The 72,089-nt window shown below is 38.3% G+C and overlaps 1 protein-coding gene across 1 annotated transcript; it reads left to right on the top strand.

Moving 5' to 3' along the window:
* Positions 1 to 28,482: 28,482 nt before the first annotated feature.
* Positions 28,483 to 57,806, top strand: LOC149222290 (glyoxylase I 4-like). The gene is made up of 4 exons (XM_089383071.1): positions 28,483 to 28,709; positions 56,906 to 56,995; positions 57,083 to 57,188; positions 57,318 to 57,806. The coding sequence occupies exons 1-4, from the start codon at positions 28,627 to 28,629 to the stop codon at positions 57,645 to 57,647; spliced, it is 609 nt and encodes a 202-aa protein (XP_089239197.1). The 5' UTR covers positions 28,483 to 28,626; the 3' UTR covers positions 57,648 to 57,806.
* The last annotated feature ends 14,283 nt before the right edge of the window (positions 57,807 to 72,089 follow it).

Genomic DNA, 72,089 nt, shown 5'->3' with positions numbered 1-72,089 from the left:
GAGCTATCCTACGTCTGCCGAAAACAGGGTATTTCCCTGCAGCACAGATACGAACTGAAATGCCATTTAAGAGTGTTATTTAGGGAAACCCCTAGTGGTGATTAGATTCACCTTAAGTAGAGGGAGGAAAAGCCGAAGTGATAGTGGTTTATCCGAGTTGCCAGTAGTGTGACTGTCTATTTCGCTGAATGCACAAGTTTTGAGTTTTCTTTGATCTATGGTGATTGCACAAAGCATAGAAATAGGTGGGTTGACTGTGTTGTAGTATGCAAAGATCATTGCTTTGACAGAATAGCTCTTCACCAAACCATAGTCTGTTTTCTCTTCGGGCGAGTTGTGAATGTATAAAAGCTTTAGAAATATAACGAGACTTGGGTATTGCATATAGTGATAGGTTGTATGTTGTTGATGATGTTTGAAGATCTCTGTGTAGAAATTTTGAATACTTATTCACAAAGATTATCCTGATTATACACTATTTGCGGAATGCATGCATAATACATAACCTCCTCTACGTTGATCATCAATTTGCGGAATTAAAAACAATTGCATGCGCACATTGAAACATCAATCACACATATCAACACAGTATGTAGTGGGTAAAGCATACAGCTGAAAACCCCCAACTATCTGTATATTATAATGATAGATAACATGTAACAATACATAGTACAATACTCCTCACAAGTACTCAGTACTATCTCCACCTGCTACACACAAACTAGCTCAGATCTGAACAAGTCACGGGTTCAAATCTCCTCCAATGTTTTCCTGCCTCTACTACGCAATCCAAGTTGAGAATAGATCATATCCAAATTCGAATTCCCTTGGCTTGTATTGCGCAATCCTCATTGGCAATCTCAATCAATGATTGTGCAAATCTCATGCACAGCTATAGTCACAACTGATAGTAGTCTCACTCTTTCACCCACCTCTAACACTTGTCTCCACTGAACTATCCATGCACTGAGTTAACTGATGTATTCTTTAGTTGATTTATGAGTTAATAATTAGTGAATTAATTAATAATTAATTCACATCACTCATCCTTAGTGTATTTGGTAGTTAGACTAAATACGACTAGTTCAACTAAGTCAAACTGAACACAACTCCATCAACTCCTCAATCAACTCCACCAAACTTAATCACTTGAGTTCTAACTAAAGTCCATCATGCAATAGCTCAACTAACCCATAGGAAACGCATATTTCCTTCTCGCAGTTTCATGTGCCACATCTGTAGCTAGAACTAAAGTGCTGCAAGAGGATAAGATAATGTTTATAGTCCAAATATTATTAAGAGCTAATAATATTCCACTGTTCTATTTTTAGACTGACAGTCTAAAAATAGACTCTGCCCATATGTCTAAAAATAGAGGTCCATCTATTTTTACCAACATGACCAATCATCCATAAATAGCATCCTGCAACTCATAGACCATGATTTATATGTCTAAAAATAGACTTTGCGCCAAAAATAGCTTGCGGGCCCACTTAGTGAAGGCGACTTCTTTTCACTAAGCTCCATCATCTTGTTGCATTTTCAACACTCCCTCTCAACAAGATATGGATTATCTACAACCCTTATCCTACCTCTGTGGTATTCGAATTTTCCCCTGGTGAGCGCCTTCATCAAGATATCAGCATCCTGATCCTCCGTGGGAATGTATGAAAGTAACATGATTCTCCACTGCACACAATCTCTGATATGATGGTACCTGATGTCGATGTGCTTGGATCTATCATGAAATACTGGATTAGCCGAGAGTTTAATGCAACTCTGGTTATCACAATAAATCATAGTAGGCTCCAAGTGTGACCCGAACAACCCGACCAGGATCTTCCTCATCCATATAGCCTCACATGTAGCCAAACTTGCTGCCATATACTTGGCCTCTACTGAACTGAGTGCCATGGATCTCCGCTTCCTGCTGTACCAAGAAATTGTTGTCGACTCGATACTAAAGATCCCTCCAGATGTGCTCTTTCTGTCCATTGGGCTCCCTGCCCAATCTGCATCCGTGAAGCCACATAGCTTCACCTCATCCTCCTGTCTGTACCACAATCCATATCCCGATGTTCCTCTGAGATAACGCAATACATGCTTGCCTGCCTTCCAGAACAGCTTGGTTGGCTTAACCACAGCTTCTGAAAGCTGGTTAATAGCATAGCATATACCGGGTCGTGTATTGACCAGATACATAAGCGACCCCACCAACTGTCGGTAAACAGTGGCATCCACTACCTCTGATGAAGTAGCATCCTCCTTCCTCTAACCTCCAAGAAGAGGAGTATCAACAGGCTTGCAGCCATGCATGTTTAACTTATCCAGTACCTCCCAAGCATACTTACCCTAAGAAACAAATAGTCCATCACTACGCTGCCAAATTTCCAATCCTAGGAAATAATGAAGGAGGCCCAAGTCCTTCATCTCAAACTCTCTAGCAAGATCCTCCTTGCATGAAAGTATCAACAGCTCATCTCCCATCAAAATCAAATCATCTACATAAAGTACAATGATCAGCAACTTACCCTCCACCACAATCTGGTATAGGTTAGGATCCACCTCACTCACTTTGTAGATCCATCTCAAACCCACCACTGATTTCCCCTCCAGTCTTGGGACAATCTCACATGCACTGTTTCTGACAATCGAATCATACTCTTCCACCATGGCATCTACCCATGCGGGATCCTCCACAGATTCCTCGAAAGAGGATGGCTCAGTCACGACACATTTTCTCATAAGATCCATGTATCTAGTGTACCGATCAGGTGACTGTCTCTGTCTGCGTTGTGCTATAGGTGGTCCTACAACCTTCTCTGCATCTTGAGCCAGTTGCTCAGCTTCTGTAGTGCGCTTTCGCCTTTTAATGGTTGGCACTGCATGAGTGGTCTCTTCCACTCCATGAACTTCATCTTGTGGCTGATCCACATCCTGAAGCTCATCCTTAGGAACTAATAGCTCCTCATTTGCATGCAAGTGTGGCTCCCTCTCTAGCGAACACTTCATGGCTTTCTCCTCCTGAAATTTGATATCCCGTCACACAACAGTCTTGTGACTGCCTGGCAAATACACACGATAGTTGTGGGGTGTATCAGTGTACCCCACAAATATCCCAACCTCTGCGGTCGGCTCCAACTTCTTTTTGGCATCCTTCGTCACATGCATGTAAACAGGAGAACCAAAAATCCTCAAATGGGAAATATCAGGCCTCTTACCAAAATAAGCCTCCTTGGGTGTACTCATGCCAAGTATCTTGTGAGGACAACGGTTCTGCACATATACTGCAGTATTGCATGCCTCCACCCACAAGTGAAGGGGTAGGCCCTGATTGTGCAACATTGCCCGTGCAGCACCCACGATAGTTCTGTTCTTCCGCTCAGCAACCCTGTTTTGCTCTGGGTTATGGGGAGCTATGAGCTTTCTTCGAATCCCTTCTGCGCTGCAGAAGTCCTTGAAATCACCAGAGATGAATTCACCACCATTGTCGCTCCTAAGAGCCTTCACCTTCTTCCCCGATTCCTTCTCAACCAATGCTTTGAACTCACAGAAATTTGAGTATGTCTCGCTCTTCTTCTGCATGAAGAATATCCAGCACTTTCGAGAGAAATCATCAACAAAGATCACATAGTACTTGTGCTTTGCTGTCGAAGCTACTGAGAAGGTCCACACACATCTGTGTGAATTCTCTCAAGGATCGTCGTGGCATGACTATCCTTCTCGTGAAAGGTGGCTTTCACAAATTTTCCCAAAGCAAACCCCTTACACTGATCTGACTGCGGAAGAGTGCCTTTAGGAAGCCCAGTAGAAATCTGCTGCAGTATCTTCAAGGCTCCATGGTGAAGGTGGCCCAATCTCTGGTGCCACAGCTCGCCATCATCCCGGCTCACCAATCCTTCTGCCTTGCATGCCATTGCTGCGCAGCCATCTACATGCAATTGATAAAGGTTCTTGACTCGAACCCCTATCTTCCGAGTTTCTCCAGTTGTCTTACTGCGCAGGAAAGCCTTTCCCTCGCTGAAGACAACATCATATCCCTTGTCTTCTAACATCGCCACAGAGATAAGATTCTTCTTCAATCCTGGAACATGCATCACTTCCTTCAATACGAAGGGTTTACCAGAATCCCTCTCAAAGGAAATGGTACCAATACTGGTCGCACTGTATCTACCATCATCGCCCATCTCGATGTGCACTCCAAGATATTTCTCATCCAGATCAGAAAACAAATCTCGTTCTCCTGTCATGTGAAAAGACACACCACTATCCAAGAACCATACTGATCACATCACACTTGATACCAAGCATGCGATCAGCGAAAAAACCAGCTCAAAATGCGAGGCTAAGGCCTCTCCCACTGCAGATCCAGTAGCTTGCTTATTTTTCTTCATCTGCAGACAATTTGTGGCATAATGTCCATGCTGGTGACAGTGAAAGCACTTCACTTTGGACATGTCCTGCTTCTTGCCTTTCGCACCGGAATGAGAAACTTTCTCATTCTTCCCCTTCTTTGCTTTGGCAGCCAAAGCGCAATTTTCTTCATCAGATGCCTTTGATGAAGATCCGTCCCTAGTATTCCGCCTGATCTCCTCTTGCACAAGATCAGACCAAAGTCTCTCCCATCCTGGAAATTTCTCTCGACCATTGACAGAGTCCTGATAGGAATGCAAACTCTTCGGAAGACCAAGGAGAGCCAACCTCACCAAGTCCTCATCATCGACAGTCACCCCCACACTTCCCAGCTCATCCCGGCATTGGGTGAACTTCGTGAGATACTTGGGCATACTGTCTCCTTTCTCACACTTAATGTTTCTGAGTTTATCCTTGAGCGCCAACTTCCTCTAGTCACTCTTGCTTTGGAATAAATCTATCAATGCTTTCCACATCAAGTATGGATAAGCCTTTCCATGCAGGTTGGATACAATGTGATCCTTCACACCCTCCAACAGAATCCTTCGACACTTTGCTATCTTCTTTTGCCAAGCCTCAACTTGAGCAGCATCAGTAGGCTTTAGGACCTCAGCATCTATGAACTCCTTCAGCCCATTGTCATCTAACACCGCCTCCATCCTATCTTTCCATGCAATATAATTCGAGTTGCCTTCAAGAGCATACTCCAATCGCAATCCGTTGAAAGACATTTCAACTTCGACACCAAGAAAACACTACTGCAAATTCGAATTCCACCAGCTCAAAACTCAATCGCTTCTGATCTAAAATTCGTGAGAACAAAGGATTTCTTGTACAGAGATTGAATGTATGGGCATTTACCGGATATCTCACCTTCCAAAAGAAGGATGAATCCAGAGGCTACCTGGCCCGATTACAAACTCTGCCTGAAGAAATAAAAAGTAATCACTTTCTGAATAATAGATCTGATGATCAACTTCGCTCTGATACCATGTAGAAATTTTGAATATTATAACACTTATTCACATAGATTATCCTGATTATACACTATTTGCGCAATGCATGCATAATACATAACCTCCTCTACGTTGATCATCAATTTTCAGAATTAAAAACAATTGCATGCACACATTGAAACATCAATCACACATATCAACACAGTATGTAATGGGGAAAGCATACAGTTGAAAACCCCCAACTATCTATATATTATAATGATAGAGAACATGTAACAATACATAGTACAATACTCCTCACAAGTACTCAGTACTATCTCCACCTGCTACACACAAACTAGCTCAGATCTGAACAAGTCACGGGTTCAAATCTCCTCCACTGTTTTCCTGCCTCTACTGCACAATCCAAGTTGAGAATAGATCAGATCCAAGTTCGAATTCCCTTGGCTTGTACTGCACAATCCTCATTGGAGATCTCAATCAATGATTGTGCAAATCTCATGCACAGCTATAGTCACAACTGATAGTAGTCTCACTCTTTCACCCACCTCTAACACTCGTCTGCACTGAACTATCCATGCACTGAGTTAACTGATGTATTCTTTAGTTGATTTATGAGTTAATAATTAGTGAATTAATTAATAATTAATTCACATCACTCATCACTAGTGTATTTGGCAGTTAGACTAAATACGACTAGTTCAACTAAGTCAAATTTAAAACAACTCCATCAACTCCTCAATCAACTCCACCAAACTCAATCACTTGAGTTCTAACTGAAGTCCATCATGCAATAGCTCAACTAACCCATAGGAAAAGCGTATTTCCTTCTGGCAGTTTCATGTGCCACATCCATAGCTCGAACTGAAGTGCTGCAAGAGGATAAGATAATGTTTATAGTCCAAATATTATTAAGAGCTAATAATATTCGACTGTTCTATTTTTAGACTGATAGTCTAAAAATAGACTCCGCCCATATGTCTAAAAATAGAGGTCCATCTATTTTTACCAACATGACCAGTCATCCATAAATAGCATCCTGCAACTCATAGACCATGATCTATATGTCTAAAAATAGACATAGTCTAAAAATAGACTTTGCGCCAAAAATAGCCTGTAGGCCCACTTAGTGAAGGCGACTTCTTTTCACTAAGCTCCATCATCTTGTTGCATTTTCAACACTCTAATATTGACTGCAATAATATTCTTGTTCTAGTGATAGAGTTATGTGACCTGTTTTGATAGAGTTCTTTCAATGACAAGGATTGTGAGCAGGGTAAATAATCCACAGAACAAAGGAAGCAAAAAGTTAACCATTGCCTAAGATCCTTATATGATGTTGTTGTCTTGCTTATCTGTGTATTGAAACTAATTGATGAATCTTTCTGATTGTCTCAAAGAGCTCGGCTTGAATCTACATTCATATTATTCCCTCTTGGAAATGGCTCAATAAACGTACTGTAATTTCTAAGTTTTGTTGATTTTTTCAGTGAGATGTTTTGTCAAACAGCTTATAGATGCATTGTTGTAGGTATATTTTTTTCCTTGCCATTTACTTGAACACAGTTATATAATGCCCATAGGAACATCGTAGAGTATTTAAATCACAAGCATGAAACATATATTGTGCCCAGAAATGGTTCAGCCCCAAAAATACTCATTTATATCAGTCATAGTCATAAGATACCCATTTAGAATATCTTAGAAATTTCCACAAAGAAATCGCAGTTTACTTGTTTGGTTCACTATGGTATTATATCAAAACAGTTGGTAGACAATGTATTGTAGGTGTTTCTCTTCCAAATTGTGATAACATGCACAGTACTAAGCATACATAAAAGAGATATTCGAGAATAGCTAATATACACCTTGCATCAAATTTAAAAACGTACACACCACTGAAAGTATACAGTCCAGCAATAGTATGATTTCTGAGGTTCGAAATGATGATTGCGTATCAAATTTATCCAACCTATAAATCGTAATTTCGGTTGCTCACATTTTTGTCACTGAATGTTCCTGTAATTAGCATTCGAAGTTCTATATTTTTGTTTCATTCATCGCATATAGTCATTTTATTTCAAATTATTAAGTCAAAGGGTTCAATTCTAGCATGTTGTGGTGGCTCAATAAAATCTTATCTGATCATTATCCACTCAGTGTACAATGGCTCAAATTGGAGTTTAATTATAAGGTGGATAGAAATTGGAGTTTAATAAGGGATGCTTGGAGTTGCACAAGATTTGTCATTATAGTATGGGTTTATTATGGAAACTGTTAGGTTTTCTTTAATATCTTTAATATCCATGTCTATTTTCTTTAATATGTTGTCTTTTGTTTTTGTGACTGTTGCAGAATTTTGTTACTTTTTTTAATTGGAAATGGTCAATCATAGAAATATGTTCATGAATTTTACATTACTTTTAATTTAGCCTCTACACTACTTTACCTTATGCATGGTAGATCATATTCTTCAAAATTTACATTGATGGATTTTAATGAGTAGATTGATTGCTTACTTAGCTAAGACAGATACTTTTATGGAGCATCTAAAGCATGTTTTATTGTTTAAACTTTATGATACATCTAAATCATACACTATGATTTCAGTTTAGTTTAATTAACTATTATGATGTTGAGTATAATGTTACATGAGGTTTCATGATTCAAGGTTAATTGCATATATTGGATAAAGTTGTCTAAGGAGAAATGGAAAGGAGAAACTTGCAAATTTTCTAATGATGATAACTAATGATAACTCATGTGATTATGGCCAACTTGGATCAGATGAAAAAAAAAAGGGTGCTAGATAGATACTTAAGGTGGTTGAGAGGAAGTGTCACAACAAGGGTAAGAAATCAGTAAGAAGAGGCAACCTATTTTAGAACATAATGGAAGAGTTTGGTATAATCATAACTTGGTACTCTAAAGGTATCACTATAAGGTCTATCTAAGGATGATGCACATAAAGAAGAAAATATTGGCAATCAACTAATGAAGTTGAATAATAATGGTAATAACGAAGGTCATTTTGAAGGAACCTGGAAGGTATGATGACATAGAAAAATTGATCAATTAGGGGAGATAAGTTATGTGCATGACAACATCTATAATAGTTTTTCCCTCTAATGGGAGAGCCACATTGTAAAGATTTCCTTCATATGACTAAACCAAGCCACTTCACGCAATATGCAATATTCCATAGGTCACTAACTATATGCATGAATTATGGATAACAAGATGTATGATCAGGCAATTTTATTATGTTGATGTCTTAAAACAGGAAATGATAAGCGGATTACATTTGGTAGCCATCTTAATGAATTTATTTATAGGGTATTACCCAAGTTGGGGAATAGTAACAACATTTCCAAAGTGTATCAATGCTATGCTTTTAAGAGAGGAGGAAAAGAAACCACAATGACTGGAGCTGAGAAGTTAAATTCAATTTAATAAAATAGAATGAAGTGAAGAAGTTTCCACTTTTGAAGCTATAAGACATGGAATATTAGGAAATTAAGACTAGGAGAAAAATAAAAATATATCTATGAATATCTGGTAGGAGGAAATGAAGGGATGTTCTATCAAGAAGAAAGTTATTTTAAGGGTATTGATGAGTGGACCGAGAAACATGATTGGTAATGGTCATAGTGATGATCTACATAGTTTAAAAGTGTGAAGATATGAAGTTGAGAATTTTCATAATGCCCAATGATGATAAACAAGGAAGATGTTTAAAGGTTTAAATGGTTAAAAAAATAATAGTTGAAGTATAGGAAGGAATGTTGCTAGAAATTTTATAAGGATACCTTGAGAAGGATTGTACTTGACTGATTTGCACTCATTGTTTCATGAGTAAGACTTCACATAGAGAAACTTATCAAGTTTTGTTCCCATAGCGTTAAAAGAGGTTGTTTCCACATAAAACCACACATTTCAATTTTTCATGGACAATGATGGTAGTAGTGTTTCCAATTGTTTCAAAATCTAAAATAAAGATACTATTTAATGAGCAAGAATCTCTTGTCCAACTTGAAGAAGGGTGAATTTACGATAAAACAATCAAGTGGTATTGAGATAGGAACTTGGTGAGATAAGAAATTATTTTTTGTGGATGAAAATGATAATTGTTAAGTGATGTATGTATAAGTCAACATGGATCAACAAACCCTCATGCAAGTAAATTAAGCATGATATAAAATTAAATCATGATGACCTAGTGTTTATATGCAATTGCATATAGCGATATTGGAATCAGTAAGCCAAAGGGTAAATGGATGTAAAACCAAGGGATTTTAATTTTGAGATAGATTATTTAAATAATGATTGTATAACTAGTAATATCTTAACAATGAATTTCACCAGAATTTCCTTAGGGAAGGAACACTATATGACGAGAGATTAAGACTCAAGATGATGAGGCTCATGTGAAATTTAACAATGTACTTAGATGATTATACCTATGGTGTAAATGGTCAACTTCCTAGTTGAAAGAAGTGGAAATGATTATTGAAAAGTAATTGGTATCTTGATGAAAACATAACACTAATCGCATTGGTGAGATAGCTTAGATCCTAAAGGGATGTTGAATAATCTCATTTTATAGTTGGTATTCATTGTTTATGTAAGCAAATGAAATTGATTCATGATAAGAATGCTTATAGTGTATTATTGCTTTATATTTGATATGTATTGAAATGGTTCTCATATTTATGATGTTATGGTATGGGGTTATGTTGATGTGTGATTCCATTTATTATGTGATGTCATGATATATCTTTGATACAGATATGTTGATGTTATATGATGATATTTTAGGATGTGAAGCATGTGGTAATTGCATGCAGATTTTATGACATGCAAGAGTATGCAGTTTTTACTATTCAGAATGTGGTGATTAACAAGGATGTTATGTTATCATGATGACATGCAAGACTTGGCATGTGGATTATTTTCTATCATACTATGATGGTATAGCTAATGCATTGGTTGCATGTTGAGGTGTGATGATTGACAGGACTCCACAAATGGGTCAAGAGGGCCGGTTTATTTGATGATCTCATGCGAGCCCATACACACGAGGGAGAATAAGTAACACCATATGGGGTAGTAACAAACTCAATCAACACTACATATGCCAGTGGTTCCTTTGTCTTGTATAGCTCTTGATGGATAGCTCTTGAGGGCTATGGGACAATCTTGAGGAGGCCAAGTGCCTGATATTGAAGGCTAGATGCCTAGTATTGTATTGGGATGCCGAAGTCTAGTAGGGGTGTAAGGATTTCAATGCCTGGGGTTGTGCGCCTTAGTGAGTTATGGAGGGAGTGGGCCAACCTTGTGAGATGCCCGAAGACATTGAGCACTGTACCGAATGCCTGCCTTGGGGCCTTGGGGGCAGATGAGGTCTGAGTCAGGCGCAAGCCTTGGGGCCAACCTTGGACTAGGATACAGACCGAGGAGGCTTATGCCTGATTCCGAAAGTGGGAAAAAGGACAGAGATTCCTTGGGATTTCCCGAGTGTTGTGAAACTTTCGATGCCTGCTGGTTATACTAGTTCAACAGAGGGTGTCGGGACTGTTACATGAAGTAATAAATAACAAAATAAATGTAATGTCCCTTAATAATAAATAATAAATAATAAATAATATAATATAATAAATAATAAGCAATAAATAAAAAATTAGTAATAGTAAATAAATAATAATAAATTAATTACATGATCTAAATAAATATAAATAAGAATAAACAGAAAAATAGTAAAAATCAGTAAAGCTATCAAAAAGTAAAAACAAAAGAAATAAAACAAGAAAAATAGTAAAAATCAATAAAGCTATAAAAAAAAAAAACAGAAGAATGAAACAAGAAAGTAGTAAAGTTGCATGTTGACACATGGAGTGTGTGCATGTGGTTCCCCTTCCAATGTTTGCTCTATTTAATAGATGGGGAGGAAGATGAGAGGCATTCCATCATTCCATGATTCCACCATCCATTCTCTTGGGAGAATAGTGTTGTGAGAAAAAGGATTCCCTGGCAGTAGTACATTGATTGAGGGCTCACGGGTGGTCAGTTGTAGCAATATTTTGTGCAACTAAGCCTACGGTTGGGTGGAAAGTCATCCCCAAGATTTTGTTGCAGGTAGCAAAATTCAACTAGCATTCCACAGGTAACTTGTCTCTCTTCACTCATATTTTTGTAATTTAAAGTTAACAAGTTGATAAATTACTTATTGAATCGCTTGATTAATCTAAGTAATTATGTCGAGAAAGAACTGGTTGACAATCAACATTTAATTGCCACATTATTAAAACATCAACATTGTGAACATTTAAACGGTCATTGTTTCATGTTGGTTCATACTTCTTTCTCCCTTTTTCATCTATCAACAATGTTGACTCGGGACGAACCTCCCATGGAGCATGATAGCAACATGAAATAACAGACCCTTTTTTACATAAACAAGAATCAACACTGCATTTTGTATGCCTTTGCTGTTGAAAAATGTGCAACAAGAAATGTTAAATTTAGAATGTGCTAAAAATAGCATGTCTAAAAATAGCAATTTGGCCAGTGAGGTCATTGGCCACATTGGGTGAGAGGTGAAACTGCTAAAAATAGAAAGTTCTAAAAATATCATTTCTGGGTCCCTTCCTATTTATAGTAGTCCCTACTCTATCTATAGGAAGTAAAATTAATTTTGGTCTTAACAACAGTTGGAAATATTAATTAATTAATTCAGTTGAGTTAATTAGTTAAGGAAATTCAAATTTGAAGTATTTGTGAGCATGACATGAGTTGTCCCATTGATTGAGGAATTTATCCTTAATTTCCTCCACTAATTGAGGGAATAAGTATGAGTTCTATAATGAGAGAATTAGTTGACTTAGTTCTAACTAGTCAAGTCCATTTAGATTATTTTAATAAGTTGTTAAAATAATAAAATATAGTTTGTTAATGCTTGCATGCATGTGACAACTATTATTTTAGATAACTGAGAATTCACTCATGGATAATTGTTGCATGTCAGTTCTATTAGAGACCCAGTTGAGATTAGATGTGGGATAGTGTACGATCAGATGCTTGACTATTTCTAGTATGTAGTTTTTGCATGGTTGAGGAACTAGTGTCCTCAAGGATTGCATAGTTGGACCATTGGTTAACTTGGTATGTTTGGAATTAATTGCATATGATTTTGATATTATTTCCTAAGCAAACTACTCAAGGAAATAGGGATTGGACCATAGGTAAAGCCTTTATATACAGGGCTTGGTTGGTTCATGAGACATATCTTCATATCTTCATAGTTCATTGAGAACTGGATAGCTTGAGAGCCAATTCTTTTTGTATTGTGAGGAGGATTTCCACTTGATTGATAATACATGGTTGGGGTTTTATGCTGGTTCTTTCCCCTAGATATATCTTGTGTTATGTGTGATTATTTCTCTTGATCAGTTATGCATGTTTCTACTTGATGTTGCTCATGAATTCGATTATGCTTCCGCTTAATGTTTTGTAGAAGTAGAACAAGTATTATGCTTTAGGAAATTGCATATATCGGTTTGTTCTATAGGTGAAATTTCGACATGGTATCAGAGCACAGGTGATCAAGCAAGAATAGTATACTAGCAGGAGAAATTCGAAGTTTATTTTTCGGGATATAGATCTCAAGTTCTTATCACATCTATTTCATCGATGGTGTTCTATGGTTTGAGGCTTGAGTATGCCATTGATGGCAACTCAAACTATATAGCTTGGAAGGATCGCATGGAGGCAGTTTTGGAAGATAATGGCCTTAAGGATTTCATTGATCAAGAAATCCCTAAGCCTACTGAGAAGACTGAGCAGGTGGAATGGAGGAAGTGTGTGGCTAGAGCTAGGAGAATTCTCTTGGAGGGAGTGTGAGATCACATTGTCTCGAGCCTCCATGGGAAGGAGACTCAGCATGCAATGTGGAAAACATTGAAAGATTTATATCAGAATAGCAGTGATCAGAGGAAGTTGGAACTGAAGGAAAAACTTCGAAAGATCAAGTGTGAAAGGGATGAGACGATCTCTACGTATCTGACCAAGCTCATCACATGCAGGGATGAGCTTGCAAGTGTAGGGGTCGTGACATCAGATGAGGATATGGTGAGTCTATCACTCCTTGGCCTTCCTAAGAGTTGGCATAGCTACCAGGACTCAGTGAATGGAAGGGAGAAACTGCCATATTGGGAACGACTATGGTCAGATTTGATGCAGGAGGAGATCAAACGGAGCAGCAGAGACAATTCTTCATCCATGCATGATGAGGAGAACTGTGCCTTAGCGAGTAAGGCGAAGAAGGGGAAGGAGAAGGAGAAGGTTTCTCTTTCCAAATCCAGTTCTTCCAATGATGGGAAGAAGGCTGACAAATCGAAAGTGTGATGCTTTCGTTGTCATGAGGTGGGCCATTATGTTGCAAATTGTCTACGGAGGAAATCCAAGAAGGGATCTGGGGAAGGATTTGAAGGTGAGGCACTTGCTTCACAGTTTGAGTTGGATTTCACACTCTTCGCATGCATGGTTTCATCCATGGTGGGAAGTGGTTGGTTTCTTGACAGTGGAGCTTCTTTCCACATGACCGAAGACAAGAGTTTTTCAGTACTTTGGAGGAGAAAGATCTCCAGATACTCATAGCAATGGGCAATGATGAGAAGTATAGTGTCTCATGTGTAGGCACTGTTATTTTTCAAAGGGAGCATGGATCTCGCCTTACCTTGACCGATGTCAAGTATGTACCAAGACTGAAGAGAAACTTGGTGTCGATCGCAATGCTGGAAGACAGAGGCTATGATGTAGTCTTCAGTAAGGGAAAGGTTTTCCTTAGACACATCATCACTAGACAGGTGAAGCAGATTGGTTCACAAGTCAAGAACCTATATGCTCTTGAGGTTCAAGATGCATGCAAAGCCTTGAGCAGCAAGGAAACTGATGGAGACTTGGTGGTTGAGAGGGAGGGTATATTACCTCTCAACATGCAGTGCTAGAATAAGTCTCAGACAATTGTCTAGGAGCCACGATTGGTGCAGCAGCTTCAGGAGGTTGTGGAGCAGCCACAACAGGGGAAGCTGAGTGGACATTGAGTAGAGACATCTACTCATGCAGAGACCTCTAGTAGGGGGAAACTTCGAGCCAGGTTGGCTGAGGGATCACATGCAGCCGTACCTCTAGGTAGGAGGTGGGGAGATATAGAGAGATCGTCCCAAGGAGGAGGGGCAGGATCCTTGAGGTACCCAACCTCTTGGATGAGACCTTGCTACAGGAGCCCCAATGTGGAGTAGCAGGAACTGACTGATTGGGTAGATACAGATGCGGATGGAGCGGCAGAGAGAGTGACAATGTAGGGAATCCCAGGATAGCGCATAGCTAGCAGGCTGTAGCAATGCGAGAGGCACAAGTGTTTTGCATAGTGCTAGGTGGCACAAAGAGGTGTGCAATGGTGCGAGATGCATGGAGATGTTGCAGTAGCGCAGATGTCAGAGAGGGAGAACTTGTCAGTAGCAAGTAGAGCTTCAGCATCAGAGTATGTTCTAGCCCAATAGAGTGGTCAGTTGGGAGTGTTTTTGTTCCAAGTGTTGTTGGAGCAAGTGGACTAGGTAGATGTGTTGCATGCAAAACATTCCAGAGTTACGGGATCAAGTTCGAGAGAAAGCCTTTATTGTTGAGAGGGAGTGTTGAATAATGTGCAAAAGAAATGCTAAATTTAGAATGTGCTAAAAATAAACCTGCTAAAAATAGCATGTCTATAAATAGAACTTTGGCCAGTGAGGTCATTGGCAACATTGGGTGAGAGGTGAAACTACTAAACATAGAAAGTTCTAAAAATAGCATTTCTGGGTCCCTTCCTATTTATAGCAGTCCCTACTCTATCTATAGGAAATAAAATTAATTTTGGTCTTAACAACAGTTGGAAATATTAATTAATTAATTCAGTTGAGTTAATTAGTTAAGGAAATTCGAATTTGAAGTCTTTGTGAGCATGCACATGAGTTGTCCCACTGATTGAGGAATTTATCCTTAATTTCCTCCGCTAATTGAGGGAATAAGTATGAGTTATATAATGAGAGAATCAATTGACTTAGTTCTAACTAGTCAAGTCCAGTTAGATTACTTTAACAAGTTGTTAAAATAATAAAATATAGTTTGTTAATGATTGCATGCATGTGAAAACTATTATTTTAGATAACTGAGAATTCACTCATGGATAACTATTGCATGTCAGTTCTGTCAGAGACCTAGTTGAGATCAAATGTGGGACATTGTACTATCAGATGCTTGACTATTTCTAGTAAGTAGTCTTTGCATGGTTGAGGAACTAATGTCCTCAAGGATTGCATAGTTGGACCATTGGTTAACTTGGTATGTTTGGAATTAATTGCATATGCTTTTGTTATTATTTCCTAAGCAAATTGCGCAAGGAAATAGGGATTGGATCATAGGTAAAGCCTTTATATATAGGGCTTGATTGGTTCATGAGACATATCTTCATATCTTCATAGTTCATTGAGAACTGGATAGCTTGAGAGCTAATTTTTTTTTTTGTATTGTGAAGAGGATTTCCACTTGATTGATAATACATGGTTTGGGTTTTATGCTGGTGCTTTCCCCTAGATATGTCTTGTGTTATGTGTGATTATTTCTGTTGATCGGTTATGCATGTTTCTACTTGATGTTGCTCATGAATTCGATTATGCTTCTGCTTAATGTTTTGTAGAAGTATAACAAGTATTATGCTTTAGGACATTTCATATATCGGTTTGTTCTACAGGTGAAATTTCTACATTTGCACATGGTTAACTAAATGCTCATAATCTTCTTCGGCATTACAAGAAAAAATTTGTTCAATGTTCAAAACACATGGGTCATCTTCTAAAGTTTGAGGGATCCTGACATTTCAACAATATATGTCACACAGATTCCATGGTGTAACATATTTTTCAAAGTACCGCTTTGCTACACCAACAACAATCACATTCAACCAATCCAATGTTTCCATATTCTGTGCTTTAGGCAACCTCAAAAAATTGTCGATATGGGCAGAACCTCTATGCTTCTACTCATACCTAAAAGGAATGAAATCATGTAGTTAAAATATAATAATTAATCACAACAAAATACATTTTCCTTCAAATCTTTATAAAATTGTTGGAAAGGAAGAACAACAAACCTATACCAAAAGTCTCTAGAACCATGATATCTCTGCAAAACTATGTCATGGAAGATATTGAATATTTGGTGCATGTATATAGAAACTATATGCGAGTACCGAATAACATTTTGAATCTTTCTGGCATGCTCACTTTTTCGATCAAAATCTTTGCTTGAAGGCATAACACTAAGAAAATCAGGTCACTTTGTGTCAACCGCAGTTAATGTAAAAAACAAAGTATGGAAACCTAACAGGTTGATCATATCAATTAATTCCGAACAACACTTTGTCCAATAAGCTCTTGTAACCCTAAGACAAGATCCAAAATGCATTAATTTATCAACCAACTTATTATTTGGAAAATCAGAAATTTGTTGACGCAACTCCTGAACAGTTACAGGCACATTTTCATGAATAATTTTCTTTAAAAAAAATGAAGTTGTTCCTTGACTATGATGCCGCATAATCATATTCAATAATAAATATTGAAAGCGAGGATGGCTTCCCAATCTCTGATCATAAAATATTAATAGATGCAAACCATATTCATGCATTTCAACATTGTAAATTTGAGAATGCAACCAATCAGCATCACCTGTATGGAATAAAGTGGGAAACACCATATCTAGCAGTCTGCCAATATTATATTCATTAATGGGAGATGTACCAATATTTTTCCAATCTATTGGTTCAACAGATATGTTATTTCCTTTTTCAATAAATCTTCTGATTCGATCAACTTCCCAGGATTCATTATGCAAGTGAGGAATAAAGGATGTCGGATGACAGTGCAAACAATTAGCCCCGTCTGTTTCAATATTTGCATCCATCCTAGGAATATCATCAACATGACTATCAACATATTGTAACCTACTATAAACATCTGTAGGTCTTTCCGGGAGAGAAGCAACTGAATCCATGTCAATTTCGACATCCCTGTAGTACTTGTCCATTTCAATTTTATAATGCAACGCATCCATCACACGTTGTCTCTTAACATAACATTCATAGTATTTAGATTGTACACTTTGCCTTCTTACAATAAAAAAAATCTTGTTCTTCAACACGTCGTGGAAGCTTCTTTGCAATCGAAGAAATATCTTATGGAAAACATATCATGTGGCCACTATATTTATATTGACCACCACGAGCATGTGTTACTTGTAATATTGGATTTACCCATGCTATTAGCATCTCTTCAAATTGTGTCAAAATTTTTAGAATATTAAGCTCCTCACCTGGATCCATGTTGTTAAAGTGATAAAAGCGATGAGTACCTTTATCAAACCTACATCTTTTACAAATAGGCCCCTCATGCAATCTAACGACTTGTATACCAAGATAAAATTCATTACATACATGGCACATATGCACAAAAGCCAAACAATCAATCCTCGACTGAAAATTTTTATGCATATCAACCATTTTTTTTGCTAAAATGATACCAAACACTTTCATTTTCTCTATGAAACACCATCCTAGCTTGGCAATCATGTGAAACAACTCGTGGAACTGGAGTATTGGTTATATCATTTCTTTCTAAAACAGAACGAGAAATCATTTTTTGGTGATCATGAGAAACAACTAGTGGAACTCGAGTATTGGTTATATCATTTCTTTCTATAACATAATGGGAAATCATTCTTCTATATTCATTATAGCTGACCAAATTCTAGTTCGAACAAAGAAAAAAAAATTGTAAGAATGAAATATCTACAAAACAAATCAAATTTATATTAATATAAAAAAAACAATTTACATTTTAGTCATTGTTGCCTCATCGATGTGCAAGTGGTCGAACTGATATTGCTTGCGTTTATTGAAATTTTATTTGTCGACCATTATTCAGCTGAACAAAATTTTGTGAAAAAACATCAACAAAGAGATTCGTAAAACAATATAAATTTAATATTGACAACCACTAAATCTTTGAAAATAAATATGCACTAAGTACTTGTGCTCCACGAAGAGGAAAATTATTCTCACATTCTTCAGCTTCACCAATATTCTATGTAGAGCTACGTTGACAAATATTGATTTTAACATTTCCCAAATCATCAACCATTCTAACAAGAATATTACTATCACCAAAAACATCATACGCAACAACTTCTTCTCTAGAATCAGATTCCCTATCTTCCATTATAACATCTATTGCACCATTTCCACAGCCCCCAAGGTTCTCATCTCTATCAAGGGTCCCTATGTAAACACAATATTCAAAAGCATAGAAAATCTAAGAAGATATATAGAAGAAGACCAAAATTTCGAGAGAATCAACAATAAAGAAAACAAAAACGCAAACAAAATTTTATGTTATGTATAGACAAAGGTTTCTAAACTTACGTTATTGTTATTGTACATTTCATCGTTTCTTTAAGTTTGACAAGTTGGTCGTCAACCTTCATATTCAAGAAGAAATAAAGGTGTGGCTGCTTCCGAATCTATTTGCGAGTTACTAATGATTTTGACACTATTCTGAAAAAACAATACGGGAAAAAAAAGAACAATAAAAAGTTCAGATCCAGAAGAAAATAAAATGCAAAAGAAAAACAAATTGAACTCCCTACATTGTTCCAACAAACACATTACATACAGATTCAGGAGGGGTAGCTATATTAACAATATAGTCGCTACCAAGAAACTCCTTACCCTCTTCACCAACATAGTCTCCCAAATTTTCAACCATTTTAGGAAATTCCTCATTCCTATAGTTCTCATGAACTCCAAAAACTGCATTTCTTTCATTGTTTTCACAGGAAATACCATTTTTTTTCATATGAAGACTCTCTTTCGAAACATAATATTCCAAAAAAAATAGAAAATTTATTAAACCTTAAAAAAATATAAGTTCTTTCAGATGATAAACATGCAATGAAATGACAATCAAAACAAAATTTTCACCGCTCTTTTCATACTTATGATTTACAGGTCCTCCTTCTTCATCATTCACTAAATCTCTTTTCTTTCGTTGATATGCAACTCTTCTCCATGCTTTAATGACTTCCTTATTCTGTTGATACCACTATCATTGGTGTTAACTTAATCGTTGTCCTGTAGCAGCAGAGGGAGGTTTTTTCGCACCACTCTTGCTTCTTATTTCACTCAACATCTCTATGATAAATTTAAAGTCAATTGAAAATTCGTTTCGCAATTCTATTTCATGCTAATACATACTCTACAAGATTGAAATAACTAAAAACTAAGAAAATTGCAGAGAAGAAATATTTGAGAATTTATGTTTCCCATGAAAAACTTGGAACACATACAAAAATGTTCCCCTTACACATAATCGATAGATAAACAAGTTGAAGAAATGAAAAACAAAAAAATACGATCTGCATTCAAAATTTACCATACATATGTCATCAGTATATCTTTAAAATGTTAATTACAATGATTTAAAAAATAAACCAAAACATACAAAAGGTCTTCTGCATTATCAAAAAGCAAAGATGTTTAGGCCCCAAACACTAAATCAATCACTAGTATAAAATGGGGAAATTAGTGACTCTGTGACCAAAAAAGTTAGTCACTGCAACTTTTTGGAGTGAAATACTACCAAAAATGATAAATCTTAAGTGACTCAGCTAAAAATTACTTACATAAATGACTAATTTAGTCTCAAGTTGAAATATACGGCTAGTTAGTAAGTAATACAACTAAAAATTACTAACATGAATGACTAATTTAGTCCACGAAAAAAATACGACTACCTAACAAGTACTACAATAATATGAATAAGTTTTATGTTAGTCATTTTAATTGTGTCACTTTAGAAATATAAACTTACAAGTGATATGGGATTCAAAGGCAGCTATAAATTGGTTGTTATAAGTCCTGACTTATTAACCGTCTTATGTGTTCATTTCCTTGCATTTTATCTGGCTTCTCCCTTTTGTTGCCTTAACACTCCTTGACACATATTGGCATGCCCTAGCACCCTACACATCCTGGCATGCCTTGGCACTATTTGGCACATGTTAGCACATCTTGAAACTCCCTACCACACTCTGGCACTTCTTTACATGCCTTGGTATTCCCTAGCATGCCTTACCACTACCCAACATACCTTGTAACTCCCTCCTTAGCACACATAATTACACTCATTGACACTCCATGACACACCCTCATATTTATTCATTTCCATGAATTTTGACCTAGTGCTCCCTTGTGTTGGACCAACATATAACACAACAATTTTCATCTAAATTTGGCAATGACGTAACGAGAATTATTTTTTCCCAATATTAAACTTTGTCTTGGCATTCCCAGCTAACAAACAAACCATCCTCACATGCTAGCTAAAGAATAGTGAGTAAAGAAGTTTCCCTCAGGAATGCATTGAGTATAGAAGCAACAAAAAAATTAGCTAAGTATCTTAATGTGAATCCAAGGCAATTTGAGGAATGCAAGAGAATTTTCCTTAACATTGTATTGTCATTCATCCATCTGTACTGCAGGCTGCTGAGACATCTTTATCCTTACTAAGTTATAAACATGTTATAGAGTTATAGAAACATCCAACAATTTTGAACCTAAACCTCACCTATATAATCATTGTGTTGAGAGGAAATTTAAAAAATAATAAAATAATACCTACAAAAACAAATAAAAAAGTAGCAATAACAAAAAGAATCAATGTCGAACATAAATAAAATAATCGAATTTCCACCTTAATTTAGCATCCACTTTATACAAAGATAAAGTAATTGAAAGAAAAACATGTAACATTTAAAAAAATAATTATATTAAGAGAGAAAAATCCTATGGATATATATTTTCTACTTCTGAATATGATAGAGACATGCATTAATATTTTTATATATAGAATATGAATCATAAATAAAATATATTTCGATTTCAACTATATTTTTTTTTTCCACAGGAAAAAAGCAGTAACATTTTATTTAAAAAATGAAAAGTTACACAAAGCAATGCATTGAAGCATTTCCAGAAGTTGCCCATTGGGCTCGAGTGCTTTCGCACACAAAGCAACGTAGCGAGGCTACCGTGCATTTAGAAGGAATGAAAGAAAAGAAAAAAGAAAAAAGAAATAAAGGAGGAGAGGACAGAAAAAACTGGTTCCCGGGAGTGAGTAGAGGACTCACACCTCATATTTTTCTCCCCTTCTTCTTTTTGACCTTGCGCCACTCACCTTGGGTGGGCTCGATCAAAGCTAGGACTAACTGTGTTTCTGATTTCTGTGGAGTTGTATCCTTGTGTGAGTCTGAAGTATCTGAGGGGTGATGCCATTTGATCCCTCCCATACTCAGATCCTCGCTTGTCTTCTCTGCCTGATTTGAATGGAGTTGTGAAACCTTGTTGGCTGATATGTTTTCCTTTTGAGTCTCCTTTCCTTGGGTAGGCTCCGTATTCTCTGTGGGGGTAACTTCCTCCTCTACTTCTGATTCATCGTCCTCTAAGTCAGAAGGGGGGAATTCCCACCCTTTCCGCTGCTTCCATTTCTGCTTCTTTTTACTGTTTGCTTTCTTGGCTTCTGGGCATGTACTTTGCATGTGTCCTGTCAGCCTACAGTTCCTGCATCTGAAAGCAATGTTTTCGTAGTCTAGTTCTTGCAGCCAGTTTTGTTGCTTGTATACCAACCTTATACTTTCCGGCAGTCCTTCACTTAGATCTACTTCCACACAAATGCGTGTAAAGGTGTAGATCCTTTCATCAATCCTTTCCAGATCTGTTTTGATGTATTTCCCTATGCTATTCCCAATTCCTTCCAAAACTCGTTGACTCCAAAAGTGAAGAGGAAGGTTATATAGGCGGACCCAAACCGGCATTTTGGAGACAGTCATTTTGTTTGGATCAAAATATGGAAACCATGGGGTCATAAAAAGACCCGATGTTCCCCAAAACCAAGGCCCTGCACTGATGATTGTATCTCTGACTTCCATGGATGCAAATTTAACAATGAAAAACCCCTTGGAGCATAGATGTATATCACATTCCATGGTCCAATTCGTGAATATCCAGTGAAATAGATCCATTGGCTTTGGCCAAAAACTGTTAAATCGGTAGATTAGGGCCTATGTTTCATATGACTTAACGAAATCTTCAAGTCCTGTAGAATCAAAGTTTAGGGTTGGGGTTTGCCCTAGCTGATCTACTATGTATGGCCTAGGTGTATATCCACCTTGATCTGGAGGGGACCCTGGATCTCTGTTACCCTGTAAGATGTTTTTGTAAGAGGAGCCTCCCTTGGGTTGATGCTGAGCTGCTGTCTTTTTCCCCTTGTCTCCTCCTGAGGAGCTTGAATGTCCCTGGGGCAGAGCACCTCCTCTCAGCCTAAGGTTTAAAGCAATGGTTGTTTCTGGGCTAATATCGTAGTTTTTCAGGGTTCTGCTATCCTGAAGGGACCACCTACCACTGACCAAATGTTGGATCTGAACAGGGTATCCCATCAATGCCCATATTTGCTGTTTCAACTACATAATGGTGCTTTCTGCATGTACCCACACTAGACTGGTTTTCCCCACAGGGGGTTTAATAAAAATCTGAAAACAAGTTGATGTTACCTGTTGCCTAGGTTCTGGCTGTGATCCTGATCCGCCTAACCCGGTATCGTGCATATATCCCTTCTGCTGTCGATCTGCCTTAAAGATCAGATCCGTGTGCTCTGGCTCTGTCGTGCCAAGCGTTGTTCGCCCTTCCGGCCGATGATGCATGCCCCTCATTGACTCTGTGGGAGGCAGGGGCGCGGCATTCTGTTCTACCCTTGCTCGTACAGCTATTTCCGGCCAGAGCCCTTCTTCCTCGTCCTTAAGCGTGGCACGAAGATCAACCCCGAGAAAGAAATTGCTATTATTTTGCTGATCTGGTCGATGTTGGGGAATGTTGTTCATATCATATGCAGTTGCAGTGAATCCACGGGAAACCCAGTGATAAAAACCCCGATACATGTAAGAAGATCGCGTCCGTGGCTTGAACGTGGGTCAATTTGTCGTAGGGGATCGATCAACCGTGGGAGATTTGAGATCTGCGTTCTCGGCTCCTTTGTTGATCTGCAGTGTGACGGCTGCGGCGCAGGGGAGATCAGAAACCCTAGCCATCTCTCTCCTCCTTAACTATATCCAGCTTGATGCAATATTTACCGATTTCAACTATATATTATATAAAACAAAATAAATAAATATATATATATATATATATATATATCTCTCTCTCTCTATATATATATATAACATTTTATCAATGTCTTTGTTAAAATCAACACAAATATTTTAAACTTTAAATTTACTAAAAAGGAAATATTTTGAGTTACAAACATTTCCTAAAGTTTTAGATTTGATATCTAAGAATTACCCATTCCCTCTTTAAAAAATAAAAAATAAAAATCAATAAAAAATCGAACTACCATACATTCATTCATGGCAATTGTTTCCCCATATGCACCCATTATAACCTTTTTAAAAATAATCGTGGTGGTTTAGGTTGAGGGATGACAACCCAATAACCACTCCATAACATAAAAATAAAAATAAGACATAAGACATAATTGGTATTTTTTCATTTGGATGAGCCCAAGCACCCTGAGAAAGTCAAACCAGACAAACAAAATGGGGAATAATCGATCTGCCAATAGAGTGAGAAATGAAAATTGAAGGATGGTGTCAGGTGAAATAGAGAGAGTCCTGCAAAGTGTTTCCACCATTACTGATCAGAGGAAAAAGATAGAGAAGTACAAGTTTATACTTGCTTGCATATTTTCCTACAATAATGTTCAAAATGTGAGGGCTTTCACTGTTCATAGTAGATTTTATATCAAAATCCCTATCCCTAAAATGTATTTTTCAGTTTGATCTCTGTATTATTCATGAATGTAGATTAAGCAAGTAGTTCTTTTGTTGAGCATGCTACAGTGGTGTTCGACAATGTGTCGTTGGTGGCTTCGAGGAAGTTGCTGCAAATATTGGTGCAGGAGTTAGGGCAGTTAGAGCATGAGGCTCACAAGGAGGTTGATCACTATGCTCTGGCCTAGGGTGTTTCCTTTGAAGAGTAGGTAAGTTCTTTGTTGCATATCTTTCTAGGGTAGAATGTGCCATGTAACTTCACCATCAAGGAACCACATGAATCTTTTCACTTGGAATTCAAACTCATCTAGGATGAATTCAATGAAAAAAATGAAGTAAAATACATTTACATCCATACGAGTATGTTCTGCTACTTTTCTTTAGAGCACATAGAGGAAAACTAGTGAGATTTAGTGTATACCTTCACTTAAAGGGGGTCATTAATTTGGAGAGTGCTCCACAGTCTGAGTCACCAGGGATGTTATTAGCAAAATCACCAGCGGGTTAAAAAGACTCATGCATTGAAAATTGATAAGTCTGTGCAGACCTCGCAAACCATGGTGAAAACATGGGTGCATAATAAGCACATAATTCCCTATGATATAAGGTAGTGAGTGTGTGGCTGTGGGAATCAATTTTGCAGTTTTTTAATATGTATGGAGGGAAGGGTGTGCCATTTACTCACACATAAGCTACAAAATAAGTCATTGTCTATACAATCAAAGGACAATGAAATCTAAGTCCCCAAGGTTAGCGCAGTTGGTCGAGTTCTCGTTGTTAAATCACCCCTTCTATCAAGAGGTCATGAGTTTAATTCTCTCCACACTCTCGAGATTAGGCTTTGCAGTTGAGCCAGGAAGTGATCCTTTTGGTAGGCCCTTTTGAGTGGATGTAGCAGTCACTGATCTATGGAGACTGTGAACCACAGAAAAAAAAAAATAAAGGACAATGAAATTTGGTATCCACTACACTTGTTCAGAGGCTGAATACTTCAACATGTAGTTACAAAACATCTTCTAATTCCAAAAATCCGAGATCATTGATATTACACTATTGAGAAACATTTTAGGACTCTAGATTTGCACCAAACCAAGAAAAACAAGAGATGTTGCAATAACTTGATATTTGAATCCATTTTCAAAAGATGTCCTAGAATGATCATTATTAGTTAAATCATGATCTTTGAATGGAAAATTGGTAATACAAATATAAGTGGGTCATGTGGGGAAAGTTTGATGAGAAAATTACTGTAATTACGTATGAAACCTATAGTCAATGTTAGCGATGCAAATGGTGTTGGATCGAAGTATCTACAATAGGAGGATAATGGCATTTACAGAAAAATGATATCAAACACCTATATAATAGTAACAGACCCAACAACAAAAAGGAAGGCATAGGTCGATATAAGGTCCCAATGAATAGATGGTACATGATTTCCTCCAATCGAAAATATATGTGACACCTTAAATTTTTTGAGTGGATGAACTTTGGAATTTTTTTATGGTACATACTTACACCAACTAAAACTTACAAGTCGTCTACTTCTATGATAAACTGAACTATATCCTAATCTTGGAAACCTAATCCTATTCTAAGACCAGGCAAGACAAGTTGAAATGAGGGTTAGGAGGAAAGAATTCTAAAAGATAAAACAAGTTGAAATGATGGTCACGAGGTAAGGCTAAAAAATCTAATAACAATAAAAAGAAATAAACTCTTGATTTGCTCTTAATGGCATCCATATTCTCAACAAATGACAAAAATACAATTGAACATTAGAATTTTATGAAGACCAACCTTTTATGGAAAGCAAAAAGTGGTAGGTATTCAAGGGCCACTATTTTAAGGGTCAAAAGAAACACAAACCCTTCTTTTATCATCAATGAAGAGATTGCAACCAATTTTAACTTCAAAGCAGTGTATTTATGTTTCAAATTGTGTGGTGAATGAAGTCATGTTTGATTGGCTTGGGATAATGTTAAAAGATTGGGAAATGCTTTGACAAATCCAATTAGGAATATGCTTTATGATCTATATTGCAATGGCTTTGTGATCTAAAAATCTTCTAAGTGGCACTAGATTACTCTAATACTAACAGTGATCTAATATTTTTAATATGCCGAGTTTTCCATGGCTTAGATATTTAAATATCATACAACTTGGTGATGGGGCCTTTATCTAGCGACTTTTCATTGCAGGTCTATTACCATACTGTAATACATTTTTATTCTATACCCTAGTAACCATGGTTTTATCATATTTCTTTTCATTGTACCTCTAATACCACGTTGAACTATGCTCATATCTTGTGGCTTAGTGATATCGTCTCTCTCCTGTTGGTTTGTTGATGCTTGTTTTGATCCTACTGTAATTATGTTCATGCGATGCTCCGTAATGAGGGTGGGTTGCTCTTGTAGTTTTATAGGCTCCACTACCAAATGCTCGGGGATTTAATGCCTCTGTGGTCTTTAGAACTACATTTCTACAAGCGCTTTTAGCTTGTTACTTAAGGGGTTCTGTTATATTCTTTCGAATTGCACTTATTTATGCACAAATTTATCTCCTCTCCTAGCATCGAAATATAGATAATAAAGTAAATATAATTATAATTCACATTCTTAAAACAATGCACAAGTAATTATGTAAGCAATACTTTTATTAGACAATTTATATATACATAATTACCATAGCTCTTAAACTTGTGCCTCTTGGTCTTTGTGGCACCTACAACTTCCACGAGTCCATAACTTACTCAACTTCGTAATTTTTTCTCGAGATATTTCATCTCCATGCCATTTTCATCTTTGCAAAATAAGACTTCATGATATGGCCTAGACCATACCTCCACCCTTTCAATTTGACAGTCCCCCTCAACTCTCTTATCAAATTTCTATTTCAAGCTAGCTGAAAAGTGTTTAATACACATTGGTGGGGATATGTTGTCCTTTTCCAACTTCCAAGAACACTTGCTCCTATCTGAGGCTGGCTACAGAGTGTTCATGTTTGAGACTCTCTCTGTTTGGCTCATTCTAGAGGATGTGTCTCTACAATTATATATATAAATTAAAATAATTGTGGTTAATTAATTTGATTAAATACATTATGAGAATATTTTTATTGATTAGATTATCAACATTTTTAGGGTTGTTCTGTAGTGAAGCATGTCATAATTTCAATCGCATGATTTTTTTATTCTAAAATAAAATACAAGATATTTTAATTTAAATTTCCATAAAATTTACATCTATGTATTTTTGTAACCTTAATGATATCACGTAATGGAGGAGTGTTATGGTTTGTTCTCACTTATTGCACCTTTTTACTAATTCTTAATGTTCATACATATTATTAATGTTGTGGTAAGTGACCCATAAATTCTCTTTGAAATTTTTTTTTATCATATTAATTGGTCATTGTTCCTATTTTGGTTGTTTTTTATGCATCAAGATTCAACACACATATTATATATCACTTGATGGCATGGAAAGAATCCATGATGCGGGAGAAGCTTGCTGAATTATTTGAGTCTAAACAACAATGGTCAAAAGCATCTCAAATGCTCAGTGGGATTGACTTAGATTCTGGCATAAAGTTTTTCTAAAGCCTTATTCATGTTCATTGAACTACTAGAGGAGTTTTGTTTAGGGACTAAAGATCTTGTTTTCCTTCCCTATCTATCATAAAGACCATAAAACCCAATTTTGTTTAGGGACTAAAGATCTTGTTTTCCTTCCCTATCTATCATAGAGACCATAAAACCCATTATTATAAGAAAAGCATTTATCATAGAAGCCATAAAACCCATCATTATTATGAAAAACATACTTATGGTACGTTATTCCCATTCTAAGATCTTATTCATGAACCTTAAACATTAAAAAAAAAAGACTTGTTTTAGGCCCTTTTTCATTCCCATGATTTTTTCCTATTCACAAATACTTAGAAACGACTTCTCGTAACTATCGAAAGCATTGTTCACTTGATGCACCTGGCCCACAAAAAGTTCAATAAAGGTTTATAGCTCACCAAAGCTATGTTCTCACACAATAGGGCTGGGCCTTTTGATGGCTAAAGCTTCTCTCCCTGCCGGTAACCCAGCTGATATAAATGTGGACCTTCCTTGCAATTCCTAAGACTTTTCCTTAAAGATCCATTCATTCTAAATCAGAAGGAATAAATGGTATCATCTGTAGCCCTCGGTTATGAAACACCATCTATTAGGGCGAATCTCTCATAAAGAGACAGGGTGTTGTTGTGTCGGTGTGGGAAATTGATCCGCAAAATGCAAGAGGATGGTTTTGAAAGAAGAGGAGATTGCAGGTTTGAAGCCTGTGAAATCTCAGGAAAGCAGTCGAAGGCGATTAGGTACTTTTCTCTTCTTATTGATCTTTTTCTAGTCAACAATGACACAAATGGTATCAAAAGCAATTCAAATTTAGCTAATCTGCGAAAAATTTATAGCGTTGTGATAAAACTGTTTCTACAAGTGTTTTTTATGTCATTTGCTTCGCATTCGCATGGATTTTTGATGAATAACTTCGCTGGATTTGCACCATTACCTATCCATTTGATTGGGTTGCTCTTTCATTATTACTGATTCTGGTTCCCTTGCTGGAAATCAATTTCTCTAGCAGAGAATACCCTTTTTCTTTTTCACTTGGACTGTTTTTTTCAATTCTTTTGGTTCTGCTCCCTTGAGAACTCCTTAATATGCAAGGAAATTGATTTTACTCTGCTTATTTTCGTGCCCTCCCTGGCCGGTATAGTCGACGACTATAGAAGGGATTTAGCAGGGATATCATCACTCGGTTAAGGGGTCATTATTCGCTGGCAAGAAAAGGTCATGCCTCCCCGAACCAAAACCACTTACAAGTCCATCATCCACTCTTATGCTAAATTCCAGAAGTAAATCCAGGTGGCTGAATGGAAGAAAGAGGTGCGAAGCCAGTTAAAGTGTCGTAATGATGTCCAATGTCCCTTCCATCTATGACGGCTAGACTTCAGATCTTGTGGGATTTTTATCCATTACACTGACCCATCATGATGGATTTCTTATACCCACCCGTACACACTTACCCTACCATCTGATGCTCTGGTGCTTAAGCGGTCGTACATGCCTTTCGATCCAATCCCTCAAGCTACGCAGCAGTAGTATGTTTGTGACCCTAATTACTTGTTAGCGAAAAGGGCGTTTTGCAGGGGTGGGTTTTTGGGAGTTGTCTATAATGCGATTTTTTGGAGATTCCGGTGACGGAATCCGGCGGAAGCAATTGAGGTTAAATATTGATTTGTTGCAGTTAAAAATGGTTTTTTAATTGCATATTTGGATTCAGCACCCTCGAAAACAACCAGACGGTTTCATTGTGCAGAAACTAGCTATCAAACTTGCGATTCCTAAAAATTCCTGAGAAATTTCGACCGCAAGGCTTTTAAAAAGTAGCTTTATAGACAACTGCGGATTTTTCAAACCCATTTCGTTGTACGTTTTGGGTTTCTTTGTAAAACACTCACAAATTTTCATCACAACCTAGGATGCCATGACTTAATTCACCGAACATTCATCCATTAATCTCTTGCCATAAACTGCAAAAATACCTAATCCGATATAAGATTAGGGTGGGCCACCAACATGTAACCAATCCCTAAGGAAATGCGCATGAGAAAAACCAAGACCCATTGAATAGGAAAAGAGAACTTAAAAAATTCATAAATCACAATTTATTACAATGAAACCAAAATAAAACGTGTTTGTTTCCATTAAAAAAATGGCACATCGACCAGCGTTCTGTGATTCAACCACGGGAGTTGTGGGCCCAAACCTTCAGCACCACACAAAACCTCCATCACGCTAGCCATCAATTCATTCACTTTGTTCAGTGGGGTTCAGGGTTGTGTATTTTCAATATGTGTATGTACGTAGAGTGTTACATTTTTCGTATATTTCTCCAAAATTGGGAATCCTATTTTCGTTGATGTTGAATTTTTGTGCGTATCTTGCATTGCCATTGTCAATGTTAAATTGAAATTGGGGGAAGTCAATGCAATTCACAATGCATGCTTATTCCTCCTTTCCTTTTTCGTAGCCTTATCATCCTCTATTCCTATTGTTCACTAACCCACCACCTTCTCCCTATGTGCATTGAGTTGGTTATTGAATCTAAGTGCTATCGATATAATCAATATATCTATTTATAGGATGAGGGTTGTTGTAAGGTTGGTTCCTCTCTGACCCAATATTATTGATTTCATGCAATGTGTTTGATATTTCGAACTAGGTGTTAGCATTACTACATGCTTTTATCAGAGTAAATTTACTCGAAGGTGTTGTTTTTGTATTTAAGGATAGTCCAAGATGAAAATTATCTTTTAATAGCTAGATTATGTCTGTAAATTTTGATAATCTAGTGGTTGATGTAGGGGATTTGCTCAATGTGGGAGGGTTTATTTTTGGGTTTTTAAATACCCACTGCCATATTTATTTCTTGCAGTGCAATTTTGGGAATAATTTGCTAAAATGTGGATGAATTGGAGCTTTCTTGTGATTTCCAAATAGCCCATTATTGTTTGTTTGAGGGCCCAAAAAGGGGTTTATTACATCAGGGAACTCATAGATGTCATTGAATCCAATGTTTTTGAATTCTTTGTATATTATATTCAATAACCCACAAACTCATTGGGTAAATGGAAATTTTACAACTACCTGGTTGAAAATTCTATGGCCTAAAATTGATAGATTGATAATCCTCTAATAGGAGGGCTTTGGGCTTGTTTGCATGCTTGGCATGTTAAGCCTTTAAGGTCAATTTTACAGCTTCTTCATTTGATATATCAATTTCCCAACCTTTGAATAGCTTGAGAATTCTCCAACCAGAAGGTTTCGGGCTTGTGTTAAAATCTTGGTGTGTGGGGACATATAGGGAAATCATTCGACTATGCGGAAGATATATTTATTTAACAAACTTTTAATAGATTAGGAATCCATCTAGAATGAGTCTTTTGGGCTTCATTTGGAAGCTATTCATTTACCTATATTTTGGTATCTTGAAACCCTCTAGTAGGAGGTTTTATGGGATTTGAGTGTTTAGGGACTTTAACTGTCATTGAAAAGAGGGTCTCTAAATTTGAATATTTTGGCCATTTTGGGGTCATTTGCGTCAAGGAATTGTTATCCATGGAGTCCAGGCTGGTTAGTATTCAACCTACAATTATTCGCCTCATGGACACAGTAACATTATAAGATAGTGAGGGAAAGTAGAGCAATTATAATTGTGCATATAGAGTTGGCTTCCCTGATTGAGTTTGGTTCTATTCTTCTTGGTAGCTAAATATGATAGGCATCAATCAGGACAAGGAGTTTGAGATGCTACTAGGAGAAACTCCCTGTGCAACCTGAACACCTCCTCATCTATAGGAGGTTCATAAAGTCAACAACAAGTCTCCCAAAGGTGAAAAGAGTGGGAGTTTCTATAATAAGGCTTGTAAGTCTTCCATCCCATAGACATATGAGGACTTTTATCATGATTATCAAGAAGTAAATAATATGCCTCAATCCCCTGCATGAAGCAAGATTTCTTCACGTTCTCACACACCCAACCATCTTGTTAATCATTTTATAGCAACTTTCCCATGGATGGTTGTGGGAGAGTGGAATCCCCTCAACTCCAAGAAGTCCAATGATCTCCATCACAAGAAATATTATGCCAACAAAATAATATGGAGCAAGGAGAAGATCTCTCCACATTAACAATGCATCATTATAGGGTTTCCTTGTTCGCCCAACAATTTTTCCCAGACCATCAATCCCTTGTGATTGCGTTTGCAAATTTGAAATTTGAGAAAATAAATGTATTTGAATAGGAAATTCAAGCGTGAGTTGGGAATGGAGGAGGGTTTGGTAATGGAATTGTAAATGATGGGCAGGGTCCAAGTCAATCTGGTGTAACATATGTTGGCCTCAATGTAACGAGCATGTTTGCTTCAGAACCTTTTACCAATACTTTAAATTCTTCAGGCTCAGAGGAAACTATTCCAGCTTCAGTAGGCATACATGGGATAAAGTATCCTATCCATTTCGCAAATAATAACAGAAATGTTGGATAAATTGACATGATTTTGAAACATAATACTTATGGTACAGTTGCATCTAGAAACAATTATGTTGGGTCATTTTATGATACTTTCGCAGCATTCTTGGACCTGGACTATTAATGGAAGTTTCCTCTATACTCTTCGGGGGGCCACTAGTGCACCCCTATCAATTGTTGTTAAGTTCAACTAGTTCTAGTACAGAGATTGGGTATTTTGTATTAGGTTTGCCACAACAATTTTCCAGACCCCCATTTTGGATCCTAATTGCAACCTCAATGTTCCCATGTTTATGCTCTACAACAGATGAATCCAATTTACTTGACATGACAACAAATAGAGGATGAAAGACATAAAAAATGCATTAATAGTATATTTTGTTGCAGCAGGCTCAGACATTGTCTGTTTTTCCCAGTTCGGTGTTGTCTACAATTGCTACAAATGGCTCTAACATTGGCATCAGACCGTAAGATCCTCTGAAATTTTTTCAACAACTTGAATATCCTCACGCCATCCATCAAAATGGAATAACTACTGCATAAGGAAATTGTGTTAGTCATATTTCTGATATGACAGGGACATTGACTCATATTTACTTAGAGTTTCCTCTTGAAAGTGGAAACATTTGGCAGTGGTGAAAGTTGCCCCGTTTCTAATTTTTAGATGCAGCATGTTGCAATTATGAGGATGTCTCAATATTACTGTGTTCCTGTCACAGTTCTAATTTTCCACTTTGATCCACAACAAATTTTCCCATTTCAATCACATTTGGTGTTGATGATTCTTTGTTATTTTGCACCTTTGATACAATGATTGAATTTGCATGTCCATACTTGATGAATTTTGTGTTGAACTTGTCTCACAAGATTGGTCAATTTGTGACTCATTCTAGGATCAAACAAAACTCACTTAAGAGTTTTTGATCTCAACCACTCCCTTGCAAGTTGGGGAGTGTTAGAAATGACAATAAAAAAATTGTGTGGAATTGTTAAGCTTGTGAGGATTGATGAAACTATTGGGGTGGAGTTTTTGTTGTATTACACATGCCTTCTAGGTACAAAATTGAGGGGACATTGCCACACTATAATCTTGGGAGTTTGGAAAATGTTGCTACCTTGGAATTATTTATTGGAGATGTAATGACTTCTATGCAAAAGGGTCAAGTCAAAGATGATAACCCGAGTCTCAAGGTTCTAGCAACATTATCCTTGATAGTGTAATCTTTGTAATTTATTAACCATTGAGGCAATTAGTGTTTGACATTGTGAAACATGATCATTGTACTTCTTATATATACACATATATGTGAAAAAGTAAGGAAGCATAAGAAAATGTGTAAGTGTGAAAAATAAAAATAAGAATTGAGAAAGAAGTGAGCCAACTGTTAATATCTCTGTAATTTCTATAAGAGAAACTTGTTCTATACCTGACAAGAATCACAAGTACATCTCGACCTTGTTGATAGGTTGCATGACCTTAAAATACATTGGTATCAATTCTAATAAAAATCATTAAGTTTGGGTGTGTTTATTGTAGTGCACAACACATGATAAGTTGTTCTTTGAAAGTAGAAGCGTTGTGGAATAGTTTCAATGCACATATCAATTTTTCCTCCTCTCAAACATGGTGTCATAGCATAGTTTATTATGATCTAGGAGATTTGTAAGTTTGTATTAAAGTGTATGTACTTTCATTCTAGAATATATTGAGAGTTTCTTGTTGTTGTTGACAATGCTAATAAATGGGCGGGGAGGAGATGCCATTGAATTCAAGCATTCCCTTTCTGAACACAAAGTTGGTGTTAACTTTTGGGGTTACTGCAAAAGTGTTCTTGCTTTTGTTAGGAGAGCACTATATCTCCTAGCTCCTTGATGATGATTTGTGGGCATATGGATGACTCAATTGGGGTGGATGCTTGACATTAGAGTGCTTCCTTGGTGTTCTTACCTATGGGGTCGATTCCCTGGTCAATGTGTTTACTAACCCATTGGGTGTGGACAATGGGGTAGTTAGTTGCTAGATTAGAAGAGGTACCTACCTAGGAGGAGCATTGGGCACTTAGCCCTTGGAGCTTGAGACAGAAAATCACTTCTCAAGAACCACCTAAACAAACCATAATCCACTTCTCAACAACCCCAATATGCTAGGTAATCTAAGAGAAAAGATACCAAGAATATGACACCAAGTTTCATCCCTTCGGGCACACTTTTCCAAGCATAAACCAGATTTCAATTTATTTTACTTATTGCATATTTACAACAGTAAATCTTCCATATTATCTTCAAAATTCTTGTGAAAGCACTTCACAATTTTGGTCCTTGATATGTCAAATTAGTATGAAAAGTGTAAAAAATGGTGCAACCAAGAAAATAATGAAAGGATGCAAAATAAAATCTGAGACTACACGAGTATTGGACAATTGGAAACTTGATATGTGTGTATAAGGATGAAGTATATGTATATACATCAACTTTATGATCAAAAAGTGATCACAATATTTCAAGTTCCAAAGAAGGGTTAGTTGCTCAAAATTAGATTCAAGAGAAAGCTATTTGTTGGCAGATTCAAGAGAAATGTGTTTATTGATAGATAGTCAGGTTCATTGTCATCATATGTTTCCTTGAGGCTTGAATTCAAACCATAAAATATTTGTTCTTTGGAAATTCCATAATTTTCCATACTTGCTCTCATAAGTGTTGAAAATAGTGTAACTAGGTTCGGTCTTCATCATATCAAATATTGTAATGATGTAATTTTGTATCAAGAAATTTTTTATATTTTTGCTTGAGACATGGGTTTCATGCTCAAGAAGTTTCTTGGTCTAGTTGTGGCTCCAATTTAAGAGCCTTAGGATGAGTCATGTAAAATGAATACAATCATGTATTGTTACACTTGTAAATGTAATTGTTGTAAGTCAAAATTCCTTCTAGATCATCAATGAAATACTCCAACATGTACCCACTAAAATGATGCAAAGAAATTGCTTGAAATAATTCATTTGGATAATTATGGAAGCCTCTTATTATGTCCGCCTAAACAAGGGATCACATCAGCCTAATCAAGGATCACGTTGGCCTAGAGGTGAGGAGGAAAACCTATATAAAGGTTGCATTGATACCTCCTCACAACACACTCATTCTCATTCATTCATGAAGGAAAAGCGAAGTGAAAGGGTCGAAGAAAACGATAGCCACAGTCAATGAGGAATTTTGTTCTATAGTATACCTAGGGGGGATATTATGGGGTATAGAGGGAGGTACCCAAGGGAATAATGTAATAATGTGATGGGTCAGAGATAATAAAGAAAGTGGTTAAACTACATCATGTAAGGAACCATAAGTAGTTAGCAATAATCTGATAAGCCCATTGTATTAGAGGTATGGTATTGAGAGACCCCTGGTAATGACCCATAGTATTGTATGTACTATAACTAGGGGGGATATTATGGGGTACAGAGAGAGGCACCCAAAGGAATAATGTAATAATGTGATGGGGCAGAGTTAATAAATAAAGTGGTTAACCCGCATCATGTAAGGGACCATAAGTAATCAACAATAATGTGATAAGCCCATTGTATGAGAAGTATGGTATTGAGAGACCCCTGGTAATGACCCATGGTATTATATGTAGTATACCTAGGGGGGATATTATGGGGTACAAAGTGTTGACTTAGGGGGGCTGACCCAGTTTCAATGTTCGTTAGCCAAACAAATCCCTACACTACTGGCCCTTTTGGCATCAGCCCACGGAGCGCGAATTGAAGTCTCACCCGAAGCAGTATGGGGGGATGCTGGAACCAAGTTTCTGCACCCTTGAGATGGTATGATGTTGGTTATTTACAACTATACCTACCTTCACATAGGTTGCTTCGCTCTCTGGTCTATCCTTCAGTACCTTTGCGAAGTGTTACCATCGGCTTTCGTGTAACCCTAACCAGGGGCTAAAGTCCTTTGGTGCTGCTAGGGCAACAAACTGCAATCTTTCCCAAACTAGGCTAAGTATCTTACTTATCTTATTATCAGAACTTAGTTAGCTTCACGTAAACAGATGTTATTACTTGCGTTCACTTAACCAAAAAAATTATACACATTCGCGCATCATATAAGCATGAGAAGTGAAATTCATACCCATTATAACAGATGCATAAACAGGAAATAAAGACGCAGAAATGATAGAATACTTCTCTTTATTAATATTTCAAGATGATTACAAACTCGACTCACCCTGCACACTCGGCTACAGGGATCCGTGCACTCAACGGTGGACTACTAGGCCTCTGCACACTCAGCTACAGGAATCCGTGCACTCAACGGTGGACTACTAGGCCTTTGCACACTCAACTGTAGAGCCTCTTCCTATGTTATGACCCAAAACTTAGACTTACACTTCAGAGCTATCTCGCTTACATCTCATTGATCTTAATCCATGCTTGATTGTTCCTTCTACTTAGAGCTTAGCTCTATTTATACAATCCCATGGTCCGCAATTAAAATTCATACCCACTATAACAGACACATAAACAGGAAATAAAGATGCAGAAATGATAGAATACTTCTCTTTATTAATACTTCAAGATGATTACAAACTCGACTCGCCCTGCGCACTCAGCTGCAAGGGTCCGCGCACTCAGCAACAGACTACTAGGCCTCTATGCACTCAGTTGCAGAGCTTCTACCTACGCTACAACCAAAAACTTAGACTTACACTTCAGAGATATCTCGCTTACATCTTCATTGATCTTAATCCATTCTTGATTGTTCCTTCTACTTAGAGCTTAGCTCTATTTATACAATCCCATGGTCTACATACCATGGACAGATCTTCTAGAGCCGATATTACATTATTAAAATAAGGGCGGACAACCCTATGACTCTTTAACAACTACGTGCTCCGCGCCCACAAAATGCAGAGTATTTACATTGGAATTACAAAATTGGACCAAAATCTGGGCTCTAAGCCCCAAAAATTCCCTTGGAGGATATCGCGACCAATAGGCCCTCGACACAAACATCGTGACTCACCCTCGAGTCACTTTGCAGGTGCAGAGATCTTAGCACGAAGACCTCCCAATGCTGTTTGGATCCCTGCAACTTCGGTAGCACACTGAGCGGTTGCTTGGTAAACTTCCTCCACGTGTTGTTCGGTGACTGTTGCTATTGAACTACTGCCCTGAATCCTCTACTGAGTTGCTTGTAGTTACACAAGCTTTGCTTCAATGGAGGTTGTAATTATATATGCTTTATCGATCCATGGTTGTAGGCGCGCTTTTAAGATTTCTCCTTATGTCGAGCGGCATCCACTTGTTCCTTGAGCGCCTTTGCCTGCTGCATCATTGCAAGCCTCTGTGTAAGGGAAACTATCTATGTGGTCCCTTTTACTTTGTCATACTTTTGCTGTAGCTCACGCGCCTCTGTCTCTAGGCACTCTACATTCGGGTCCTCCTACAGGGTAGTTAGGACCTTGAATGACTGCTCGAACAGCCGCATGCAGTCTGCCACTGCGCTGTCAACTACCATTGTTGGTGCTATAACAATAGTGGTTCATTGTTTCCTGATTTCTGGCGGAGTTGAAGGCTGAGCCTTCAACTGAGGTTCTACGATCTGCACGTTCATCTCCAACTGAACCCTGGTCATCTCTTCTCTAGCGTCGCGCACCCCTGTGGTCAATTTGCGGAAGCGCGCCTCCACCGATTCTTCTACCTGAATGTCCAACTTTGGGACCATTCGGAAAGCTTCCTTTATCACCTGCATAATCTATTGATTCTGCTGGACTACCTCATTGTGCTACAGGCCCAACCACTCAGTGTTGATGCACTGCTCCTTCATCACCTACAGTGCTCGACTCTCCCTGGCTCGAAGTTCCGTGGTGACTCCATCCTACAAGAGATAGAGCGTCTCCCGAGGGAGCACAACCATATTTAATCATACCCCTTTCAAATTACTGACCGTGGCCCTGTCGGCCTCTTTCTCTATAATAAGGCCCCATCTGGTAGCACTATCATGTTGGTCACCCTTGTGCGCAACATTTCCTCGGCAGTTGAAGTGTCAATCGCGAGCTGGTGGACACTATGCTAGCCTATGAAGTGCATACTTGCAACTCCGGCAACTCTATCCTTAGAGCCCCCGATACCAACTACTGTTGTTCTTCAAATTGTTGGAGGGCCTCCGCGGTGACATCCCTCACCATTTCTCCGATGTCATGCAAATCCCCCTCAGTGAGGGTGATTGGGTCGAAATAAGTCTTTGATGCCTTTGTCTTCTTTCGTAGCACTATCTGCTCTTGTGGTCATGAATGCTTGAGTTGGGTGGATGTTGTCTGCGGGTCCGCGCCACCTTGTTTTGTGTTTGTCTCTGGTTCAGGGGAAGGTGACTTATGTGCTTCGTGCTCTTCTTCTGTTGTTTTCTACTACTTCACCAACTTTGCAGCGTCGCGCGCTTCCTAGGCCTTAGCTGCTACTTCATTCCTGCGCTTTTCCACGAGCTGCGCCATCCGATGTTTTGTCTCTTCCTTCTTGCGTTGCACGATAGACTTCTCTATTTCAACTACGGAGCCAGTTGGAGAGTGCCATTCTAGCGGACAAGACTTAAGGACTACAAATATCACATCGTCTGGCGCCAGATATGGTAAATCATGCCATGTCTTCGTAGGGTCCTTTCGCACCCTAATGAAGACATGGTGGAATTTTGCTTTGAACTTTGCAAATCTCTACAAACTATTGTAGACTGTGGGTGACAAACGTGGCTTGTGATTGATACCTATATGGATATTCATCTCCATTAATATCCAAAAGATCTTGCTCTCCTTTATCCTCTGCATGTCCTTGGTCACTCATAGCGAAGCATACTTCGTTGCCTCTGGAAGGTCCTTCACGACCGAAAGGAAATCGCTATCTTTGGGCAGCTCCCATGCCACCAATACGATCAACAATAGGAGCCATGCATAATGAAATGTTTTTCCCTGCTCCCGTGCCTCGCAACAGTTCGCAAGGAACTCGCCGCATAGGTAGTTCGCCCAGTTGAACTGGACTCCTTTTGTGCATTGCGCCGCTAGTGCAACCACTGGAGTGGGAACCTCATTCGTGCGGCACTTCCGCATCACCTTCACTGCCAATATTTGTGTCGCGACCTTGACTGCAGGGTTATTGATGCTAGAGATGGCATACTCTCGCTTCTCCTTCTCCAACTTAAACTTATTTTTCATTGCCTTCGCGAGGCTTATGAGTCAACCATCTTTGTCTCCAGAATCAAAACTGTTACGGATGAAGCGAACTCATTTAACCGGTTCCAAATCCCTTGGTAAAGTTAGAACAAGTGTTCTAACGCCATCGGAGACTCCAATTACTCCAAACATTTCTGGTATCCCTGCCTTTACAAAAGAAGTTCCGCAGCCACCAAAGGATAGTAGAGCTGATCCTAGTGTGAAGGTAAACACTTGTATTACTGAACCAACTCCATCTACAGCTGATTCGGAAGGTGTTATTCCCCAAACATCTGTTGTTGTAGATTCTATACCTTCTTCAGCACCAGAAATATTTTACGGACCTGACGGTCTACCTCTTCCACCTGGTCTGATTGCTATAGAAGAGATTGTGGAGGATCCTCCATCTAGTACTCCATCGTAATTTGGAGTCGGGATCACCCTATATCCTTCTTCATCAGAAATTAGTCTACCATTATTAGAAGCTCCTGTAGAATCGCTAGGAAATCTTTTGGATAGACTAGAAATATCTGAACAACCATTAACATCTAGGACTGTGTCATCTGACACAACAACGGCGGAACTTCCTGTTGTTACTCCAACAATGTTTGTCGACATACCATCTGTCCCAATTAGCTCTCAATCACTAGATGGGGCCCACTCAGGGGATATTTCGACAGTATGGCCTGTTCCCGTTTGTTCATCCGGAATAATATCTGGGAACTCTTATGTTGAGTCTCAGCAAATTGATCCTTTACGGTGTCAATTTGGGTAGTCCAGTCCTCAAGGACAAACCATTCCTTTGAGTACCGGATTACCGCCGTATGGGGGGCAATATACCCTTTCATTGTCTCCTCCGAGAGGACAACCATACGAGAGTTTGCAACAAAATTCAGGTTACGCTGGAATTACATCTAGCGGTTGGGTGCCAATATTGCCTCAACAACAAAGAGTTGTATACTCGATGCAACAATGTTTACCTATGTCAAATATACCAACTACGCCGGCTATTGTGACGGTGTCGCAAGTACAAGCATTGCCTGTTGTATGCCAACCTCAGGTTTCTCAGGTTGTAATGCAATCGCCAACTAGTGGAATGACACAAGCCCAAATGGGTACAATTACCCCTCATCTTGGTCAAACAACCAGTATTGGACAACAACACATGGCTTCACAACCATGGCTAGTGCAATATCAACAACCACAATTCCAACAAGTTTACCAAGGATTTGAGCAACAAATCTTTGCAAATAATGGGCAGCTGTATATTCAAAACGGTCAAAATCAACCATTCTACAATGGTTATGCCCATCAACCTTATCAAAGTTACCAGCATCAAATGCATTATGCTGGTATGCAAAGACCAACTGCCCAGGCAATTCCATCTTATCCTGGGTATGCTTCACCAAACCTGAATCAACAGTTACGCTGCGTGGCGATGTTAAAGTTATCAGATCTAAATCGGCTAACGAACGATCCAATTGCTTACGCCCCTTGGTGGCCAGCGATTCCGCATAAACTTCCATCAGATATTCCTAAATTTAATGGGAATCCGGGTGAAGATCCGTCAAATCATGTGATGACATTTCCTCTGTGGTGTTCATCAAACACCCTAAATGATGATTCGATTAGGCTTTGCCTTTTTCAGAGAATGTTAACTGGTCCGGCAGCAAAATGGTATATTGAATTACCTAGAGCTTCATTTGATAACTTCAGTACCCTAGCCACAACCTTTTTAACCCATTTTTAGTTACCCATAAGGTACGAAATGGGAACAAAACTTCTTACCAATTTCAAACAAATGACGGCCACTCACATATCCGATCATATTCATAAGTGGCGATGTTGCCGTAGAATGGTAAAAACGTATGTCCCTGATCAGATTTTAGCTGAATGGTTTATTAAGTCATTGTTACCTTCCATTACAGAAGATGTGGCAAAGGGGGGAGTCGTCACTGAAGAGCAAGTTATTGCTCGTGCGCAATATTTAGACTTGATTTATACTCAGTCTAGCACGCTGTACGATAAAATCCCTGATGCTCCCAGGCCGAATTTTCCGTTCCTCCTCCTCCTAAATCAAACAATGACTCTCATGCCGACGATGGCGTGATTGGTACGACAGACACGAAATCAACAAAGGCTACATCTAAAAAGGCCCGTAAGATTTCTAGTAAAAATGCAAAAGAAGAACTTCTCGCCTCGGAAGTAAATGTCGTCTCAATTGACAAAGGCAAAGAAACCAAGCAACCAGGAGGCAAGAAGAAAAACAAAGGGAAGAAGAAGAAACAGGATGAATCATCACCTGAAAAATCTTCTGCAAACCCTTTTGGAGATAAGAAACCAAATCGTCCATGTCTTATATGTGATGAGGATCATTGGACAGGAGAGTGTTCATATAAAGCTGAGCTTCGAAAATTCTTCAAGAATTCGAAAACCTCGGCGGTATTAACTGATCCATTTCCAAATCCAGGAACAAATCTAGTTTCCAATGATAATGCTTCCCCGTCCCAAGTGTTGATGTTGTCGGTTTCCAAACAGCAAAATGATGCTTTGATAACGGCAAGGAATAAAGATTATGGGAATCCACAACTGTCGAACAACAAGGATAAAGATCAACCTAGTAGTTCGACAACAACTTCGACAGAAGTTGTGCCGCTCTTCATTCCAGAGCTGACAATAAAACTGCCAAAGGGAGTAGTACACAAGTCGACATTTAATCCGCGTGCCAGAGCAGCACAACATTATAATATAGTGGAAGATCTGGCCCAATCGCCATCCGCTATGTTGACACTTGAGGTACTGCAAAATTTCCCCTCCCACTTGAGGTGGGATTGACCCAAAGGATTCTAATCTTGTGTCCTTTAATCACAAAGGATATGATCCTCAGTTACCAGTTCAACTAGCTTTACTCATTCAAGTGAAAGCCCTCAACAAAATTGTTCATCGAACAATTATTGATGAGGGGGCATCTACATGTATTATGTCGATGAGTTGTTGGAAAGATTTAGGATCTCCAAGCATTTGATGGACAAACATATACCCCATATGGGATTTTAAGTAACTTGCAAGTTGAACTGGGGGGGAAAACGGTAGAAATAGATGTTGAAGTAATCGACGAAAACCTCGATTACAACATCCTACTATGAAGGCCCTAGATATATGCTATGGCTGCCATTGTGTCGACCTACTTTAGGAAGATTGCATTTCCTTTTCAAGGAATTACAATCGTTGACCAACAAACATTTCTCCCCAATAGTTCCCAAGTTACGGGAAGCATTCGATGATCCATGGAATCCCCCATTCGCTTCAAAATATCGGAGTAGGCCTACTAAAAGACCCTATATTAATGGGGACTTTTTCCCTCCCGCCTCTAATCAATCTGGTGAAAGCGGCGACGGTAGGAACCTGCAATATGATATCTTCTATTCAAAAGATATCAGAAAACGATATTAACATGGATCATCTGCAGGTATTGCCTCCAAGCCCAATAGAAATATTGTAGCAATCAATGTTCTTGGCCTGGGGGGCAAACCCAAATCAACGCTCATCGAGTGTTTGGATAGATAGGTTTAAGGAATATGGAACCTCTTCAGATCCTTGGTCGCATGTACATTCTACAGACGAAGGAATCATTCAATCAATGATGATAGGAGAGGCACCATGGGAAGATTACCACCATCGCTCCCATCTTCCGGATTACCACGAAGATTACTCCAACAACCTTAATCATCCTTCAGTTTTTTATTTTCTATCAAATACTGTAAATATGGTGGATTTCGAGGATGGTTCTTATCTCGTGTCTACCTCGTTGAAAAATGAAACAAGGAGTCATGAGGATAGTTCTTTTACTGTGTCAACCTCATTAAAAAATGAAGCGACTCCCTTTCCAATCGAGTCTTTGATTACAATCTCGTAAAATCAAAGTCGAGTCTTTCGAAGATCTGAAAGGTAAACCTTCATTCCAACCACCGAGTTGAATGCAATGAAGCTTGGGGGCCATGCACCTCGATTGTGTTATTATGCCGGGGGCATGCAAACTTATCATGAGCAGTGTTACCGCAGGGTTCAAGCTCATTAAAAAATAAACCTGCCACGAGCACTGTTACCGCAAGGTTAAAGCTTGTTAAAAAATAAACCCGCCTCGAGCAGTTTTAATGCAGAATTCAAGCTCGCTAAAAAATAAACATAAGCAATGAGCAAACGTTCCCTCAAAGTTTAAGCTCATTAAAAAATGAACCAATTTCTGATAAATAACCATCGTGAATGCATTATCATTAGCCTTTGAAGCCTTGGTCGTGTTCTCAGCGTCACCTCCACTCTGTATTGGCCAATCATTCACCTCCATTTGATTGTTTACCCTTTTGGAGGAACAGCTGCGAAGAGTGATCCTGTTAGCCATCCTTGTGACACTGCCGTGATTGGAAAATTCCAAACCTTACCTGGAATTAGCTGCTACCCGAATTTATCACTCGTTCCTCGAAAAACGAGTCTCCTTTAAGCTCTTTTCATCTGACTCGTAAAATATGAAAAGATTGCCGAGCAATTGGCCTCTCTAGCTTGTTAAAGTGACCGGAAGTGCTATCCCTCCTTTAGATTTTAATATTTTTGGACCTGAGGGGTTATTACACAAAAAGATCGAGTGCTTGTTTTGTTCGGCTCGTTAAAATTACCGAAAATTCATCCCTTTTGTATTATTTTATACTTTTTCAGACTCAAGGGATTATATGACAAAAAAGGATTATTGGAGTTTTCTTTACGTTCCTTTTCAGACTCTCTAAAATTGAAAAGGACCGAGTTATCTTTGTCGTTAAAATCGTTAAAACCGAATAGTGACAAACTTGTCCATACAGACAAGAACGAGTTTCACTATCGCTAGGCTCGTTAGACCATAGCGATCGGTTTTCCCGAAGGGCAAATTATAGAACAAGCATATGTTATCCTCCTCAAGCTTGACAAAAATAAAGAGGTACTGGTCAGCAATGACTAGGGAAAAATTGGGAAGAAAACTTGAAGAAACTTTATTGTTAGCAAGTCTCTCTTGAACATGACACTTTCACTCCACATCCGAGTCGGGTTGGGTTGTTCCGTTCACTATTCATATCACCATTGGTCCATCACACCATCCATATTTTGGGTTAACACTACCAATCCATCATGTCAGTGTCGCCGATATGTTCAAGAGAAGTCGCTCAGAGAATTCACCTTTGTCTCATCCACTGCAATACATTTATGCTCCATTCTTTCATGACCGCCACCCTGAACCTTATGTCATCAGATCGTTTTCACCTCCATTAAAATCATTTGCTCCGTTTCGTGTCATTGATGTGGGATTCATTAAGGCCCTCCTATGACGGATTGCTTCTTGTCGATATCAACTCATTATCCAGGAAGTCGATCTAGGAACAACCCTTTCAGTACTTTGAAGCTTGCATGCCTTAATGGCAAGTTTCTCACTTCCGGCGACAGGTTTACATCAATGGCCTTTGACCGAAAGATTTTGCGTGGTGTTCGACGCCAAGTCCCTTATTCACACCACATGAATTGTACTGTAGTACCTTGAGGGTCATCATCATTATCGGTGATTCCTCTCGCGCCTGTTAACAACTTACATCATTGGCTGGTAATCAGGCGATGTCTTTCCATGTTCGACTCCAGAACATCTCTCACATTGATCGACTTGTACTTTGAGTGAAGATCGAGCGAGATTGAAGACCCCGGATCTAGTTTCATCCATCTGGGCTGCGATATATATTCAGGAAAATAAAGACATCAAATGTACATCATTGTTGCATAGATAATCATCCAATCCAAGGGATGATGGCTCTACCAGAATCATCAGTCTGCACACATACGATTGTCTATCTTATGTACATGAAAATGAATTTATAAAGCTAAGCATGAGAATGTCCGCCTTAGCTAGATCATGAAAATGTTATGAAGATAATGTGTTGTATTGTATCTTATTGCAGGTCGTCTTCCAGCTCGAAAAAACTTCAGATCCTCATGATAAAGCATTTCACCCGACATCAAAAGATTAACGACCTCATGCTTTAGTGGCAACTGTTATAAACATTTTTGGGCACTGCAACCCCAATCATAAATGTCCATAAACCAAGGGCTCTTAAGTCCCTAAAAGTGTTGTTCAAAGCCCTAAAAGAACAAGGTCAGTTGATTACATCATCTCCCAGAAGTTCTCCATGAAAAACTACTCAGAACTGGTCAAAACTGGACCATCTCACCTGCTCCATGGTCAAAGTGCGTTGCATCCCACCTAGGTGCGATGCATACTAAAAAGCCCTTCTATGGGGTGCGATGGGTGAGAGTGGACAAATGGCAGGGTCAATCTGCAAGGTGGAGGAACATGGAATCTTCCAGAAACTTCTCCTGTGACACTTGCCTCTCTGCATTCGCCCAAGGATGAGTAAGCGATCATCAATCTCCAAATGGAATCAAGAACTATCAAAGAGAGGACATTAATCAAATCTCAAAAGCTGACTCACCCCCCTTGCAAACGTCTATATATGGATCCCTCATCCCAGAGATCCAGAGGCTGGAATTTTGTATCTTGTAAGGAAGTGCTGCTGGTCTCTTGGTGTAACATCATAATGTTGGGTGATCTAAACTTTTCATGAGGTGAAGAAGGCCTTTCTTGCTGAGAGGATGATGCTGGGTCAAAACAATTGGTTGTAATCCTCTTTGCTATTCTTGATTATTAATAAAGCTATTCAAGTTTTCCTCCACATTCTTGTTGATTGATGATATATGCATTTGTGTGGTCAATATATATCTGGTCCTATATTGTTTATGATAGTAGATCTTTGTTCTTGGATAATGTTATGCTGCTTTGATTCCATAGGTGCTCATTGACGCTGGGTAGACGAGGAAGCGAGTGGCAAAGATCTATCATAAGGGAGAGGAATCAAGCAAGGAACCAAGTGCAAGACAAAGGTTGGTCTCCTTTATTCCCCTCTTATCTACTTCTCATAAAGGAAAACGAAAGTGGTTTTAGTTTGTTTGTTTCTAAGGTAGCTACCAGCCTTAGTGGGACTAGCAGCTCTGCATAGACACTAGATTTCCCGATAACAACTCGTTGCATGACAATTGGTATGAGAACTTTGGATTCTAGGGTTTCACTGCTTCAAACAACTCATCATTGAATTTTCACGTTTACGACATTTCAGAAGCTAAAATTAAAACCCATTTGAGCTGAAATCTTGCTAAAACTCGAGTGTGAATGTTAGATCTTGTCTCACTATATTTTCGGAGATGGGATCCAAGGAAGTTAGAGTTTTTGTAGGGTCCCGAATTATATCTCAAACAGGTGACCTGTGGAAAATCGTCATAACTTTCTCTCTGAGGATCAGATTGAAATTTTGTAACAAGTTACAGAAATAGAATGGCAGTAGTTTTTTGTGTATTGGTTTCAATACCTAAGGTTGAAACAGTGACACACAGAACTTTGTAAAAGTCCTCTCTACTGAACGAGTCTATAATCTGACCATCGTGGGATATTTGGCATAACTCTTCCTCGAAGAATCCAATCTTGATCAGACTTGTGTGGTTGGAAATAGGACTTAGAGGAAGACCGCAGGAAGAAATTTTGGACCTTGGAAATCTACAATTAAAGAGATGCAATAGATTAAATATCGAGCTCCTACAAAGTGAAAAAGGTGTGTAGTTTTTTTTTAAATTTTGCATAAGTTTGTTTTGAAAAATTAGTTTGAAGGAATTCAAAGGGCGTAGTGAAGCATAATTATGATTAATTGATGCCCCGAGGAAAGAAATGGAAACATCTAGTAATTTACCTGAAAGCTCTAGCATGACCTCATGAAGAAGAGGAAGAAATACAACATGATATATCAAAATTATGAGACCAAGTGCAACAAATTTCACTCTCACAAAATGTTAGCAGAAGCTAAGATGGATGGTTTAAAAAAGGCATGGAAGCTAATATGGATGGTTTAAAGGAAGGTGTAGAAGCTGAGATGGATGGCTTAAAGAAAAGCATGGAAAATAAGATGGATGGCATGGAAGATATGATGAATGGCATGGAATCTAAGATAGATGGCCTGGAAGCTAAGATGGATGGTATAGAAGAAAAACTTAAAGGCAACATGGAAGACTTGAAGATATATTTAACAAAATTGCTACAAGAAATGCTTACTAATGGCGAAAGGGTAGTAAAGGAAACTCGTGATGAGAACAAAATAAATGTTAATCATGATTTCATAGACTCTAACGTTGGATTGAAGACCCACCATGTTCCAAAGATTGATATGAGGAAGTTTGATGGCGAGGACCTCGTAACATGGATACTATAGATGGAGCAATATTTCAATCTCCATAATGTGCAAAACACACAAAAGGTATGCATTGCAACTGTATATTTGGAACCCAATCAGTTTGTATAGTACCGATGGCTTTGCTCTTGTAAACAAATTTTCACTTGGGAAATTTTCATGGAAGAAATGATAGCACATTATGAGGATAAAAAAAGAAACACCTTTTTTAGCCAATTGATAAATCTCAAACAAAAAGATTCAATGATGGAGCACATTGAGAACTTCCAAAAATTGAATATAAGGGTAAAATATATTCCAGAGGAGCATAGGATTAATGTGTTCATAGGGATTTTAAAGGATAACATCCAACATGAGGCTCGCTTTTGGGACCTGATTCATTGGAGAAGGCATTCAGGTTGGCAAGAAAAATCGAAAGTAAAATTATGTCAACAAGGAAGCCTACCACTCACAAATATAATGATGGAAGTGTTGTTGCCCCTAGCCTTCCACAACCTACAAGGTTGACACCACAACAATTGGAAGAAAAAAGAGCAAAAGGGCTTTGTTACAGTTGTGATAACAAATACACTAAAGGTCATAAGTTCATTGAGAAGAAATTATTTTACATAGATTGTGAAGAGGAGGAAGAAAAGGAACAAGAAACGTCAAAAGAAGAGGATATACACCAGGGACAAACCCTAGATAAAGAAGAAAGGAATCCGACCATAACTTGTAATGCATTGTTTGGAATTACCACTCCTCAAATTATCAAGATAGCATGACATATCAAGAAGAAAAAGGTAATAGTGTTGATTGATTTGGGCATTACCCATAATTTTATTCATTGTAAGATAGACAAGGAATTGAATTGCTTCCTATATACAACACCAAAGTGTCAAGTGATGGTTGCAAGTGGAGGAACCATAAATCGCTCTGGAAAGTGCCATAATATCAAGCTATACATGGGAGAATATGTATTGAATAGACCAATGCTTTCCATTCCAATGGGTGGTGCTGATGTTGTACTAGGAGTCCAATGGCTACAATCTTTGGGTATGATAGCTTTTAATTTTTAAGAACTTTTCATGAATTTTTTTCAGAAGGAAAGGAAGTTGAATCAAGAGGTATCGCAGGGAAATTAAGAAAGATAATTAACTCTAACGAAATGAAAAAGCTTCTAAAGAAAGAACAATGAGGTGTAATTGCACAATTATGTTTGCTAAAGGTTCCCACATCAAAATCATCTTTTTCTCTAGATATCCAAATAGTCTTGGACAATCATTCCAAGGTATTTGAGACTCCCAAAGGCCTCCCACCTATTCGTGATCATGATCATGCTATTCATTTGATTCCAGGAAGTGTTCCTCCAAACATCAGGCCTTATAGATATCCCTATGCCCAAAAGAGTGAAAATGAACGTATGGTTACATAAATGCTAAAGGTTGGTATAATTCAACCTAGTCAAAGTTCTTTCTCTGCTCCAGTAGTATTGGTACACAATAAGGATGGATCATGATGCATGTGTTCGGATTATAGGGAGCTCAACAAGCTCGCTATTAAAGATAAATTTCCCATTCCTATCATTGATGAATTATTGGATGAATTGCATGGATCAATTTACTTCACTAAGTTGGATCTTCGTTTAGGATATCATCAAATCAGAATGAAGATTGAAGACATTCCGAAAACAACATTTAGAACTCATGAGGGTCATTCTGAATTTTTGGTCATGCATTTTTGCCTTACAAATGCACCTTCTACATTTCAAGGTTTGATGAATTCCACTTTCAAACCCTTCCTTAGAAAATTTGTTAGTATTTTTTGATGATATGCTAATCTACAACAAGTCTTGGAAGGATCATGTTCAACATGTTGACAGGGTGCTCAAACTATTGGAGGAGAAATAATTATATGAAAAAATCTCCAAATGTTTCTTTGGAGTACGAGATGTGGAATATGTGGGTCATATTGTATCTCATGAAGGTGTTAAGGTAGACCCTAGAAAAATTAAAGACATCAAGGAATAATGGAAAATCCCCACATCCATAAAGCATTTGTGAGGATTTCTCGGGTTGACGGGGTATTATCGCAAGTTTGTTAAGAATTATGGGAGAATAGCAGCACGTATAACAATATTATTGAAGAAAGATGCATCTTCATGGACTCCAAAAGCAACGAAGGCCTTTAAACATCTTAAAGAGGCAATGTGCCAAGCATCGTCTTAGCTACGCTTGACTTCACAAAAACCTTTATTATGGAATGTGATGCCTCAAGAAATGTAATTTGTGTTGTTTTAATGCAAGAAGAAAGACCATTACTTTCGAAAGTCGTCCAATCAAAGGAAAGTATTTACGCAAAGCTCTTTATGAGAAGGAAATGTTGGAAATACTACATGCACATAAGAAATGACGACCCTACGTAATTGGAAGACACTTCAAGGTAAAAACGGATCATGATAGTCCTAAATACTTTTTAGAACAAAGATTATCTTCAGGAGAGCAACAAAAATGGGTCACAAAGATGTTGGGTTATGACTTTGAAATCATCTACAAAAAGGGGAAGCAAAATGTTGTGGCAGATGCACTCTCAAGAAAGGATGACGATGTGGAATCATTTATTTGCGTCATTTCTATAATCCAACCAGATTGGATAAACGAAGCAAGGGATGAATGGAAGAATGACGAAGAAGTGTGGGCACTCATTCAAAAGTTACAAAAAGATCCGAGTACATCTGATACATTTAGGTGGAAAAATGATTCGTTATGGTATAAAGATCACTTATACCTATGTAATAATTCCCAACTCAAACAAAAGATTCTTATGGAATTGCACACCTCTCCCTTAAGAGGGCACTCTGGATTTTTAAAAACGTACCACATGGTTAAGAAGGAATTTTTTTGGGATGGCCTTAAATCTGATATTCAAAAGTTTGTGACGGAATGTTTGGTTTGCCAAAAAAATAAAGTTGAAACAATCAAGGCCCCATGTCTATTACAACCTTTACCTATTCCAAGCCAACGTTGGCAGGAGGTTTCAATGGATTTTTATCACAAGTTTACCCAAGTCCAAAGGACGGAGTATCATCATGGTGGTAGTTAACAGACTTACCAGGTATGCACACTTTTGTGCATTATCTCATCCATTTAAAGCCAGTACAGTTTCTACTGCATTTATGGAAGCAATTCAAAAGCTACATGGAAACCCAAAGATTATTGTAAGCAACAAAGGTCCCATTTTCACTGTAAATTTTTGGACAGAATTATTTTCTTGTCTTGGTACTCAGTTAGCTCATAGCTCATCTTATCATCCTCAATCGGATGGGAAAACTGAGATAGTAAATAAATGTTTGGAAGGATATCTTCATTGCTTTGTATCTAATAAATAGACATAATGGGTCAAATGGTGCCTCAGGTTGAATGGTGGTATAACACTTCCTTCCATATTGTAGCAAAAACGACCCCATTTATGGCACTTTATGGATATCATCCACCATCCATCACATCATATTTAAGAGGAAATTCTAAGGATCAAGCTTTGTAAGATCACATCGAGAATCAACAACAAGTTCTCCAACTCTTAAACGATAACCTCAGTTTGGCGTAGAATAGAATGAAACAACAGGAAGATCAACATCGCAACAAAAGAAGTTTTGATGTAGGTGACTAGATATTTCTACGGATACAACCATATAAACAAATATCCCTCAAGAAGCTAAGAAGGATAATAAATTATCACCAAAGTATTATGGTTCGTACAAGGTGTTGCAAAATATTGGTACTATGGCATACAAATTGGAGCTTCTTGCATCTTCCCGATGCACCCAGTTTTCCATGTTTCACTCTTAAAGAAGGTTATAAGCGACAAGATCCCAGTTCAAACAATATTGCCAGAACTTGACGACGAAATAAAAATCATATTGGAGCCTGAAGCAGTCACAGAAACAAGAACTCGACAGCTATGAAAGCGATCAATTTCAGAGTATGTCATCAAGTGGGAGAACTTACTCGGTGAAAATTCCACATGGGAGGATGATAATTTTATACAGAAGCATCCAAAACTACTCAAGCGTTGAGGACAACACTTTTTTGAAGGAGAGGGGCATGTTAGGTCCCTATAATACTAGTGATTCCCACATTACTATTTTAAGTGTAGCCCTTATTGTTATTGTTGTGCCCCTATTGTCCCCATATTGTTATTATTGTGCCCCATAGAAGCCCACTATTGTTATTGTTGTGCCCTTATATTATTATTATTATGTCAGCTTTGATTATGTTGTGACCCCTTAGACTCCTATATATAGAAAGGAGGTTTTTTCATTTGTATCATCCAAGAATTGTTCATTTGTGTAATGTAAAGGAGATTTCCCCCTCGAAGAAGCTAATTTTGAAGTCGTTTCTCTATCTTTTCTTCTATTTTGTGAACTAGTTCCATAACACTTATTTTGTAATTTTGTTTGAGATAAGGGGAGACAAGCTTACCTCTGCACATATTTCTTCTTTCCAGGTTTCATAAATTCTGTGTTATTTTCATTACGGTTTCTAGATTTGGTCCCTATAGTTATTTTCTTAGGTTTTTAATTAATAGCTAGGGACAAATTATACACTGTGAGCCCAAATGTTGCCACAAAGTGTTGTTATTTCTTTCTTGTATTTTCTGGCACTGCCAAAAGTTATTTGAGGTTTGTTGCAACTTGAAGTTATATATATGGATATATAAGGTATGTTTGTTTAGGTATCCTAATCAGCTTGGCTTGGTGTAATGGACTTAATTAAGTTATGGTCCTTTTAAAGTCTGGATGTTAATATATGAAATGTATTGTTATTATATTCCTTTTTTAATTCCCGTGAATGAGGGTTTCACCGTTGGAAATGGTTTTTTGTTTTGGTTTTGTATCAATAATCAGTTTTATGTGTCTATTTTGAATATATTACAAACAAGTATAGTTTTCATTTGTTGGTTTTGTTTTGTCTTTGATTTTGTTCGTCGTCTTTTACTTCTTGTCTTCGTTAGGTTCACAATTCATTTATAAGATTCATATTTATGTTTCTCTCATCCCTAGGGTATATGCGGTTTTGGTCTTATTATTCAACCCCATAAACTAATGTGAGGTTGCATTGAACCCACAGGTCTCCAAGTTGTTGGTTAGTCTGACTCGACCCGGGGACTAAACGTGATAATTATTTCATGTTTTGATTTATCTGATAATATTTCAACTTACTAGGATTCATTGACTATGTTGGTGTTCTATAAATTACCAAATCGTGTGATTCAACTTAACTTATCTCTTAGCATAAAAATGCAAAGGTTCCATGGTTGTTTCTTTAATGTGCATGCTTATTTTTTAATGTACATGTTTGTTCCTTTAAAGTAGAGCATATTATTACTTAAATATTTCCTTTAAAATTTAAATAAATTTGCATATTATTATTATAGACCTCGGGACTACCTTTTGGCTAGGCCAAAGGACTAAGTTGGGTTTCTAAGGTACAAACCTATCATCTTTTCCTATTAACATGCATAGTATGCACACTAAGTATATACACTAGGAACACTAGTTGTTTTTAGATTAACAACTCCTGCACTAAATAGCTAGATTAACATGTCAATTCATACTTTGAATAGAAAATGTCGTTCATTCTTCTTACTTGTTTGAAGACAGATGATAGACGACCACTGTAGTATTCTTCTGCAAATGTAGTATTCGTCTCCAACACCAAGCTTAGGAAGCACAACCCAACCACATAATTCACAATTCTATGCCAATAGTTAAGTCGAACAAAGAAGAACAAAACAACCCAAGCTTCCATAAAATATGAAACTCCACAAGCATGCAAGTGGTCTCAGCATCCACGATGATGCCAACCGTTTTCCAATCCACCCCCACCCCACGCATTTTAGCATCCACTTCTACAAACAATAACCAGTAAAGACTCGTAGAAGTAGTCATTAATCTTAACGAATTTTTTTTTTACTTTTACCATACTAAATTACCTTTAATAATTTAGTTGTAACATAGTAAACTAATTGGTGGAATGCTTAGTCAACTTAAAGAGTGACTGTACCTCAAAGGTTTTCCCAAGGTATTGAGGTTTATTCCACTGCCGTGCAGTAAAGTTGGGTTCCAATGAGGAAAAATTTCATTAACTTTTAATAAGGAAAAAAATTGTTTATTCCACCATCGTCATCGAGTTGATGGAAGGAAAATATAGTAAGACATTAACATTTAACTTTAATGTATTCTTTTAACAACAACATACAATTAATTAAAATTATTATAACAACATACATTCACAACATACATGGCGGTTTTCCTGAACTAAGTTGCGGTTTTCCTGAACTAAGTTTGTTTATTCTCGTCATTCACTTCATGGAAGCCAATTATAGTAAGTCAATAAGATTTAACTTTAACTTTAATGTGTTCTTTTAACCACACACTCCACACTGAAAAAACCTTATAATTATGTTCTAGATTTTATCATGTTTTATTTATAAACTAATACAATCACATTAAAAATATTAATGTGGTTGATATAGCGGAAGGCTTCATATATATAATCAACAAAACTATTGTAACACTAAGAATACCTTACTAATGCACACATTTACTTGATTAAGTATATATAAAAAGGTTATGGTTCACAAAAACAAAAGAAATTACACATCTCATTGTAAAATGGACCATTTTGCTAAATAAAATTTTCTTATATATAAATGAATGTTATAAATAATAATGAGGAACTTATCATGGAAGAACTTATTAGAATTGTAATAATTTAAAATTCCTAGGAAATTGGTGGGTGGGGAGCCACATGGCATGAATCTAATTTTTTTAATTTATTAAAAGTAATAGATCATTTTGCTAAATAAATTTTGATTATATATAAATGAATGTTATAAATAATAATAATAAATTTCATGGATAACTTATTAGAATTGGAATAATATCAATCTTTAAAAAGTTGGGCATGGCAAAAATATAATTTTTCAAATTTATTAAAGATCAATGCAACCTAATAAACTATATAATACATTACAACCATTGATAAACATTAAAACTAAATATATACTGATTTAATCTATTAACAAAAATATTAAATTTGAATGTTTAATATTTAATAAATTTATATATAATAAATAATTTTATTATTTATTATTTAAAATTTGATAAGCATGAAAAGTTAAAAATTCAAAACCCTTATTTCGTTGGGATGTGGATTCAGTTATTTCTTCTTTAAAAAATAAATAAATAAAACTCGTACGGGTGGATTTGGGGATTAGGTAACCCAGTACACGGTCTACATGTATTTACAATAGAAAAGTCTTTTCGTGTCGTTACACCATATGTACAGAGTTTACATCCAACTTAGACTTAATATGTACGACAGATCTCACTCCAAAGAAATTTGAAAGGCCCAATTAAAATAATTATTGGAAATATATTTAGAATCTCATTTGGAATTATACTGATAATTAAGAGTTTTATTGAATATATATAATATTGCTGTCAAGTTTCAAAATTTTGAGTGAATTTATTTATTATAAAAAAAACTTAATTTATTTTTACAAAAATTAGTAGATTCTTATGATTTTTGGTATCTAGATAAATTTGTTGCTTTAAAAGACCATGCCATATATTTGTAATGGGGATTTAATTTCCAAATATGGATCTACTAATCTTGACCTGTTTGTCTTAACAGGAAGAAACCATTATTATTATTTTGCATGAAGATGCTTCCAGCTGAATCTAGACAATCCGTGAATATAAAATGTGAAACTTCATTTGTATATTAGTTCACTGGAACATGCAGGCTATTATTTTGCATCATGCTATGCGTTTGTAAATATAAAGCCAAATTATTCGTTGGATTTTTCGTAACTTTGGGATATGCGATGATTCGAATGAGTTCATATGTATCACATTGTGTTTGGGTGGTAGGTTGGGCTTCAGAACCTTTGAATTAATTAATGACTCACCACTTAATCATTGTTAGTTTTTGGGATAATTAAGAAGGCAGCGAAAGCCTTTCATGTACGTTTATGCAATATTCATTTATATTAAGTTTTGTAAGTGGCCCGGGATTTTTTTGAAGAGTGGACAAAAAATAGATATCATTTGAACTAGATTGAACTTAAGTCAGGTTAGGGTTAGTGTTAATGTTGGATAGAAAAACCGTTAATTAGGATCGTGTAAAGTTTTGTTTAGCGTGAATGCTTTTTAAAATAATTTAATTTTTCTAAAAGTGATTCCCTTTTTCTCATACGATTTAAATTTATTACTTGGTATTAATCTATGAGACCTCATATTATGATTTGAAATTGTGATCCCATATAATTTAAACAAAACAAATTCTCAGACACTTGCAAACTGATGTGATTTCAGTGTCATAATAAATAATAATAATAATATTGATGATCTGCATCCCACGTTAATGCAGAGACCCACAATATTTCCATAGATACCACGTCAGGAACGTGGTTGTTGTAGCGTTGGATTTACACATGATTGAAGTAGTTTGCGGTGGAAGGAGCTGTACATCCGGTTAATGCAACTTGAGCATGATATGATATTGCGAACCGCATCTCATTATATGATATGATATGATATTTTCCCCTATTTATTATTTATGTCTTCTCGCACAACACATTCATGGACGCAGCTCTCCTCTCCTCAGTTCATCGTTTCTGTGTCATTTTTTTCTTTGCATTTGGGTTGAATCGTCCTATCGGTAATATCTGCATTTTGTGTTGTTTCTATTGCTTTGCTCATCCTCTTCTCCCATAACGGTAGAGCTTTGGTGTAGAGATCGATATTCGAGATAAAAATAATCTAATCCCTTCTTTTTTAATCATCCTTGCATATAGATTGGTGAATCTCTGTTTTTTCTGATCATCAGGACATATTAAATTTGCGAAAATGGTGAACTCCATTAAGAACGCAGGGTCCAGAGTGGGAGCCCTGTCGCTGAAGTCTCTGAACCATGTTTCGCTCGTCTGCAGATCCATCGAGGATTCCATCAAATTTTATGAAAACGTCCTCGGTTTTGTTCGCGTCAAGAGACCCGGATCATTTGACTTCAATGGAGCCTGGTAATATAAATTTCCACTGCGATCCCATCATATATGCTCAGCAAAATATTTGTGATCCGAATTTAATTGGTTGTATTCTCTGTCCAGGCTGTTTAATTACGGAATAGGTATCCATCTTCTGCAATCTGCGGAAGCGGACAATCTACCAAAGAAAACTGAAATCAATCCAAGAGATAATCACATCTCCTTTCAGGTATATTATTAATTATTGTCTCCCACTATTAGATAAAGGTTTATTTACAACCACGTTGTTGCTATATAATATGGTACAGTAGAGTAGATGTAGGTTATGCTAAGATTTTCCACTTGTTTGTAATTGCAGTGCGATAGTGTACAGAGTGTGGAGAGAAAACTGCAAGAGCTGAAAATAAAATATGTGAAACGAATCGTGGAGGACGGAGGGATATACGTGGACCAGCTATTCATCCATGACCCCGATGGCTTCATGCTTGAAATCTGCAACTGCGAAAATTTTCCAGTGGAGCCCATCGCGGGGTTTGCCTCCGCCTGTGTAAGACGGCCTTCTCATATGCTGAGTACTCCGATAGGCCGTACTGAGGCGAAAGAGATCCAATACAGAGTGGCGATGCAGATGGTGCAGCTTGTTGTGGATGGAAGCTCCGGAGAGGAGAAATTTGCGATACAACATTGAATATTATCGTCTTTAGTGGACACTGAATGCAGATGATTGGGTGATGACTGAGAACGGGAATTAATAACCACGCAAATTGGGTGTTGTGTTGAATGTTTTTTCTTTAAAAAAACAAAAATGCATGGGATGTACAACTCTGCTTTGCTTCTGGTCAGGGTTAGGGTCTTTGGGTTGGAGTTGTCTATAATGCGGAAAAACTTTCAAAAAAATCGAACTGTCTTTGTGTTGCCTATCATGGGATATTGGTAGTCATTGAACTTCAGCCTCTTCCGAATCACGTTTTCAATTACGTGATACCTTTGTAATAAGGTATATCGAAGTCACAGAAAACATAAAATTAAATCTAATCATATTTGATGCAGATGTGTAAATGTGGGATGTGGGTTGCGAGTAAAATGGTATAAAAAATATAAATATAAATTATAACTAAATTAAGTTAAAATTATGTGAAGTTTAAATTTATTTATTTTATAATGTATTTATATGAATTAAATAGTTGGTAAACATTTAATATAATAATCATTAAAATATTTAACTTTAGTAAATGTAGATAGTCATCCATCTATAATAAGCATTCAAATAGTTATTTCAAGATAAGTCTTATATTACCTAGTTTGGGTTATTATTATTATTATTAATTATAAAAATGATTAATATATAATTTTAAACAATATTTCTAACTATGGAAATTCACCTCCACTTCATAAAAAAATTCTTAATTTATAAATAGCTTTCATTACAATACCATGGATTATCAATATCACATGCCCAAAAAACCATAAATCACTTCATATGACAATTGTTAATATGAATTTTTTTTAACATCATAATTTTAACAATCATCAACTTGATATTGATGAAAATTTGAACTTTTTAAATGATCGGGATTTAAAGAGGAACGCAACAAATTACAGAGATAACCATAAACACAAAGATGCAGCGAAAATAATACTTTATTTCATTCAGGTAAAATATTGAAATATGCTTACAAACAGAAATGGAAATAAACCAGCTAGGGAGATGGTAGCTTGTCTCTGAGAAGAGATGTGGCGGCTACATGCCTTTGAACTGCCTTACAATGAGGCTCAATGACCTTTTTATTATTGAACAATATTTTTTAAGAGCAAACCCTAAACAACCAAAACCCTAACTCGAGGAGATGTAACACCAAGAGTTTATGGGTCCCGTTGGGATGAGTTGGACAACCAACTTTCCAGGGTCGTGACTTGGTCATATTATCTCCATTTGACGCACATGATAACTCGTTGGAAAGATCTCTCTAAGGACGATGAAGGAAAAGACGATTTTTGGTAATTTGTTGCTGGCGGTAGATTTCCAAAAAAATGTTATTTAGGGCCTCAAAACTACTCCGGAAGTTTAGAACCCGAAAAACTGCGAAAAATAGTAAATTGTGCTACAATTAAGGAAACTGAAAAATTGAAAAAAGCAATAGTGGGGGTCCAAGTGGAATTGGGGGGTGGCCACCAATATCCACCTAGATCATTCCTCCCCCCTAGGAAGCAATGGTCCCCATTGCGTTGAGTTCCTCCATGAGATGAGGAAACCTCTGTTGAACTTGGTCCTTGGTGAGCCACTTGCCATAGTGAAGGAGTTGGCTTGCTTTGACAACTCGATACAGTTGGATATTCTGCTGGCAAGTGTGCTTGATCTATGTGTCCATGACCCGATCAATTGCAGCGTATTCCATGCAATCTAGATTTAACTCTATGGGCGTGAGCTGTTTTGCAATGTCGAATGTGTCTAGTAATGGTGGAAAGTATGGCCGAAGGCGGTCCACATTGAACACTGGGTGCAGGCCAAGGAATGGGGGAATGGTGAGCTCAAATACATTGTTTCCCACAACCTTGGTAATGGTGTAAGGACCATATGAGAGTGGTCTGAGTTTTCAATAGGCTCCAGTAAGGCATTCCTTTTGCAAATGCAACCAGACTTTGTCGGCCACCTGAAACTTGTGTGGCACCCGATGTTGATCATGTCACTGCTTGTACTTGGCATTTGATTTCTCCATAATGTCATGGACCTACACGCGAATATGTTGGATGTGCTCAATGAAGTTGTTTGCCTTATCTCTTTCAGATTGGACATGAGCTGAATCTTCGTGAGTAGCTGCAATGGCATGGCCATATCAATAGGACATATTGGCTGGAATCCCAAGCCCACCTGAAAAGGGTTGTGGTCAGTCAAGCTATGGAGAGCCCGGTTGTAGTTGTGTTGAACATAGGAGAGGCTCTTGTCCCATGTGCATGGATGCTTTGAGTTGTACATGCATAGAATGTGTACGATCATCCTGTTGAAAACCTCAGTCTGGCCATCAATTTGAGGATGGAACACTATGGACTTAGTGAGTTTGGTGTCTAGCATCGACTAGCGACTGGACCAAAATGTACTGAGGAACATGATGCCCCGATCTTATATGATAGATAGTGATATCCCAAAGTGTACCCACACTCATTTAAAGAAGAGTTTAGTAGTGGCTTCGACTGTGATATTCTTCTTACAAGCCGCCATAATGGCCATCTTCGAGAACCAGTCAATGACCACAAAAACACAGTCGTTTCCATGCTTAGTGGAAGGAAGCCCTAACATGTAATCCATGGAGATGGATTCCCAAGGTCAACTAGGGGTAGGCAGCGAGGTATAGAGGCCTTGCTTCTTGATGGTCAGTTTGGCAATGGCACAGGCAATGCATGATCTGATGTACTTCCTGACATCTTGTCAAAGATTCGGCCAATAGAAATACTTCTATAGTACTACCACCATTTTCTCGACCCCGAAATGCCCAATAGCCCGACTGTAGTGTGCTTCAAAAATCATCTTGGCATGCTCACTTGAAGGAACACAAAGGTGACCTAGGTGGCATAACAGGGCATCCTGGAGGTGAAAATCTAGAACATGCTTACCTTCCAAGAGTGTCTGGTATGTGTGGCCAAATTCTGGGTCACTTTTGTAGAGGAGTGGCCAATCATAAGTCTCGTGCACACAAGAGTTGAGCACGGTGGTTAACGCCATGATCGGTGGTCGACTAAGGTAATCTACAACATTATTGGTGTTGCCCTTCTCATACTTGATATTCAAATGGAACTGTTGCAGGTATGTGGACCATTTCTGATGGCGATCAATTTGCAATTTCCCTTGTGTTTGTATGAACTACAGGGGTCGGTGGTCTGTGTGGATGACCGTTTCCTTCCCCAAAATGTAATGCTTCCATTGTCGGCAGGCCTGCACAAATACATCTCTTTCTCATAAGTGGGATACTTCTGCACTGTGTCTGAAAGTGTCTCACTGTGATATGCCACTGGATGCCCGTGTTGAGTAAGGACTGCCCCAATAGCATACTTAGAGGCATCTGTCTCAACCTCAAATGGTTGTTACAAGTCTGGTAATGCGAGCACTGGTGCCGAGCAGAGGCAATTTTTCAACTCTGTGAATGCCTTTTGTTAAGATTCAGACCAAAAGAATTTTGCTTTCACTCCTCCCTTGGTGACTTAACTCAAGAGCCAAGTGATATGAGAAAATCCCAACACGAACCTATGGTAGAAGTTGACAAGACCTAGAAAGTTGCGGAGCTCTGTTAGAGTGGTTGGAGATGGCCAATCCTGAATGACATGGATCTTGGATGGATCCACATGCACTCCCTGTTCATCAATAATGTATCCCAGATACTGAACCTGGGTCATGCCAAAAGTGCATTTTTCCAAATTGGCACATAACTTGTGTTGCCGCAGTGTTTGGAGAACCTATTGGATGTGGTGGAGGTGCTCTTCCCAACTCTGGCTGAAGATCAGGATGCCATACAAGTATACCACTACAAATGAGTTTTTGAATGGCTGCAAGATGTCATCCATTAGCCTCATGAAGGTTGCGGGAGCATTCGCGAATCCGAAAGGCATAACCAACCATTCGAAAAGGCCCTCCTTGGCTTTTAAGGTAGTCTTCCACACATCGGAGGGTTTGATTGGTACCTGGTGATATCTTGACTTCAAATCGATCTTGCTGAAATGTTTCCCTCCCTTTATTTGGTCCATGAGGTCATCAATCCGTGGGATCGGGTACCTATTATAGACAATAATCTTGTTCAGCGCCCGATAGTCAATACAGAGTCTCCAAGTCCCATCCTTCTTCTGTACCAACATGATCGGGCTCCCACAGGGCCATGAACTCGGACGGATGTGACCTTTCTGTAGTAGCTCCTGAATCTGCTCTTGATTTCATTATTCTCCAGAACGGAGCACCGATAGATTCGTCCATTGGGCAGCAGTGCACCTGGGGTTAGATCGACGGAGTGCTTTACCTGACAGTGCAGAAGAACCCCTGCGGGGGAGGTGAAGATGTCCTCGTACTCCTCCACGACCTTGTCCATTTGTAGTTGTCGTGCAGAGGGGCCCTGTCTGGAGGTCGTGGCCACCATCTTCTTATTTCCTTGAGGGCATATCATCAGGAAAACAAATTTCCTGATTTTAGAAATGAGGTTACTGCATTGTTTTGCAGTAACCAAAGAGATGGCAGTAGGCGGTGCTACCTCCGGTATCTTGTACAACTTATTTCCAAAAGTAACAATAACAACACGGGTCCTTGATTCATATATAGCATGTCGCTTCCACAAGTATGGTTGTCCTAATAATACATCACAAACTTCAAGAGGAGAAATGTCACACAATACCTCATCTGTGAAGCGCATGATGTTGTTTGGAAGGCAACACTGCTGGCTCATGCGAAGATCTCATCCTTGGTGAAGCCACCCGATGGTGTATGGTTGTGGATGTGTTGTGGTTGGTAAGCCCAACCGCTTCACGACTTCTACCGAAATGAGGTTCTTTTGGTTCCCACTATCAATAATGAACTGTAGGGGATAGCCCTTTACCCACATCTGGGAGTGGAAGAGACGCTCCTCCTCCTATGGATCTTCGTGGTCGCAATGGTGGCATTGGGCTCTGCATCGATAATCTACTTCCCTTTGTCATTCCTCTTGTCGGGTTTTGACCCAAAGTCAGAACATGCATCTGATTCTTAAACCTTTAGCTCGGCCACCAATGACTCCTTAGCCCGATGCTCACTTGTGTTGTGAGTGGAGCTCTTATGAACTCACACCACTTTCCTGAGTCCCTTTTCTGCTTCATTGCATTGTTCTCTGCTTGCAGCATTGGCAGGTTGTCTTGGGCCGCCCCACCTTGGCTTTGTCCTTTGTTCTGCAGTTTGGGGGAACCTTTCCCTTGCTTCGGATTCGCAGATCCAAAGTCTCGCTTCTTCTGTTTAAACTTTTGCTCAACCTTGACAGCATATCGGTATGCTGTGCCGAGTGAGGAGATGTTCATGAATTCTATTTCTTCTTGGATGTACTTGTGTAGGCAGCCGCGGTATTTGAGTACCAAATGTTGGTCTGAATCCTTGATAACCATCTTTGTGCGAATGGTATGGAAAATATTGGTAAACTGCGGCACGTCTTGGTCCCTTCCCTGCCACAGCGTGGTCCACTTTATGTATTGATCCTCATAGCTTCCGACAGGGTAGTATTGCTCCTTGATGGCATCTCGAAATGAATTCCAAGTGGGTGCGGCTGAAAATAGTGAGCCTGTACTTTCATCCTTCTGCTTGTAGTAGGTTTCCCACCAGTCCTTTATGTGGGGGGCTGCTTTGAGAAGAGAAAAAATAATCTTTCCCTACTAGAAAAATCATGAACAAATAAATAATCCTCTAGTAGATTTAACCATTTATCGACAACATTTGCATTTATCTGACTCTCGAATATGGGGATTTCAAAATTAACTTGTACCTTAAGCAGTGTGGTGTTTCCAGAGTAACTGTTGGAAGTCGATTTGTCGCCCCTCGATAGCCGCTGAAGGATCTGGGCAAAGCTGTCCATCATCGCGTTCCTTTGTCGCTCGAGGGCTTCTTCGAGCAATATTTTGATGGGATCTCCTTCCCCCTCGTATTTCTTTTCATCCGCCATGGGAGACCGTCGGGATTTGCGAGGCTGGTCTTGCAAAGGTTCGACTAGTTCAAGCCCTAACTCCTTATATCCCGACCTCGTTGGGGACATGCAAAGAAAAACAGAGAAAAAAAGTACACTGCTTTGATACCACTGATCCAGATTTAAACAGGAATGCAACAAATTATAGAGATAACCATAAACACAGAGATGCAGCAGAAATAATACTTCATTTCATTCATGTAAAACACTGAAATATGCTTACAAACAGAAATGGAAATAAACCAGCTAGGGCGATGGTAGCTTATCTCTGAGAAGACATGTGGCGGTTACATGCCTCTGAACTTCCTCACAAAGAGGCTCAATGGCCTTTTTATTATTGAACAATAAGAGAAAACCCTAAACAACCAAAACTCTAACCCGAGGAGGTGTAACACCAAGAGTTTATGGGTCCCATTGGGGTGAGTTGGACAATGAACTTTCGAGGATCGTGACTTGGTCATATTATTTCTGTTTGACACGCATGATAACTCATTGGAAAGATCTCTTCGAGGGCGATGACAAAAAAGACAATTTTAGGGAGAAAATCGTTAGCGATAGATTTCCAAAGAAACGTCATTTAGGGTCTCAAAACGGCTCCGCAAGTTTAGGACCCGAAAAACTAAAAATAGAAAAATGTGCTACAATTAAGGAAACTGAAAAATTGAGAAAAGCAATGGTGGGGGTCCAAGTGAAATTGGCAGGTGGCCACCAATATCCACCTGGATCATTTAATTAAAAATATAAAAAAGATATAATTATTTTGAAAATAAATATCAATCATTAATATATATTACTATAAATATTTTAAAATATTTAAAGTAAATTAAATTTTATTATCCATTTTATAATTATTCATAATAAAATATTATTCTAAAAAAACTTATCAATATAAATATTGAATAATAAATTAAATTGTCATAATACTTTGATATCATTTAAAAAATAAAATAAAATATAACAAAATATTATAACCTTTGTTGTGGAAGTATATATATTATTTAATATAAAACCAGTAAAATGCAATATTTAATATATAAATATACAACAAAATATTTCAATTAAACATAGTATTAAGGTGTTAAATGTAGTTATTTTTATGGATAATTACAAAGTTCACTTTAAATGTTAGAAGTTCCACGTAATTATAGATATTGGTGTCCTATTTCTCGGTGTAACAAGGTATATATAGCGTTGACGTTCTCGATATTTGATTAAATTAAGGAATATATAAAATGAATTTAGAAATTAGAATTTTAACAAAATATGTATTTTTTTAAAATAAGAAATTAAAAATTATCTTAATTTACTAGTTTGAATAAGTATATATATATATTGAAGATTTTCACACGGTAGAATAAGTTTTTTTTCACAAAAAAGCTCTGCAACTTAAAAAAGGTTTGAAGTTGGCGCCAAGTTCGGTTGTAGGGTTCTATGGCGGGTCATGCAAGGGAGAGCATCGCTCCCTCCTATAGTCAAGCCGTCATGGAGGGTGGAAAAACGACAGGAGGGAAGCAATTCAAAACACTAATGGAAAAGAGTTCAGAAACAAGAGGCAAGGAAACAGAGGGAAGTAATGAGATCCAAAATCAAGAAGAGAAAAATCAGAAAGTGAATCAAGAAAGGGAGAAAGAAGGCAGTAGCAGGAAAGTGCCTCATACGAAAACTATGGGAGTCTGCAAATCCAAATCGAGCATCATCCCCAGGGTCATATTAAGTGATCCTGCAATTCAAGTGCATAGGGCCCATATGAGAGAACATGCGATCATCTGCAAGTTTATGGGGTTATGGCCAACGGAGAAAGCTCTACACATCTAGATCAGGAGCCATTGGAAGCCCAAGGGAGAAATACATCTACATCTGGGTTCTAAGGGATTCTTCACGGTGGTGTTTGCGAACCTAGAGGACAAAGATAGAGTGTTTGAAGGGGGACCTTACTTCTACGTTGCAGCAGGGCTCTACATGCGCCCTTGGACGATGAACTTCATTTCGTAACGTGAAACATTCACATTTGTACCAGTTTCGATCAGATTGTACTCACTACCTCTGGACTACTAGCAACCAGAGTCCTTGAAAGCTATTGGCAACAAGCTGGGGCATTTTCTGAAAATATCAAAGGCAACTCTCAAAAGTAAATATACCTCCTTCACCCGAATATGTGTGGAAATGGATCTATCTGGAGCCCTTCTGGAAGCAATAATCTTAGAAGTATATGATGAGGAATGGGTGCAAACGGTGGACTATGAGCATATACCGTTCAGATGCCGCGAATGTCATGAACATGGACATCTATTTAGAGACTGTCCCACAAATAAGATAGAAAGCAAGGGGAAAACCTTTGTGGACAAAGATCATGAGGGTTTTACCAAAGTTGGGAGCAAAGGGTAAGGGGGTAAAAGATCTCATAAGAAGACGAGTGAAGACAAACAGATAAAACATAATAGTTTCCAAATCCTAGAGGAAGTGGAGGAGAGCATAGAGATAGCCCAAATCAAGGAGAACGTCCCCATGGAGCAGGATATGAAAGCTGAAATGGAGGACATCCCAGTAAACAACTAGCAGATAGAGGAGATACAAAACTGCATGGAGAGCAGCAAGGACCAGGAGATGACCCCAAGTGAGGTAGGTATGGAGGATCATGAACTGCAAGAGATTCTAGACAGGGAAAATCTGGATCTAGAACAATTTCTGGAGCAAGGAAAGAACAAAGGAGTGGACTCATTACCAAAAGAAGACTATGATCGAGTCTAACAACTCTATCTGTGGAGGACACAATCAAAAGGAAATGGTGTCAAAAGAAACCATGAAATCCAAGAGCAGAGTGGGATCAAAATGATGGAGAACCCGCATACACTATCTCCAAAAAACTCAAGAAGGAAAAAAGCAAGGAAAAGACAGAAGGAACTGCTAGCTGAATGTGGGAAACTACTGATTAACTTAGGTAAGATGAAAGATCTTACCAGCTATTCTTTTACCAACCTTTCTTAATGAAGATTACAACCTAGAATATTAGAGATTTAGGTAGTAAAAGGAAACAGAGAAATCTAAGCAATAGAATAAAAGAAGTAAAACCAGATATGGTATTTATTCAGGAGACAAAATGTTCAATAGAGAAAATAAGAGAAATTCACAATAAATGGTTAATCAAGTACGATTATTTGGAGATTAAAGCAAATAACTCTGTAGGTGGGATTCTCACATTGTGGGATCCACAGAAATTAGGAATCCTGGACGCTTCACCTTTCCTTGGTTTGTAGCCGCATAGGGGACAAGGAGACTTACATGTTAACTAACGTGTATGGTCCTCAACAGCAAGCAGATAAAATCAAGCTTCTCGCCTCCTTGGAAGGTCTCAGATCTCACCATCCCAACATTCCTTGGATACTAGCAGGGGATTTCAATATGATAAGATCTCTTTCGGAGAAAAAAGGAGGCACGAAACAGCTTGGTAGGGACTCTAAAGCCTTCCAATATTTCCTCATGAACATGGGACTCGTGGACACATAGACTATAAATGGAACCTTCACTTGGAACAATAAAAGAGGAGGGGTTGCCCAAGTAGCATCAAAATTGGATAGGTTTATCATCTTTGAGGATCTCATACCCACAGGTTCACCAATTACATCATCTATTCTACCCTTTAGAGGCTCGGATCACTGGCCTATTCAACTAGAAGCTTCCCTCATGGTGTTGTTGGGAAAAGTATCCATTCGGAATGCCCCTATCCCACTCTAAGGTGTGATAGTTCCTTAGAAACAAACAAGGAAAACTAATTGAGTATTTCTTCTTTATGAAATGTAAATGAGGAGAAAGGATGTAACTAACCTGTGTCTTCCGCTAGTTTGTTGATCCAATCAATCCTCTCTTCAGTGGCTCTCAGCTCCTTGCTCCTTCACCGACCCAGCTTCACCGAATTCCTGCAAGATCACAAGAGAGATAAACTACACGAAGATATATATATACATTCATAAAAAGCTCAAGATCAGATTAAGCTAAACATGTAAGCATAACAAAACATCATTGGTACACAACATGTAGGAGAAACTCAAATAGTTTATTGATAGAATATGAAAGTCCAAGAGGAGATACAACCAAGTGAGTTCCAATCCAGCATCTACCTCCCGGCAAAGGAATCCCTTCCTCTCCTCCAACAAAGCATAAATCACCCAATGTACTAATCTCAATCTCAAACCAACAGCAATTCTCTGCAAAGTACAAAATTCCAGCCTCAAGAAGCTCTGGGTGAGAGATCCATATATAGATGTAAGCAGAGAGGATGAGTCAGCTTATGTTTTGACTTGTGGCTTCTCTCTGTCAGTTCTTGCTTCCACTTGGAGGTTGAGAGCGTCTTACTCATCACTAGTCGAATTCATTGAGGCAAGTGTCATTGGAGAAGATTCTGGAAGCTTCCAGGGTCTTTCCACCTCGTTGAATGAGTTTGCCATTTGTCATTTCCCGCTCAACACACCCTGGTAGTGCTTTTAGGTGCGTTGCAACGCACCCAGCTAGTGTACTGGGGTGCACTGCAACGCAGGTAGCTAGAAGAGCTTCTGAATTGATCCTGAATTGACTGTTTTTGAGTTGTTTTTGGTGGAGAACTTCTGGGAGAAGCTGTCATTGGTTGACCTTGTTCCTTTAGGGGCAGGAACAACTCTTTTAGGGACTTTGGATCCCTTGGATTATGGACATTTCATGCTCAATGCTGTAAGGCACAAAAATGTCTATAACAGTTGCCCCCTAAAGTATGAGGCCGTTTATCGGGTGAAATGCTTTATTAGGAGGATCCGAAGTTCTTTCAATGCTGGGAGGAGACCTGTAATAAGATACAATACAATACATTATTTTTCATACTGTTTTCATGATCTAGCTGAGGCGGGCATTCCCATGCTCAACTTTATAAATTCATTTTTCTGTACATAGGACAGACAATCGTCTGATGGTAGACTGATGATTTTGATGAAATCATCATCCTTTTGGTAGGATGATTGTCTGTGCTGCAATGTTGTACATGTCAATGTATTTATTTTTCCTGAATATATATCGCAGCCCGGATGGATGAAACTAGATCCGGGGTCTTCAATCTCGTCCGAACTTCACTCTAAGTACAAGTCGATCCATGTGAGAAATGTTTCGAAGTCGAACATGGAAAGACATCGCTTGATTACCAGTCAATGATGTGAACTGTTAACAAGCGCGATAGGAATCACCGATAATGATAATGACCCTCAAGGTACTGCAGTACAATTCACGTGGTGCGAATAAAGGACTTGGCGTCGAACACCACGCAAAATATTTCGGTCGAAGGTCATTGATGTATACCTGTCGCCGGAAGTGAGAAACTTGCCATTGAGGCATGCAAGCTTCAAAGTACTGAAGGGGGTGTTCCTAGATCAACTTCCTGGATAATGAGCTGATGTCAACAAGAAGCGATCCGTCAAAGGAGGGCATTGATGTATCCCACATCAGTGACACGGAACGGAGCAAATTATTTTGATGGAGGTGAAAACGATCTGATGATATATGGTTCAGGGTGGCAGTCATGAAAGATGAAGGATAATGTATGGTAGTGGATGGGACAGGGTTGACTTCTCTGGATGACTTCTCTTGAACATATCGGCGACACTTATGTGATGGATTGGTAGCATTTACCCCAAAGGTGGATGGTATGGCGAGACCATGGTGATGTGACCGGTGAATGAAACAACCCAACCCGACTCAGGCATGGAGTGGAAGTGTCATGTTCAAGAGCGACTTGCTACCAATAAAATTTCTTTGAGTTTCTTCCCAATTTTCCCCAGTCATTGCTGACCAGTACCTCTTTATTTTTGTCAAGCTTGAGGAGGATAACATATGCTTGTTCTATAATTTTCCCTTCGGGCAAACCCATCGCTATGTTTTAACGAGCCTAGCGATAGTGAAACTCGTTCTCGTCTAAAGACAAGTTTTTCGCTATTAATGTTTTTTAACGAGTTTAATGACAAAGATAACTCGGTCCCTTTTCATTTTTAGAGAGTCTAAAAAGGTACGTAAAGATAACTCCAAAGTTCCTTTTTCGTCATCTAATCCCTTAAGTCCGAAAAAGTATAAAAAAATACAGAAGGGATGAGTTTTCGATAGTTTTATCGAGCCGAACAAAACAAGCGCTCGATCTTTTTGTGCAATAATCCCTCAGGTCCAAAAAGATTTAAATCTAGAGGAGGGATAGCACTTCCGGTCTCTTTAACGAGCTGGAAGGCCAAAACTCGGCAATCTTTTCATATTTTACGAGTCAGATGAAAAGAGCTTAAAGAAGACTCGTCTTTTGAGGAACGAGTGATAAAACGGGTAGCAACTGATTCCAGGTAAGGGTTGGAATTTTCCAAGCACGGCAGTGTCACAAGGATGGCTAGTGAAATCACTCTTCGCAGCTGTTCCTCAAAATGGGTAAACAATCATATGGAGGTGAATGATCGGCCAATGGAAAAGTGGAGGAGACGGTGCAAACACGACCAAGGCTTTAATGGCTGATAATGTTACATTCACGGTGGTTATTTACCGGAGGATAGTTCATTTTTTAACGAGCTTAAACGCGGGTTGAAACACTTGCTCGATCTTATGTTTATTTTTTAACGAGCATGAACTATGTGCTAAAACTGCTCGATAACATGGTCTAATTTTGATTTTTTACCATAACTAGCTTTTCTCTTTTCAAAGATAGTACTGTACCCTCAATTGCTGCATCAAACTAGTTAGAAATGAATAACATTTGCTTGAAAATGAGATTAAAACCCTAATATTTCACTTTGAACTACGTAAAAAGAAATTAAAAAGTATTTTTACTTCTCATTTTACCATTTCATTTGAACTTGGTTTGTTGGAGCTTTGGAGGTGCCTCTTCCCCCTTGATTTTCATCAGCTGATTTCGGGAGATTCTGTGGACGATTCTCGACGCCGTCTGGACCAGGTAGGAGCTAAACCTGAGCTTTTTCATTTCATGGTTTCCTTTCTGCATTCTGTGCTTGATTTCTTGTTTTTCTGAGCCCCTGGGGTTTGATGGGGTTTCTCTGCCATCAGCGCACCTTGTGCACTCGAAACCTGCACTGAATGTCAAGCAACATGAAGGCAGTTTGACCTTCAACGCAGGTGGAACACTGTGCAGATGCGCTGGGCGCAGAAAAGGATTTTGTTGCACAATTTTTGATGAAAATTTTTGCCTGTTTCTCATCAAAACCAGGATCTAACTCATCTCATGTTTTTTTTTCAGAGATATTGGAGCAAAATGACCCTTACATGGCGAGAACGAGAACATGAAGAAGAGGACATGATTGCCCTACATGATCTAGTTACGGTGAACGCGCTGCGGAACTGTGGTCTGCTGAAGTTCTTCCGCATCTCTAGCATGAGACAACAGATCAACCTACTGTAGTATTTGCTCGGTGCTTGGGATCCTATCAACCAAGTTTTCCAGATTAGGGGCAAATCTATCCCCTTGACCGCAGTAGACATTTACTTCTTGACTGGCTTGTCGAGGTGGGGTGCCCCCATCTCTTTGTCAGGTTCGGCCCGAGGGAGTGACTCTGTGAGAGATTATGTCTGCCAGTATTGTAGGGAAGGATCTCAGTCGAGTAAAGACGGCAAGATCATTATCCGTGAGGTTGCTGACAGGTCCCTTAGGTCTATCCTGTACACTATTGGTAGGATGACCGGTAGTGTGTCTCTTCATGTAGCCAACAGATCCTATATGCAGCATGCCTTGGAGTGCCTCCAACCAAAAATATTCAACTGGTGTGATGCAGTACTTCTTCAGATGAAAAGTCAGTTGACCAAGGTAAAGGACGGGAGGTTGAAGAACTTTGGGTTCGGTTCTATTTTGACCACCTTTGCTTTGGAGAAGATACCACTGATGCAGCCACAGTACATTTCACTTGACTTGCCTTCTCCTACTGAACCACGCATGCAGAGATGGGTTGACCACATGTCTAGGCATGCTGGTCAATCTCAGATTTCTTTTTCTGATACCTTCTTCAGGTGGTTTGAGCGTCAGGAGATGGTCTATTCCGAGTATCCATATGTTGGCATGGACTTCCAGGGTGATCCGGATTTAGTACTGCCGGACGGCGAGCAGTCGGGCGCTATTGGTAAAATCTTCGACCATATCACTGTTTACTGTTTTTATTCATAATTTCCTTGTGCTTTATTCTATCAAGACTTTAATCAAACTCATGTGTGCATGCAGATGTTGGTCCTGTTCGTCCAGTAGTTCGCCTGAGAGTGCCAGCCACTGCCCCAGCAGGAGAGGCCACCGGGAGGTTTATCCTTCATGACCTTGATGTGGCCGAGACCCTTACAGCTGTGCAGGAGTAGGTTGAGAGCCTTACTCTCGGTATTCTAGATGTGAGGATCGACGAGTTACCTCTACAGTTGCAGCGGCATACTACTGGTGTGCCTAGACGATGGACTCGTCTTTTACGCATGAT

Source organism: Pinus tabuliformis, chromosome Q, assembly GCF_031772625.1.
Source record: "Pinus tabuliformis cultivar Carrire ecotype Pingquan chromosome Q, CPIR1, whole genome shotgun sequence".
NCBI classification, from domain to species: Eukaryota; Viridiplantae; Streptophyta; class Pinopsida; order Pinales; family Pinaceae; genus Pinus; species Pinus tabuliformis.
This window is presented reverse-complemented; position numbering and strand designations above follow the sequence as displayed.

Excerpts from the sequence above, each read along its gene's own strand:
- LOC149222290 (XM_089383071.1), top strand. The coding sequence starts at position 28,627 with ATGCAAGAGGATGGTTTTGAAAGAAGAGGAGATTGCAGGTTTGAAGCC. Across the intron at positions 28,710-56,905 it reads AAGCAGTCGAAGGCGATTAG|ATCCATCGAGGATTCCATCA; the intron begins GTACTTTTCTCT and ends GCTCGTCTGCAG. Across the intron at positions 57,189-57,317 it reads ATAATCACATCTCCTTTCAG|TGCGATAGTGTACAGAGTGT; the intron begins GTATATTATTAA and ends TTGTAATTGCAG.